The sequence below is a fragment of the Astatotilapia calliptera genome, chromosome 4 (genome assembly GCF_964374335.1).
Source record: "Astatotilapia calliptera chromosome 4, fAstCal68.1, whole genome shotgun sequence".
NCBI classification, from domain to species: Eukaryota; Metazoa; Chordata; class Actinopteri; order Cichliformes; family Cichlidae; genus Astatotilapia; species Astatotilapia calliptera.
In genome coordinates, this window is record NC_137425.1 from 34,252,806 (window position 1) to 34,323,712 (window position 70,907).

Here is a 70,907-nt window from a genome sequence, read left to right on the forward strand (position 1 = left end):
GGATAGTGTAGCCAGGTCGGCTGGAAAGTGTATCCAGGTCGGCTGGAAAGTGTAGCCAGGTCGGCTGAAAAATGTAGCCAGGTCGGCTGGCAAATGTAGCCAGGTCGGCTGGAAAGTGTATCCAGGTCGGCTGGAAAGTGTAGCCAGGTCGGCTGGCAAATGTAGCCAGGTCGGCTGGCAAATGTAGCCAGGTCGGCTGGAAAGTGGATCCAGGTCGGCTAGATAGTGTAGCCAGGTCGGCTGAAAAATGTAGCCAGGTCGGCTGGAAAATGTAGCCAGGTCGGCTGGCAAGTGTAGCCAGGTCGGCTGGAAAATGTAGCCAGTTTGGCTGGATAGTGTAGCCAGGTCGGCCGGAAAATGTAGCCAGGTCGGCTGGATAGTGTAGCCAGGTCGGCTCTCAAATGTAGCCAGGTCGGCTGGATAGTGTAGCCAGGTTGGCTGGCAAATGTAGCCAGGTCGGCCGGATAGTGTAGCCAGGTCGGTTGGAAAATGTAGCCAGGTCGGCCGGAAAGTGTAGCCAGGTCGGCTGAAAAATGTAGCCAGGTCGGCTGGATAGTGTAGCCAGGTCGGCTGGAAAGTGTATCCAGGTCGGCTGGAAAGTGTAGCCAGGTCGGCTGAAAAATGTAGCCAGGTCGGCTGGCAAATGTAGCCAGGTCGGCTGGCAAATGTAGCCAGGTCGGCTGGAAAGTGGATCCAGGTCGGCTGGATAGTGTAGCCAGGTCGGCTGAAAAATGTAGCCAGGTCGGCTGGCAAATGTAGCCAGGTCGGCTGGCAAGTGTAGCCAGGTCGGCTGGAAAATGTAGCCAGTTTGGCTGGATAGTGTAGCCAGGTCGGCCGGAAAATGTAGCCAGGTAGGCTGGATAGTGTAGCCAGGTCGGCTCTCAAATGTAGCCAGGTCGGCTGGATAGTGTAGCCAGGTCGGCTGGCAAATGTAGCCAGGTCGGCCGGATAGTGTAGCCAGGTCGGTTGGAAAATGTAGCCAGGTCGGCCGGAAAGTGTAGCCAGGTCGGCTGAAAAATGTAGCCAGGTCGGCTGGCAAGTGTTGCCAGGTCGGCTGAAAAGTGTAGCCAGGTCGGCTAGCCAGTGTAGCCAGGTCGGCTGGAAAGTGTAGCCAGGTCGGCTGGCAAGTGTAGCCAGGTCGGCTGGATAGTGTAGCCAGGTCGGCTGGAAAGTGTAGCCAGGTCGGCCGGAAAATGTAGCCAGGTCGGCTGGATAGTGTAGCCAGTTTGGCTGGATAGTGTAGCCAGGTCGGCCGGAAAATGTAGCCAGGTCGGCTGGATAGTGTAGCCAGGTCGGCTCTCAAATGTAGCCAGGTCGGCTGGATAGTGTAGCCAGGTCGGCTGGCAAATGTAGCCAGGTCGGCCGGATAGTGTAGCCAGGTCGGTTGGAAAATGTAGCCAGGTCGGCCGGAAAGTGTAGCCAGGTCGGCTGAAAAATGTAGCCAGGTCGGCTGGCAAGTGTTGCCAGGTCGGCTGAAAAGTGTAGCCAGGTCGGCTAGCCAGTGTAGCCAGGTCGGCTGGAAAGTGTAGCCAGGTCGGCTGGCAAGTGTAGCCAGGTTGGCTGGATAGTGTAGCCAGGTCGGCTGGAAAGTGTAGCCAGGTCGGCCGGATAGTGTAGCCAGGTCGGCTGGAAAATGTAGCCAGGTCGGCAGGATAGTGTAGCCAGGTCGGCTGGCAAATGTAGCCAGGTCGGCCGGATAGTGTAGCCAGGTCGGCCGGAAAATGTAGCCAGGTCGGCTGGATAGTGTAGCCAGGTCGGCTCTCAAATGTAGCCAGGTCGGCTGGCAAGTGTAGCCAGGTCGGCTGGAAAGTGTAGACAGGTCGGCTGGAAAGTGTAGCCAGGTCGGCTGGCAAATGTAGCCAGGTCGGCTGGATAGTGTAGCCAGGTCGGCTGAAAAATGAAGCCAGGTCGGCTGGCAAATGTAGCCAGGTCGGCTGGCAAGTGTAGCCAGGTCGGCTGGCAAATGTAGCCAGGTCGGCTGGATAGTGTAGCCAGGTCGGCTCTCAAATGTAGCCAGGTCGGCTGGATAGTGTAGCCAGGTCGGCTGGCAAATGTAGCCAGGTCGGCTGGCAAATGTAGCCAGGTCGGCTGGCAAGTGTAGCCAGGTCGGCTGGATAGTGTAGCCAGGTCGGCTCTCAAATGTAGCCAGGTCGGCTGGATAGTGTAGCCAGGTCGGCTGGCAAGTGTAGCCAGGTCGGCTGGAAAGTGTAGCCAGGTCGGCTGGAAAATGTAGCCAGGTCGGCTGGCAAATGTAGCCAGGTCGGCTGGATAGTGTAGCCAGGTCGGCTGAAAAATGAAGCCAGGTCGGCTGGCAAATGTAGCCAGGTCGGCTGGCAAGTGTAGCCAGGTCGGCTGGAAAGTGTAGCCAGGTCGGCTGAAAAATGTAGCCAGGTCGGCTGGCAAGTGTAGCCAGGTCGGCTAAAAAGTGTAGCCAGGTCGGCTGGAAAGTGTAGCCAGGTCGGCTGGATAGTGTAGCCAGGTCGGCTGGAAAATGTAGCCAGGTCGGCTGGATAGTGTAGCCAGGTCGGCTGGAAAGTGTAGCCAGGTCGGCTGGAAAGTGTAGCCAGGTCGGCTGGAAAGTGTATCCAGGTCGGCTGGAAAGTGTAGCCAGGTCGGCTGAAAAATGTAGCCAGGTCGGCCGGCAAATGTAGCCAGGTCGGCTAAAAAGTGTAGCCAGGTTGGCTGGAAAATGCAGCCAGGTCGGCTGTCAAATGTAGCCAGGTCGGCCGGATAGTGTAGCCAGGTCGGCTGGAAAGTGTAGCCAGGTCGTCCGGAAAGTGTAGCCAGGTCGGCTGGATAGTGTAGCCAGGTCGGCTGGAAAGTGTAGCCAGGTCGGCTGGATAGTGTAGCCAGGTCGGCTGGAAAATGTAACCAGGTCGGCTGGATGGTGTAGCCAGGTCGGCTGGATAGTGTAGCCAGGTCGGCTGGATAGTGTAGCCAGGTCGGCTGGAAAATGTAGCCAGGTCGGCTGGATAGTGTAGCCAGGTCGGCTGGAAAGTATATCCAGGTCGGCTGGAAAGTGTAGCCAGGTCGGCTGAAAAATGAAGCCAGGTCGGCTGGCAAATGTAGCCAGGTCGGCTGGCAAGTGTATCCAGGTCGGCTGGATAGTGTAGCCAGGTCGGCTGGAAAGTGTAGCCAGGTCGGCTGGAAAGTGTAGCCAGGTCGGCTGGAAAGTGTAGCCAGGTCGGCTGGCAAGTGTAGCCAGGTCGGCTGGCAAGTTTAGCCAGGTCGGCTGGATAGTGTAGCCAGGTCGGCTCTCAAATGTAGCCAGGTCGGCTGGCAAGTGTAGCCAGGTCGGCTGGAAAGTGTAGCCAGGTCGGCTGGAAAGTGTAGCCAGGTCGGCTGAAAAATGTAGCCAGGTCGGCTGGCAAATGTAGCAATGTCGGCTGGAAAGTGTATCCAGGTCGGCTGGAAAGTGTAGCCAGGTCGGCTGAAAAATGTAGCCAGGTCGGCTGGCAAATGTAGCCAGGTCGGCTGGCAAGTGTAGCCAGGTCGGCTGGATAGTGTAGCCAGGTCGGCTGGAAAGTGTATCCAGGTCGGCTGGAAAGTGTAGCCAGGTCGGCTGGATAGTGTAGCCAGGTCGGCTGGCAAGTGTAGCCAGGTCGGCTGGCAAGTGTAGCCAGGTCGGCTGGAAAGTGTATCCAGGTCGGCTGGAAAGTGTATCCAGGTCGGCTGGAAAGTGTAGCCAGGTCGGCTGAAAAATGTAGCCAGGTCGGCTGGATAGTGTAGCCAGGTCGGCTGGAAAGTGTATCCAGGTCGGCTGGAAAGTGTAGCCAGGTCGGCTGAAAAATGTAGCCAGGTCGGCTGGCAAATGTAGCCAGGTCGGCTGGAAAGTGTATCCAGGTCGGCTGGAAAGTGTAGCCAGGTCGGCTGGCAAATGTAGCCAGGTCGGCTGGCAAATGTAGCCAGGTCGGCTGGAAAGTGGATCCAGGTCGGCTGGAAAGTGTATCCAGGTCGGCTGGAAAGTGTAGCCAGGTCGGCTGAAAAATGTAGCCAGGTCGGCTGGCAAATGTAGCCAGGTCGGCTGGCAAGTGTAGCCAGGTCGGCTGGATAGTGTAGCCAGGTCGGCTGGAAAGTGTATCCAGGTCGGCTGGAAAGTGTAGCCAGGTTGGCTGGATAGTGTAGCCAGGTCGGCTGGCAAGTGTAGCCAGGTCGGCTGGAAAGTGTATTCAGGTCGGCTGGAAAGTGTATCCAGGTCGGCTGGAAAGTGTAGCCAGGTCGGCTGAAAAATGTAGCCAGGTCGGCTGGATAGTGTAGCCAGGTCGGCTGGAAAGTGTATCCAGGTCGGCTGGAAAGTGTAGCCAGGTCGGCTGAAAAATGTAGCCAGGTCGGCTGGCAAATGTAGCCAGGTCGGCTGGAAAGTGTATCCAGGTCGGCTGGAAAGTGTAGCCAGGTCGGCTGGCAAATGTAGCCAGGTCGGCTGGCAAATGTAGCCAGGTCGGCTGGAAAGTGTCGCCAGGTCGGCTGGATAGTGTAGCCAGGTCGGCTGAAAAATGTAGCCAGGTCGGCTGGCAAATGTAGCCAGGTCGGCTGGCAAGTGTAGCCAGGTCGGTTGGAAAATGTAGCCAGTTTGGCTGGATAGTGTAGCCAGGTCGGCCGGAAAATGTAGCCAGGTCGGCTGGATAGTGTAGCCAGGTCGGCTCTCAAATGTAGCCAGGTCGGCTGGATAGTGTAGCCAGGTCGGCTGGCAAATGTAGCCAGGTCGGCCGGATAGTGTAGCCAGGTCGGTTGGAAAATGTAGCCAGGTCGGCCGGAAAGTGTACCCAGGTCGGCTGAAAAATGTAGCCAGGTCGGCTGGCAAGTGTTGCCAGGTCGGCTGAAAAGTGTAGCCAGGTCGGCTAGCCAGTGTAGCCAGGTCGGCTGGAAAGTGTATCCAGGTCGGCTGGAAAGTGTAGCCAGGTCGGCTGGAAAGTGTAGCCAGGTCGGCTGAAAAATGTAGCCAGGTCGGCTGGCAAGTGTAGCCAGGTCGGCTAAAAAGTGTAGCCAGGTCGGCTGGAAAGTGTAGCCAGGTCGGCTGGATAGTGTAGCCAGGTCGGCTGGAAAATGTAGCCAGGTCGGCTGGATAGTGTAGCCAGGTCGGCTGGAAAGTGTAGCCAGGTCGTCTGGCAAGTGTAGCCAGGTCGGCTGGAAAGTGTATCCAGGTCGGCTGGAAAGTGAAGCCAGGTCGGCTGAAAAATGTAGCCAGGTCGGCCGGCAAATGTAGCCAGGTCGGCTGGAAAGTGTAGCCAGGTTGGCTGGAAAATGCAGCCAGGTCGGCTGTCAAATGTAGCCAGGTCGGCCGGATAGTGTAGCCAGGTCGGCTGGAAAGTGTAGCCAGGTCGTCCGGAAAGTGTAGCCAGGTCGGCTGGATAGTGTAGCCAGGTCGGCTGGAAAATGTAACCAGGTCGGCTGGATAGTGTAGCCAGGTCGGCTGGATAGTGTAGCCAGGTCGGCTGGATAGTGTAGCCAGGTCGGCTGGAAAATGTAGCCAGGTCGGCTGGATAGTGTAGCCAGGTCGGCTGGAAAGTATATCCAGGTCGGCTGGAAAGTGTAGCCAGGTCGGCTGAAAAATGAAGCCAGGTCGGCTGGCAAATGTAGCCAGGTCGGCTGGCAAGTGTATCCAGGTCGGCTGGATAGTGTAGCCAGGTCGGCTGGAAAGTGTAGCCAGGTCGGCTGGATAGTGTAGCCAGGTCGGCTGGAAAATGTAACCAGGTCGGCTGGATGGTGTAGCCAGGTCGGCTGGATAGTGTAGCCAGGTCGGCTGGATAGTGTAGCCAGGTCGGCTGGAAAATGTAGCCAGGTCGGCTGGATAGTGTAGCCAGGTCGGCTGGAAAGTATATCCAGGTCGGCTGGAAAGTGTAGCCAGGTCGGCTGAAAAATGAAGCCAGGTCGGCTGGCAAATGTAGCCAGGTCGGCTGGCAAGTGTATCCAGGTCGGCTGGATAGTGTAGCCAGGTCGGCTGGAAAGTGTAGCCAGGTCGGCTGGAAAGTGTAGCCAGGTCGGCTGGAAAGTGTAGCCAGGTCGGCTGGCAAGTGTAGCCAGGTCGGCTGGCAAGTGTAGCCAGGTCGGCTGGATAGTGTAGCCAGGTCGGCTCTCAAATGTAGCCAGGTCGGCTGGCAAGTGTAGCCAGGTCGGCTGGAAAGTGTAGCCAGGTCGGCTGGAAAGTGTAGCCAGGTCGGCTGAAAAATGTAGCCAGGTCGGCTGGCAAATGTAGCAATGTCGGCTGGAAAGTGTATCCAGGTCGGCTGGAAAGTGTAGCCAGGTCGGCTGAAAAATGTAGCCAGGTCGGCTGGCAAATGTAGCCAGGTCGGCTGGCAAGTGTAGCCAGGTCGGCTGGATAGTGTAGCCAGGTCGGCTGGAAAGTGTATCCAGGTCGGCTGGAAAGTGTAGCCAGGTCGGCTGGATAGTGTAGCCAGGTCGGCTGGCAAGTGTAGCCAGGTCGGCTGGCAAGTGTAGCCAGGTCGGCTGGAAAGTGTATCCAGGTCGGCTGGAAAGTGTATCCAGGTCGGCTGGAAAGTGTAGCCAGGTCGGCTGAAAAATGTAGCCAGGTCGGCTGGCAAGTGTAGCCAGGTCGGCTGGCAAGTGTAGCCAGGTCGGCTGGATAGTGTAGCCAGGTCGGCTGGCAAATGTAGCCAGGTCGGCTGGCAAATGTAGCCAGGTCGGCTGGCAAGTGTAGCCAGGTCGGCTGGATAGTGTAGCCAGGTCGGCTCTCAAATGTAGCCAGGTCGGCTGGATAGTGTAGCCAGGTCGGCTGGCAAGTGTAGCCAGGTCGGCTGGAAAGTGTAGCCAGGTCGGCTGGAAAATGTAGCCAGGTCGGCTGGCAACTGTAGCCAGGTCGGCTGGATAGTGTAGCCAGGTCGGCTGAAAAATGAAGCCAGGTCGGCTGGCAAATGTAGCCAGGTCGGCTGGCAAGTGTAGCCAGGTCGGCTGGAAAGTGTAGCCAGGTCGGCTGAAAAATGTAGCCAGGTCGGCTGGCAAGTGTAGCCAGGTCGGCTAAAAAGTGTAGCCAGGTCGGCTGGAAAGTGTAGCCAGGTCGGCTGGATAGTGTAGCCAGGTCGGCTGGAAAATGTAGCCAGGTCGGCTGGATAGTGTAGCCAGGTCGGCTGGAAAGTGTAGCCAGGTCGTCTGGCAAGTGTAGCCAGGTCGGCTGGAAAGTGTATCCAGGTCGGCTGGAAAGTGAAGCCAGGTCGGCTGAAAAATGTAGCCAGGTCGGCCGGCAAATGTAGCCAGGTCGGCTGGAAAGTGTAGCCAGGTTGGCTGGAAAATGCAGCCAGGTCGGCTGTCAAATGTAGCCAGGTCGGCCGGATAGTGTAGCCAGGTCGGCTGGAAAGTGTAGCCAGGTCGTCCGGAAAGTGTAGCCAGGTCGGCTGGATAGTGTAGCCAGGTCGGCTGGAAAATGTAACCAGGTCGGCTGGATAGTGTAGCCAGGTCGGCTGGATAGTGTAGCCAGGTCGGCTGGATAGTGTAGCCAGGTCGGCTGGAAAATGTAGCCAGGTCGGCTGGATAGTGTAGCCAGGTCGGCTGGAAAGTATATCCAGGTCGGCTGGAAAGTGTAGCCAGGTCGGCTGAAAAATGAAGCCAGGTCGGCTGGCAAATGTAGCCAGGTCGGCTGGCAAGTGTATCCAGGTCGGCTGGATAGTGTAGCCAGGTCGGCTGGAAAGTGTAGCCAGGTCGGCTGGATAGTGTAGCCAGGTCGGCTGGAAAATGTAACCAGGTCGGCTGGATGGTGTAGCCAGGTCGGCTGGATAGTGTAGCCAGGTCGGCTGGATAGTGTAGCCAGGTCGGCTGGAAAATGTAGCCAGGTCGGCTGGATAGTGTAGCCAGGTCGGCTGGAAAGTATATCCAGGTCGGCTGGAAAGTGTAGCCAGGTCGGCTGAAAAATGAAGCCAGGTCGGCTGGCAAATGTAGCCAGGTCGGCTGGCAAGTGTATCCAGGTCGGCTGGATAGTGTAGCCAGGTCGGCTGGAAAGTGTAGCCAGGTCGGCTGGAAAGTGTAGCCAGGTCGGCTGGAAAGTGTAGCCAGGTCGGCTGGCAAGTGTAGCCAGGTCGGCTGGCAAGTTTAGCCAGGTCGGCTGGATAGTGTAGCCAGGTCGGCTCTCAAATGTAGCCAGGTCGGCTGGCAAGTGTAGCCAGGTCGGCTGGAAAGTGTAGCCAGGTCGGCTGGAAAGTGTAGCCAGGTCGGCTGAAAAATGTAGCCAGGTCGGCTGGCAAATGTAGCAATGTCGGCTGGAAAGTGTATCCAGGTCGGCTGGAAAGTGTAGCCAGGTCGGCTGAAAAATGTAGCCAGGTCGGCTGGCAAATGTAGCCAGGTCGGCTGGCAAGTGTAGCCAGGTCGGCTGGATAGTGTAGCCAGGTCGGCTGGAAAGTGTATCCAGGTCGGCTGGAAAGTGTAGCCAGGTCGGCTGGATAGTGTAGCCAGGTCGGCTGGCAAGTGTAGCCAGGTCGGCTGGCAAGTGTAGCCAGGTCGGCTGGAAAGTGTATCCAGGTCGGCTGGAAAGTGTATCCAGGTCGGCTGGAAAGTGTAGCCAGGTCGGCTGAAAAATGTAGCCAGGTCGGCTGGATAGTGTAGCCAGGTCGGCTGGAAAGTGTATCCACGTCGGCTGGAAAGTGTAGCCAGGTCGGCTGAAAAATGTAGCCAGGTCGGCTGGCAAATGTAGCCAGGTCGGCTGGAAAGTGTATCCAGGTCGGCTGGAAAGTGTAGCCAGGTCGGCTGGCAAATGTAGCCAGGTCGGCTGGCAAATGTAGCCAGGTCGGCTGGAAAGTGTATCCAGGTCGGCTGGATAGTGTAGCCAGGTCGGCTGAAAAATGTAGCCAGGTCGGCTGGCAAATGTAGCCAGGTCGGCTGGCAAGTGTAGCCAGGTCGGCTGGAAAATGTAGCCAGTTTGGCTGGATAGTGTAGCCAGGTCGGCCGGAAAATGTAGCCAGGTCGGCTGGATAGTGTAGCCAGGTCGGCTCTCAAATGTAGCCAGGTCGGCTGGATAGTGTAGCCAGGTCGGCTGGCAAATGTAGCCAGGTCGGCCGGATAGTGTAGCCAGGTCGGTTGGAAAATGTAGCCAGGTCGGCCGGAAAGTGTAGCCAGGTCGGCTGAAAAATGTAGCCAGGTCGGCTGGCAAGTGTTGCCAGGTCGGCTGAAAAGTGTAGCCAGGTCGGCTAGCCAGTGTAGCCAGGTCGGCTGGAAAGTGTAGCCAGGTCGCCTGGCAAGTGTAGCCAGGTCAGCTGGATAGTGTAGCCAGGTCGGCTGGAAAGTGTAGCCAGGTCGGCCGGATAGTGTAGCCAGGTCGGCTGGAAAATGTAGCCAGGTCGGCAGGATAGTGTAGCCAGTTCGGCTGGCAAATGTAGCCAGGTCGGCCGGATAGTGTAGCCAGGTCGGCCGGAAAATGTAGCCAGGTCGGCTGGATAGTGTAGCCAGGTCGGCTCTCAAATGTAGCCAGGTCGGCTGGCAAGTGTAGCCAGGTCGGCTGGAAAGTGTAGACAGGTCGGCTGGAAAGTGTAGCCAGGTCGGCTGGCAAATGTAGCCAGGTCGGCTGGATAGTGTAGCCAGGTCGGCTGAAAAATGAAGCCAGGTCGGCTGGCAAATGTAGCCAGGTCGGCTGGCAAGTGTAGCCAGGTCGGCTGGCAAATGTAGCCAGGTCGGCTGGATAGTGTAGCCAGGTCGGCTGGCAAATGTAGCCAGGTCGGCTGGCAAATGTAGCCAGGTCGGCTGGCAATTGTAGCCAGGTCGGCTGGATAGTGTAGCCAGGTCGGCTCTCAAATGTAGCCAGGTCGGCTGGATAGTGTAGCCAGGTCGGCTGGCAAGTGTAGCCAGGTCGGCTGGAAAGTGTAGCCAGGTCGGCTGGAAAATGTAGCCAGGTCGGCTGGCAAATGTAGCCAGGTCGGCTGGATAGTGTAGCCAGGTCGGCTGAAAAATGTAGCCAGGTCGGCTGGCAAATGTAGCCAGGTCGGCTGGCAAGTGTAGCCAGGTCGGTTGGAAAATGTAGCCAGTTTGGCTGGATAGTGTAGCCAGGTCGGCCGGAAAATGTAGCCAGGTCGGCTGGATAGTGTAGCCAGGTCGGCTCTCAAATGTAGCCAGGTCGGCTGGATAGTGTAGCCAGGTCGGCTGGCAAATGTAGCCAGGTCGGCCGGATAGTGTAGCCAGGTCGGTTGGAAAATGTAGCCAGGTCGGCCGGAAAGTGTACCCAGGTCGGCTGAAAAATGTAGCCAGGTCGGCTGGCAAGTGTTGCCAGGTCGGCTGAAAAGTGTAGCCAGGTCGGCTAGCCAGTGTAGCCAGGTCGGCTGGAAAGTGTATCCAGGTCGGCTGGAAAGTGTAGCCAGGTCGGCTGGAAAGTGTAGCCAGGTCGGCTGAAAAATGTAGCCAGGTCGGCTGGCAAGTGTAGCCAGGTCGGCTAAAAAGTGTAGCCAGGTCGGCTGGAAAGTGTAGCCAGGTCGGCTGGATAGTGTAGCCAGGTCGGCTGGAAAATGTAGCCAGGTCGGCTGGATAGTGTAGCCAGGTCGGCTGGAAAGTGTAGCCAGGTCGTCTGGCAAGTGTAGCCAGGTCGGCTGGAAAGTGTATCCAGGTCGGCTGGAAAGTGAAGCCAGGTCGGCTGAAAAATGTAGCCAGGTCGGCCGGCAAATGTAGCCAGGTCGGCTGGAAAGTGTAGCCAGGTTGGCTGGAAAATGCAGCCAGGTCGGCTGTCAAATGTAGCCAGGTCGGCCGGATAGTGTAGCCAGGTCGGCTGGAAAGTGTAGCCAGGTCGTCCGGAAAGTGTAGCCAGGTCGGCTGGATAGTGTAGCCAGGTCGGCTGGAAAATGTAACCAGGTCGGCTGGATAGTGTAGCCAGGTCGGCTGGATAGTGTAGCCAGGTCGGCTGGAAAATGTAGCCAGGTCGGCTGGATAGTGTAGCCAGGTCGGCTGGAAAGTATATCCAGGTCGGCTGGAAAGTGTAGCCAGGTCGGCTGAAAAATGAAGCCAGGTCGGCTGGCAAATGTAGCCAGGTCGGCTGGCAAGTGTATCCAGGTCGGCTGGATAGTGTAGCCAGGTCGGCTGGAAAGTGTAGCCAGGTCGGCTGGATAGTGTAGCCAGGTCGGCTGGAAAATGTAACCAGGTCGGCTGGATGGTGTAGCCAGGTCGGCTGGATAGTGTAGCCAGGTCGGCTGGATAGTGTAGCCAGGTCGGCTGGAAAATGTAGCCAGGTCGGCTGGATAGTGTAGCCAGGTCGGCTGGAAAGTATATCCAGGTCGGCTGGAAAGTGTAGCCAGGTCGGCTGAAAAATGAAGCCAGGTCGGCTGGCAAATGTAGCCAGGTCGGCTGGCAAGTGTATCCAGGTCGGCTGGATAGTGTAGCCAGGTCGGCTGGAAAGTGTAGCCAGGTCGGCTGGAAAGTGTAGCCAGGTCGGCTGGCAAGTGTAGCCAGGTCGGCTGGCAAGTTTAGCCAGGTCGGCTGGATAGTGTAGCCAGGTCGGCTCTCAAATGTAGCCAGGTCGGCTGGCAAGTGTAGCCAGGTCGGCTGGAAAGTGTAGCCAGGTCGGCTGGAAAGTGTAGCCAGGTCGGCTGAAAAATGTAGCCAGGTCGGCTGGCAAATGTAGCAATGTCGGCTGGAAAGTGTATCCAGGTCGGCTGGAAAGTGTAGCCAGGTCGGCTGAAAAATGTAGCCAGGTCGGCTGGCAAATGTAGCCAGGTCGGCTGGCAAGTGTAGCCAGGTCGGCTGGATAGTGTAGCCAGGTCGGCTGGAAAGTGTATCCAGGTCGGCTGGAAAGTGTAGCCAGGTCGGCTGGATAGTGTAGCCAGGTCGGCTGGCAAGTGTAGCCAGGTCGACTGGCAAGTGTAGCCAGGTCGGCTGGAAAGTGTATCCAGGTCGGCTGGAAAGTGTATCCAGGTCGGCTGGAAAGTGTATCCAGGTCGGCTGGAAAGTGTAGCCAGGTCGGCTGAAAAATGTAGCCAGGTCGGCTGGCAAGTGTAGCCAGGTCGGCTGGCAAGTGTAGCCAGGTCGGCTGGCAAGTGTAGCCAGGTCGGCTGGATAGTGTAGCCAGGTCGGCTGGCAAATGTAGCCAGGTCGGCTGGCAAATGTAGCCAGGTCGGCTGGCAAGTGTAGCCAGGTCGGCTGGATAGTGTAGCCAGGTCGGCTCTCAAATGTAGCCAGGTCGGCTGGATAGTGTAGCCAGGTCGGCTGGCAAGTGTAGCCAGGTCGGCTGGAAAGTGTAGCCAGGTCGGCTGGAAAATGTAGCCAGGTCGGCTGGCAACTGTAGCCAGGTCGGCTGGATAGTGTAGCCAGGTCGGCTGAAAAATGAAGCCAGGTCGGCTGGCAAATGTAGCCAGGTCGGCTGGCAAGTGTAGCCAGGTCGGCTGGAAAGTGTAGCCAGGTCGGCTGAAAAATGTAGCCAGGTCGGCTGGCAAGTGTAGCCAGGTCGGCTAAAAAGTGTAGCCAGGTCGGCTGGAAAGTGTAGCCAGGTCGGCTGGATAGTGTAGCCAGGTCGGCTGAAAAATGAAGCCAGGTCGGCTGGCAAATGTAGCCAGGTCGGCTGGCAAGTGTAGCCAGGTCGGCTGGAAAGTGTAGCCAGGTCGGCTGAAAAATGTAGCCAGGTCGGCTGGCAAGTGTAGCCAGGTCGGCTAAAAAGTGTAGCCAGGTCGGCTGGAAAGTGTAGCCAGGTCGGCTGGATAGTGTAGCCAGGTCGGCTGGAAAATGTAGCCAGGTCGGCTGGATAGTGTAGCCAGGTCGGCTGGAAAGTGTAGCCAGGTCGTCTGGCAAGTGTAGCCAGGTCGGCTGGAAAGTGTATCCAGGTCGGCTGGAAAGTGAAGCCAGGTCGGCTGAAAAATGTAGCCAGGTCGGCCGGCAAATGTAGCCAGGTCGGCTGGAAAGTGTAGCCAGGTTGGCTGGAAAATGCAGCCAGGTCGGCTGTCAAATGTAGCCAGGTCGGCCGGATAGTGTAGCCAGGTCGGCTGGAAAGTGTAGCCAGGTCGTCCGGAAAGTGTAGCCAGGTCGGCTGGATAGTGTAGCCAGGTCGGCTGGAAAATGTAACCAGGTTGGCTGGATAGTGTAGCCAGGTCGGCTGGATAGTGTAGCCAGGTCGGCTGGAAAATGTAGCCAGGTCGGCTGGATAGTGTAGCCAGGTCGGCTGGAAAGTATATCCAGGTCGGCTGGAAAGTGTAGCCAGGTCGGCTGAAAAATGAAGCCAGGTCGGCTGGCAAATGTAGCCAGGTCGGCTGGCAAGTGTATCCAGGTCGGCTGGATAGTGTAGCCAGGTCGGCTGGAAAGTGTAGCCAGGTCGGCTGGATAGTGTAGCCAGGTCGGCTGGAAAATGTAACCAGGTCGGCTGGATGGTGTAGCCAGGTCGGCTGGATAGTGTAGCCAGGTCGGCTGGATAGTGTAGCCAGGTCGGCTGGAAAATGTAGCCAGGTCGGCTGGATAGTGTAGCCAGGTCGGCTGGAAAGTATATCCAGGTCGGCTGGAAAGTGTAGCCAGGTCGGCTGAAAAATGAAGCCAGGTCGGCTGGCAAATGTAGCCAGGTCGGCTGGCAAGTGTATCCAGGTCGGCTGGATAGTGTAGCCAGGTCGGCTGGAAAGTGTAGCCAGGTCGGCTGGAAAGTGTAGCCAGGTCGGCTGGAAAGTGTAGCCAGGTCGGCTGGCAAGTGTAGCCAGGTCGGCTGGCAAGTTTAGCCAGGTCGGCTGGATAGTGTAGCCAGGTCGGCTCTCAAATGTAGCCAGGTCGGCTGGCAAGTGTAGCCAGGTCGGCTGGAAAGTGTAGCCAGGTCGGCTGGAAAGTGTAGCCAGGTCGGCTGAAAAATGTAGCCAGGTCGGCTGGCAAATGTAGCAATGTCGGCTGGAAAGTGTATCCAGGTCGGCTGGAAAGTGTAGCCAGGTCGGCTGAAAAATGTAGCCAGGTCGGCTGGCAAATGTAGCCAGGTCGGCTGGCAAGTGTAGCCAGGTCGGCTGGATAGTGTAGCCAGGTCGGCTGGAAAGTGTATCCAGGTCGGCTGGAAAGTGTAGCCAGGTCGGCTGGATAGTGTAGCCAGGTCGGCTGGCAAGTGTAGCCAGGTCGGCTGGCAAGTGTAGCCAGGTCGGCTGGAAAGTGTATCCAGGTCGGCTGGAAAGTGTATCCAGGTCGGCTGGAAAGTGTAGCCAGGTCGGCTGAAAAATGTAGCCAGGTCGGCTGGATAGTGTAGCCAGGTCGGCTGGAAAGTGTATCCAGGTCGGCTGGAAAGTGTAGCCAGGTCGGCTGAAAAATGTAGCCAGGTCGGCTGGCAAATGTAGCCAGGTCGGCTGGAAAGTGTATCCAGGTCGGCTGGAAAGTGTAGCCAGGTCGGCTGGCAAATGTAGCCAGGTCGGCTGGCAAATGTAGCCAGGTCGGCTGGAAAGTGGATCCAGGTCGGCTGGATAGTGTAGCCAGGTCGGCTGAAAAATGTAGCCAGGTCGGCTGGCAAATGTAGCCAGGTCGGCTGGCAAGTGTAGCCAGGTCGGCTGGAAAATGTAGCCAGTTTGGCTGGATAGTGCAGCCAGGTCGGCCGGAAAATGTAGCCAGGTCGGCTGGATAGTGTAGCCAGGTCGGCTCTCAAATGTAGCCAGGTCGGCTGGATAGTGTAGCCAGGTCGGCTGGCAAATGTAGCCAGGTCGGCCGGATAGTGTAGCCAGGTCGGTTGGAAAATGTAGCCAGGTCGGCCGGAAAGTGTAGCCAGGTCGGCTGAAAAATGTAGCCAGGTCGGCTGGCAAGTGTTGCCAGGTCGGCTGAAAAGTGTAGCCAGGTCGGCTAGCCAGTGTAGCCAGGTCGGCTGGAAAGTGTAGCCAGGTCGGCTGGCAAGTGTAGCCAGGTCGGCTGGATAGTGTAGCCAGGTCGGCTGGAAAGTGTAGCCAGGTCGGCCGGATAGTGTAGCCAGGTCGGCTGGAAAATGTAGCCAGGTCGGCAGGATAGTGTAGCCAGTTCGGCTGGCAAATGTAGCCAGGTCGGCCGGATAGTGTAGCCAGGTCGGCCGGAAAATGTAGCCAGGTCGGCTGGAAAGTGTAGCCAGGTCGGCTCTCAAATGTAGCCAGGTCGGCTGGCAAGTGTAGCCAGGTCGGCTGGAAAGTGTAGACAGGTCGGCTGGAAAGTGTAGCCAGGTCGGCTGGCAAATGTAGCCAGGTCGGCTGGATAGTGTAGCCAGGTCGGCTGAAAAATGAAGCCAGGTCGGCTGGCAAATGTAGCCAGGTCGGCTGGCAAGTGTAGCCAGGTCGGCTGGCAAATGTAGTCAGGTCGGCTGGATAGTGTAGCCAGGTCGGCTGGCAAATTTAGCCAGGTCGGCTGGCAAATGTAGCCAGGTCGGCTGGCAATTGTAGCCAGGTCGGCTGGATAGTGTAGCCAGGTCGGCTCTCAAATGTAGCCAGGTCGGCTGGATAGTGTAGCCAGGTCGGCTGGCAAGTGTAGCCAGGTCGGCTGGAAAGTGTAGCCAGGTCGGCTGGAAAATGTAGCCAGGTCGGCTGGCAAATGTAGCCAGGTCGGCTGGATAGTGTAGCCAGGTCGGCTGAAAAATGAAGCCAGGTCGGCTGGCAAATGTAGCCAGGTCGGCTGGCAAGTGTAGCCAGGTCGGCTGGAAAGTGTAGCCAGGTCGGCTGAAAAATGTAGCCAGGTCGGCTGGCAAGTGTAGCCAGGTCGGCTGAAAAATGTAGCCAGGTCGGCTGGCAAATGTAGCCAGGTCGGCTGGAAAGTGTATCCAGGTCGGCTGGAAAGTGTAGCCAGGTCGGCTGGCAAATGTAGCCAGGTCGGCTGGAAAGTGGATCCAGGTCGGCTGGATAGTGTAGCCAGGTCGGCTGAAAAATGTAGCCAGGTCGGCTGGCAAATGTAGCCAGGTCGGCTGGATAGTGTAGCCAGGTCGGCTGGAAAATGTAGCCAGTTCGGCTTGATAGTGTAGCCAGGTCGGCCGGAAAATGTAGCCAGGTCGGCTGGCAAATGTAGCCAGGTCGGCTGGAAAGTGTATCCAGGTCGGCTGGAAAGTGTAGCCAGGTCGGCTGGAAAGTGTATCCAGGTCGGCTGGAAAGTGTAGCCAGGTCGGCTGGCAAATGTAGCCAGGTCGGCTGGAAAGTGGATCCAGGTCGGCTGGATAGTGTAGCCAGGTCGGCTGGAAAATGTAGCCAGTTAGGCTTGATAGTGTAGCCAGGTCGGCTGGATAGTGTAGCCAGGTCGGCTCTCAAATGTAGCCAGGTCGGCTGGATAGTATAGCCAGGTCGGCTGGCAAATGTAGCCAGGTCGGCCGGAAAGTGTAGCCAGGTCGGCTGAAAAATGTAGCCAGGTCGGCTGGCAAGTGTTGCCAGGTCGGCTGAAAAGTGTAGCAAGGTCTGCTCTCAAATGTAGCCAGGTCGGCTGGATAGTGTAGCCAGGTCGGCCGGAAAGTGTAGCCAGGTCGGCTGAAAAATGTAGCCAGGTCGGCTGGCAAGTGTTGCCAGGTCGGCTGAAAAGTGTAGCCAGGTCGGCTAGCCAGTGTAGCCAGGTCGGCTGGCAAATGTAGCCAGGTCGGCTGGAAAGTGTAGCCAGGTCGGCTGGAAAGTGTAGCCAGGTCGGCTGGCAAGTGTAGCCAGGTCGGCTGGATAGTGTAGCCAGGTCGGCTGGAAAGTGTAGCCAGGTCGGCTGGCAAGTGTAGCCAGGTCGGCTGGCAAATGTAACCAGGTCGGCTGGATGGTGTAGCCAGGTCGGCTGGATAGTGTAGCCAGGTCGGCTGGATAGTGTAGCCAGGTCGGCTGGAAAATGTAGCCAGGTCGGCTGGATAGTGTAGCCAGGTCGGCTGGAAAGTATATCCAGGTCGGCTGGAAAGTGTAGCCAGGTCGGCTGAAAAATGAAGCCAGGTCGGCTGGCAAATGTAGCCAGGTCGGCTGGCAAGTGTATCCAGGTCGGCTGGATAGTGTAGCCAGGTCGGCTGGAAAGTGTAGCCAGGTCGGCTGGAAAGTGTAGCCAGGTCGGCTGGAAAGTGTAGCCAGGTCGGCTGGCAAGTGTAGCCAGGTCGGCTGGCAAGTTTAGCCAGGTCGGCTGGATAGTGTAGCCAGGTCGGCTCTCAAATGTAGCCAGGTCGGCTGGCAAGTGTAGCCAGGTCGGCTGGAAAGTGTAGCCAGGTCGGCTGGAAAGTGTAGCCAGGTCGGCTGAAAAATGTAGCCAGGTCGGCTGGCAAATGTAGCAATGTCGGCTGGAAAGTGTATCCAGGTCGGCTGGAAAGTGTAGCCAGGTCGGCTGAAAAATGTAGCCAGGTCGGCTGGCAAATGTAGCCAGGTCGGCTGGCAAGTGTAGCCAGGTCGGCTGGATAGTGTAGCCAGGTCGGCTGGAAAGTGTATCCAGGTCGGCTGGAAAGTGTAGCCAGGTCGGCTGGATAGTGTAGCCAGGTCGGCTGGCAAGTGTAGCCAGGTCGGCTGGCAAGTGTAGCCAGGTCGGCTGGAAAGTGTATCCAGGTCGGCTGGAAAGTGTAGCCAGGTCGGCTGAAAAATGTAGCCAGGTCGGCTGGATAGTGTAGCCAGGTCGGCTGGAAAGTGTATCCAGGTCGGCTGGAAAGTGTAGCCAGGTCGGCTGAAAAATGTAGCCAGGTCGGCTGGCAAATGTAGCCAGGTCGGCTGGAAAGTGTATCCAGGTCGGCTGGAAAGTGTAGCCAGGTCGGCTGGCAAATGTAGCCAGGTCGGCTGGCAAATGTAGCCAGGTCGGCTGGAAAGTGGATCCAGGTCGGCTGGCAAGTGTAGCCAGGTCGGCTGGAAAATGTAGCCAGTTTGGCTTGATAGTGTAGCCAGGTCGGCCGGAAAATGTAGCCAGGTCGGCTGGATAGTGTAGCCAGGTCGGCTCTCAAATGTAGCCAGGTCGGCTGGATAGTGTAGCCAGGTCGGCTGGCAAATGTAGCCAGGTCGGCCGGATAGTGTAGCCAGGTCGGTTGAAAATGTAGCCAGGTCGGCCGGAAAGTGTAGCCAGGTCGGCTGAAAAATGTAGCCAGGTCGGCTGGCAAGTGTTGCCAGGTCGGCTGAAAAGTGTAGCCAGGTCGGCTAGCCAGTGTAGCCAGGTCGGCTGGAAAGTGTAGCCAGGTCGGCTGGCAAGTGTAGCCAGGTCGGCTGGATAGTGTAGCCAGGTCGGCTGGAAAGTGTAGCCAGGTCGGCCGGATAGTGTAGCCAGGTCGGCTGGAAAATGTAGCCAGGTCGGCAGGATAGTGTAGCCAGTTCGGCTGGCAAATGTAGCCAGGTCGGCCGGATAGTGTAGCCAGGTCGGCCGGAAAATGTAGCCAGGTCGGCTGGATAGTGTAGCCAGGTCGGCTCTCAAATGTAGCCAGGTCGGCTGGCAAGTGTAGCCAGGTCGGCTGGAAAGTGTAGACAGGTCGGCTGGAAAGTGTAGCCAGGTCGGCTGGCAAATGTAGCCAGGTCGGCTGGATAGTGTAGCCAGGTCGGCTGAAAAATGAAGCCAGGTCGGCTGGCAAATGTAGCCAGGTCGGCTGGCAAGTGTAGCCAGGTCGGCTGGCAAATGTAGCCAGGTCGGCTGGATAGTGTAGCCAGGTCGGCTCTCAAATGTAGCCAGGTCGGCTGGATAGTGTAGCCAGGTCGGCTGGCAAATGTAGCCAGGTCGGCTGGCAAATGTAGCCAGGTCGGCTGGCAATTGTAGCCAGGTCGGCTGGATAGTGTAGCCAGGTCGGCTCTCAAATGTAGCCAGGTCGGCTGGATAGTGTAGCCAGGTCGGCTGGCAAGTGTAGCCAGGTCGGCTGGAAAGTGTAGCCAGGTCGGCTGGAAAATGTAGCCAGGTCGGCTGGCAAATGTAGCCAGGTCGGCTGGATAGTGTAGCCAGGTCGGCTGAAAAATGAAGCCAGGTCGGCTGGCAAATGTAGCCAGGTCGGCTGGCAAGTGTAGCCAGGTCGGCTGGAAAGTGTAGCCAGGTCGGCTGAAAAATGTAGCCAGGTCGGCTGGCAAGTGTAGCCAGGTCGGCTAAAAAGTGTAGCCAGGTCGGCTGGAAAGTGTAGCCAGGTCGGCTGGATAGTGTAGCCAGGTCGGCTGGAAAATGTAGCCAGGTCGGCTGGATAGTGTAGCCAGGTCGGCTGGAAAGTGTAGCCAGGTCGGCTGGAAAGTGTAGCCAGGTCGGCTGGAAAGTGTATCCAGGTCGGCTGGAAAGTGTAGCCAGGTCGGCTGAAAAATGTAGCCAGGTCGGCTGGCAAATGTAGCCAGGTCGGCTGGAAAGTGTATCCAGGTCGGCTGGAAAGTGTAGCCAGGTCGGCTGGCAAATGTAGCCAGGTCGGCTGGAAAGTGGATCCAGGTCGGCTGGATAGTGTAGCCAGGTCGGCTGAAAAATGTAGCCAGGTCGGCTGGCAAATGTAGCCAGGTCGGCTGGATAGTGTAGCCAGGTCGGCTGGAAAATGTAGCCAGTTCGGCTTGATAGTGTAGCCAGGTCGGCCGGAAAATGTAGCCAGGTCGGCTGGCAAATGTAGCCAGGTCGGCTGGAAAGTGTATCCAGGTCGGCTGGAAAGTGTAGCCAGGTCGGCTGGAAAGTGTATCCAGGTCGGCTGGAAAGTGTAGCCAGGTCGGCTGGCAAATGTAGCCAGGTCGGCTGGAAAGTGGATCCAGGTCGGCTGGATAGTGTAGCCAGGTCGGCTGGAAAATGTAGCCAGTTAGGCTTGATAGTGTAGCCAGGTCGGCTGGATAGTGTAGCCAGGTCGGCTCTCAAATGTAGCCAGGTCGGCTCGATAGTATAGCCAGGTCGGCTGGCAAATGTAGCCAGGTCGGCCGGAAAGTGTAGCCAGGTCGGCTGAAAAATGTAGCCAGGTCGGCTGGCAAGTGTTGCCAGGTCGGCTGAAAAGTGTAGCAAGGTCTGCTCTCAAATGTAGCCAGGTCGGCTGGATAGTGTAGCCAGGTCGGCCGGAAAGTGTAGCCAGGTCGGCTGAAAAATGTAGCCAGGTCGGCTGGCAAGTGTTGCCAGGTCGGCTGAAAAGTGTAGCCAGGTCGGCTAGCCAGTGTAGCCAGGTCGGCTGGCAAATGTAGCCAGGTCGGCTGGAAAGTGTAGCCAGGTCGGCTGGAAAGTGTAGCCAGGTCGGCTGGCAAGTGTAGCCAGGTCGGCTGGATAGTGTAGCCAGGTCGGCTGGAAAGTGTAGCCAGGTCGGCTGGCAAGTGTAGCCAGGTCGGCTGGCAAATGTAACCAGGTCGGCTGGAAAGTGTAGCCAGGTCGGCTGGAAAGTGTAGCCAGGTCGGCTGGCAAATGTAGCCAGGTCGGCTGGCAAATGTAGCCAGGTCGGCTGGAAAGTGGATCCAGGTCGGCTGGATAGTGTAGCCAGGTCGGCTGAAAAATGTAGCCAGGTCGGCTGGCAAATGTAGCCAGGTCGGCTGGCAAGTGTAGCCAGGTCGGTTGGAAAATGTAGCCAGTTTGGCTGGATAGTGTAGCCAGGTCGGCTGGAAAATGTAGCCAGGTCGGCTGGATAGTGTAGCCAGGTCGGCTCTCAAATGTAGCCAGGTCGGCTGGATAGTGTAGCCAGGTCGGCTGGCAAATGTAGCCAGGTCGGCCGGATAGTGTAGCCAGGTCGGTTGGAAAATGTAGCCAGGTCGGCTGGAAAGTGTACCCAGGTCGGCTGAAAAATGTAGCCAGGTCGGCTGGCAAGTGTTGCCAGGTCGGCTGAAAAGTGTAGCCAGGTCGGCTAGCCAGTGTAGCCAGGTCGGCTGGAAAGTGTATCCAGGTCGGCTGGAAAGTGTAGCCAGGTCGGCTGGAAAGTGTAGCCAGGTCGGCTGGCAAGTGTAGCCAGGTCGGCTGGATATTGTAGCCAGGTCGGCTGGAAAGTGTATCCAGGTCGGCTGGAAAGTGTAGCCAGGTCGGCTCTCAAATGTAGCCAGGTCGGCTGGCAAATGTAGCCAGGTCGGCTGGCAAGTGTAGCCAGGTCGGCTGGATAGTGTAGCCAGGTCGGCTGGAAAGTGTAGCCAGGTCGGCCGGAAAGTGTAGCCAGGTCGGCCGGATAGTGTAGCCAGGTCGGCTGGAAAATGTAGCCAGGTCGGCCGGATAGTGTAGCCAGGTCGGCTGGATAGTGTAGCCAGGTCGGCTGAAAAATGTAGCCAGGTCGGCCGGATAGTGTAGCCAGGTCGGATGGCAAATGTAGCCAGGTCGGCCGGATAGTGTAGCCAGGTCGGCCGGAAAATGTAGCCAGGTCGTCCGGAAAGTGTAGCCAGGTCGGCTGGATAGTGTAGCCAGGTCGGCTCTCAAATGTAGCCAGGTCGGCTGGATAGTGTAGCCAGGTCGGCCGGAAAGTGTATCCAGGTCGGCTGTAAAGTGTAGCCAGGTCGGCTGAAAAATGTAGCCAGGTCGGCCGGCAAATGTAGCCAGGTCGGCTGGAAAGTGTAGCCAGGTTGGCTGGAAAATGCAGCCAGGTCGGCTGTCAAATGTAGCCAGGTCGGCCGGATAGTGTAGCCAGGTCGGCTGGAAAGTGTAGCCAGGTCGTCCGGAAAGTGTAGCCAGGTCGGCTGGATAGTGTAGCCAGGTCGGCTGGAAAATGTAACCAGGTCGGCTGGATAGTGTAGCCAGGTCGGCTGGATAGTGTAGCCAGGTCGGCTGGATAGTGTAGCCAGGTCGGCTGGAAAATGTAGCCAGGTCGGCTGGATAGTGTAGCCAGGTCGGCTGGAAAGTATATCCAGGTCGGCTGGAAAGTGTAGCCAGGTCGGCTGAAAAATGAAGCCAGGTCGGCTGGCAAATGTAGCCAGGTCGGCTGGCAAGTGTATCCAGGTCGGCTGGATAGTGTAGCCAGGTCGGCTGGAAAGTGTAGCCAGGTCGGCTGGATAGTGTAGCCAGGTCGGCTGGAAAATGTAGCCAGGTCGGCTGGATAGTGTAGCCAGGTCGGCTGGAAAGTATATCCAGGTCGGCTGGAAAGTGTAGCCAGGTCGGCTGAAAAATGAAGCCAGGTCGGCTGGCAAATGTAGCCAGGTCGGCTGGCAAGTGTATCCAGGTCGGCTGGATAGTGTAGCCAGGTCGGCTGGATAGTGTAGCCAGGTCGGCTGGATAGTGTAGCCAGGTCGGCTGGAAAATGTAGCCAGGTCGGCTGGATAGTGTAGCCAGGTCGGCTGGAAAGTATATCCAGGTCGGATGGAAAGTGTAGCCAGGTCGGCTGAAAAATGAAGCCAGGTCGGCTGGCAAATGTAGCCAGGTCGGCTGGCAAGTGTATCCAGGTCGGCTGGATAGTGTAGCCAGGTCGGCTGGAAAGTGTAGCCAGGTCGGCTGGATAGTGTAGCCAGGTCGGCTGGAAAATGTAACCAGGTCGGCTGGATAGTGTAGCCAGGTCGGCTGGATAGTGTAGCCAGGTCGGCTGGATAGTGTAGCCAGGTCGGCTGGAAAATGTAGCCAGGTCGGCTGGATAGTGTAGCCAGGTCGGCTGGAAAGTATATCCAGGTCGGCTGGAAAGTGTAGCCAGGTCGGCTGAAAAATGAAGCCAGGTCGGCTGGCAAATGTAGCCAGGTCGGCTGGCAAGTGTATACAGGTCGGCTGGATAGTGTAGCCAGGTCGGCTGGAAAGTGTAGCCAGGTCGGCTGGAAAGTGTAGCCAGGTCGGCTGGAAAGTGTAGCCAGGTCGGCTGGCAAGTGTAGCCAGGTCGGCTGGCAAGTTTAGCCAGGTCGGCTGGATAGTGTAGCCAGGTCGGCTCTCAAATGTAGCCAGGTCGGCTGGCAAGTGTAGCCAGGTCGGCTGGAAAGTGTAGCCAGGTCGGCTGGAAAGTGTAGCCAGGTCGGCTGAAAAATGTAGCCAGGTCGGCTGGCAAATGTAGCAATGTCGGCTGGAAAGTGTATCCAGGTCGGCTGGAAAGTGTAGCCAGGTCGGCTGAAAAATGTAGCCAGGTCGGCTGGCAAATGTAGCCAGGTCGGCTGGCAAGTGTAGCCAGGTCGGCTGGATAGTGTAGCCAGGTCGGCTGGAAAGTGTATCCAGGTCGGCTGGAAAGTGTAGCCAGGTCGGCTGGATAGTGTAGCCAGGTCGGCTGGCAAGTGTAGCCAGGTCGGCTGGCAAGTGTAGCCAGGTCGGCTGGAAAGTGTATCCAGGTCGGCTGGAAAGTGTATCCAGGTCGGCTGGAAAGTGTAGCCAGGTCGGCTGAAAAATGTAGCCAGGTCGGCTGGATAGTGTAGCCAGGTCGGCTGGAAAGTGTATCCAGGTCGGCTGGAAAGTGTAGCCAGGTCGGCTGAAAAATGTAGCCAGGTCGGCTGGCAAATGTAGCCAGGTCGGCTGGAAAGTGTATCCAGGTCGGCTGGAAAGTGTAGCCAGGTCGGCTGGCAAATGTAGCCAGGTCGGCTGGCAAATGTAGCCAGGTCGGCTGGAAAGTGGATCCAGGTCGGCTGGATAGTGTAGCCAGGTCGGCTGAAAAATGTAGCCAGGTCGGCTGGAAAATGTAGCCAGGTCGGCTGGCAAGTGTAGCCAGGTCGGCTGGAAAATGTAGCCAGTTTGGCTGGATAGTGTAGCCAGGTCGGCCGGAAAATGTAGCCAGGTCGGCTGGATAGTGTAGCCAGGTCGGCTCTCAAATGTAGCCAGGTCGGCTGGATAGTGTAGCCAGGTTGGCTGGCAAATGTAGCCAGGTCGGCCGGATAGTGTAGCCAGGTCGGTTGGAAAATGTAGCCAGGTCGGCCGGAAAGTGTAGCCAGGTCGGCTGAAAAATGTAGCCAGGTCGGCTGGATAGTGTAGCCAGGTCGGCTGGAAAGTGTATCCAGGTCGGCTGGAAAGTGTAGCCAGGTCGGCTGAAAAATGTAGCCAGGTCGGCTGGCAAATGTAGCCAGGTCGGCTGGCAAATGTAGCCAGGTCGGCTGGAAAGTGGATCCAGGTCGGCTGGATAGTGTAGCCAGGTCGGCTGAAAAATGTAGCCAGGTCGGCTGGCAAATGTAGCCAGGTCGGCTGGCAAGTGTAGCCAGGTCGGCTGGAAAATGTAGCCAGTTTGGCTGGATAGTGTAGCCAGGTCGGCCGGAAAATGTAGCCAGGTAGGCTGGATAGTGTAGCCAGGTCGGCTCTCAAATGTAGCCAGGTCGGCTGGATAGTGTAGCCAGGTCGGCTGGCAAATGTAGCCAGGTCGGCCGGATAGTGTAGCCAGGTCGGTTGGAAAATGTAGCCAGGTCGGCCGGAAAGTGTAGCCAGGTCGGCTGAAAAATGTAGCCAGGTCGGCTGGCAAGTGTTGCCAGGTCGGCTGAAAAGTGTAGCCAGGTCGGCTAGCCAGTGTAGCCAGGTCGGCTGGAAAGTGTAGCCAGGTCGGCTGGCAAGTGTAGCCAGGTCGGCTGGATAGTGTAGCCAGGTCGGCTGGAAAGTGTAGCCAGGTCGGCCGGAAAATGTAGCCAGGTCGGCTGGATAGTGTAGCCAGTTTGGCTGGATAGTTTAGCCAGGTCGGCTGGAAAATGTAGCCAGGTCGGCTGGATAGTGTAGCCAGGTCGGCTCTCAAATGTAGCCAGGTCGGCTGGATAGTGTAGCCAGGTCGGCTGGCAAATGTAGCCAGGTCGGCCGGATAGTGTAGCCAGGTCGGTTGGAAAATGTAGCCAGGTCGGCCGGAAAGTGTAGCCAGGTCGGCTGAAAAATGTAGCCAGGTCGGCTGGCAAGTGTTGCCAGGTCGGCTGAAAAGTGTAGCCAGGTCGGCTAGCCAGTGTAGCCAGGTCGGCTGGAAAGTGTAGCCAGGTCGGCTGGCAAGTGTAGCCAGGTCGGCTGGATAGTGTAGCCAGGTCGGCTGGAAAGTGTAGCCAGGTCGGCCGGATAGTGTAGCCAGGTCGGCTGGAAAATGTAGCCAGGTCGGCAGGATAGTGTAGCCAGGTCGGCTGGCAAATGTAGCCAGGTCGGCCGGATAGTGTAGCCAGGTCGGCCGGAAAATGTAGCCAGGTCGGCTGGATAGTGTAGCCAGGTCGGCTCTCAAATGTAGCCAGGTCGGCTGGCAAGTGTAGCCAGGTCGGCTGGAAAGTGTAGACAGGTCGGCTGGAAAGTGTAGCCAGGTCGGCTGGCAAATGTAGCCAGGTCGGCTGGATAGTGTAGCCAGGTCGGCTGAAAAATGAAGCCAGGTCGGCTGGCAAATGTAGCCAGGTCGGCTGGCAAGTGTAGCCAGGTCGGCTGGCAAATGTAGCCAGGTCGGCTGGATAGTGTAGCCAGGTCGGCTCTCAAATGTAGCCAGGTCGGCTGGATAGTGTAGCCAGGTCGGCTGGCAAATGTAGCCAGGTCGGCTGGCAAATGTAGCCAGGTCGGCTGGCAAGTGTAGCCAGGTCGGCTGGATAGTGTAGCCAGGTCGGCTCTCAAATGAAGCCAGGTCGGCTGGATAGTGTAGCCAGGTCGGCTGGCAAGTGTAGCCAGGTCGGCTGGAAAGTGTAGCCAGGTCGGCTGGAAAATGTAGCCAGGTCGGCTGGCAAATGTAGCCAGGTCGGCTGGATAGTGTAGCCAGGTCGGCTGAAAAATGAAGCCAGGTCGGCTGGCAAATGTAGCCAGGTCGGCTGGCAAGTGTAGCCAGGTCGGCTGGAAAGTGTAGCCAGGTCGGCTGAAAAATGTAGCCAGGTCGGCTGGCAAGTGTAGCCAGGTCGGCTAAAAAGTGTAGCCAGGTCGGCTGGAAAGTGTAGCCAGGTCGGCTGGATAGTGTAGCCAGGTCGGCTGGAAAATGTAGCCAGGTCGGCTGGATAGTGTAGCCAGGTCGGCTGGAAAGTGTAGCCAGGTCGGCTGGAAAGTGTAGCCAGGTCGGCTGGAAAGTGTATCCAGGTCGGCTGGAAAGTGTAGCCAGGTCGGCTGAAAAATGTAGCCAGGTCGGCCGGCAAATGTAGCCAGGTCGGCTGGAAAGTGTAGCCAGGTTGGCTGGAAAATGCAGCCAGGTCGGCTGTCAAATGTAGCCAGGTCGGCCGGATAGTGTAGCCAGGTCGGCTGGAAAGTGTAGCCAGGTCGTCCGGAAAGTGTAGCCAGGTCGGGTGGATAGTGTAGCCAGGTCGGCTGGAAAGTGTAGCCAGGTCGGCTGGATAGTGTAGCCAGGTCGGCTGGAAAATGTAACCAGGTCGGCTGGATGGTGTAGCCAGGTCGGCTGGATAGTGTAGCCAGGTCGGCTGGATAGTGTAGCCAGGTCGGCTGGAAAATGTAGCCAGGTCGGCTGGATAGTGTAGCCAGGTCGGCTGGAAAGTATATCCAGGTCGGCTGGAAAGTGTAGCCAGGTCGGCTGAAAAATGAAGCCAGGTCGGCTGGCAAATGTAGCCAGGTCGGCTGGCAAGTGTATCCAGGTCGGCTGGATAGTGTAGCCAGGTCGGCTGGAAAGTGTAGCCAGGTCGGCTGGAAAGTGTAGCCAGGTCGGCTGGAAAGTGTAGCCAGGTCGGCTGGCAAGTGTAGCCAGGTCGGCTGGCAAGTTTAGCCAGGTCGGCTGGATAGTGTAGCCAGGTCGGCTCTCAAATGTAGCCAGGTCGGCTGGCAAGTGTAGCCAGGTCGGCTGGAAAGTGTAGCCAGGTCGGCTGGAAAGTGTAGCCAGGTCGGCTGAAAAATGTAGCCAGGTCGGCTGGCAAATGTAGCAATGTCGGCTGGAAAGTGTATCCAGGTCGGCTGGAAAGTGTAGCCAGGTCGGCTGAAAAATGTAGCCAGGTCGGCTGGCAAATGTAGCCAGGTCGGCTGGCAAGTGTAGCCAGGTCGGCTGGATAGTGTAGCCAGGTCGGCTGGAAAGTGTATCCAGGTCGGCTGGAAAGTGTAGCCAGGTCGGCTGGATAGTGTAGCCAGGTCGGCTGGCAAGTGTAGCCAGGTCGGCTGGCAAGTGTAGCCAGGTCGGCTGGAAAGTGTATCCAGGTCGGCTGGAAAGTGTATCCAGGTCGGCTGGAAAGTGTAGCCAGGTCGGCTGGAAAGTGTATCCAGGTCGGCTGGAAAGTGTATCCAGGTCGGCTGGAAAGTGTATCCAGGTCGGCTGGAAAGTGTAGCCAGGTCGGCTGAAAAATGTAGCCAGGTCGGCTGGCAAATGTAGCCAGGTCGGCTGGAAAGTGTATCCAGGTCGGCTGGAAAGTGTAGCCAGGTCGGCTGGCAAATGTAGCCAGGTCGGCTGGCAAATGTAGCCAGGTCGGCTGGAAAGTGGATCCAGGTCGGCTGGAAAGTGTATCCAGGTCGGCTGGAAAGTGTAGCCAGGTCGGCTGAAAAATGTAGCCAGGTCGGCTGGCAAATGTAGCCAGGTCGGCTGGCAAGTGTAGCCAGGTCGGCTGGATAGTGTAGCCAGGTCGGCTGGAAAGTGTATCCAGGTCGGCTGGAAAGTGTAGCCAGGTCGGCTGGATAGTGTAGCCAGGTCGGCTGGCAAGTGTAGCCAGGTCGGCTGGCAAGTGTAGCCAGGTCGGCTGGAAAGTGTATTCAGGTCGGCTGGAAAGTGTATCCAGGTCGGCTGGAAAGTGTAGCCAGGTCGGCTGAAAAATGTAGCCAGGTCGGCTGGATAGTGTAGCCAGGTCGGCTGGAAAGTGTATCCAGGTCGGCTGGAAAGTGTAGCCAGGTCGGCTGAAAAATGTAGCCAGGTCGGCTGGCAAATGTAGCCAGGTCGGCTGGAAAGTGTATCCAGGTCGGCTGGAAAGTGTAGCCAGGTCGGCTGGCAAATGTAGCCAGGTCGGCTGGCAAATGTAGCCAGGTCGGCTGGAAAGTGGATCCAGGTCGGCTGGATAGTGTAGCCAGGTCGGCTGAAAAATGTAGCCAGGTCGGCTGGCAAATGTAGCCAGGTCGGCTGGCAAGTGTAGCCAGGTCGGTTGGAAAATGTAGCCAGTTTGGCTGGATAGTGTAGCCAGGTCGGCCGGAAAATGTAGCCAGGTCGGCTGGATAGTGTAGCCAGGTCGGCTCTCAAATGTAGCCAGGTCGGCTGGATAGTGTAGCCAGGTCGGCTGGCAAATGTAGCCAGGTCGGCCGGATAGTGTAGCCAGGTCGGTTGGAAAATGTAGCCAGGTCGGCCGGAAAGTGTACCCAGGTCGGCTGAAAAATGTAGCCAGGTCGGCTGGCAAGTGTTGCCAGGTCGGCTGAAAAGTGTAGCCAGGTCGGCTAGCCAGTGTAGCCAGGTCGGCTGGAAAGTGTATCCAGGTCGGCTGGAAAGTGTAGCCAGGTCGGCTGGAAAGTGTAGCCAGGTCGGCTGAAAAATGTAGCCAGGTCGGCTGGCAAGTGTAGCCAGGTCGGCTAAAAAGTGTAGCCAGGTCGGCTGGAAAGTGTAGCCAGGTCGGCTGGATAGTGTAGCCAGGTCGGCTGGAAAATGTAGCCAGGTCGGCTGGATAGTGTAGCCAGGTCGGCTGGAAAGTGTAGCCAGGTCGTCTGGCAAGTGTAGCCAGGTCGGCTGGAAAGTGTATCCAGGTCGGCTGGAAAGTGAAGCCAGGTCGGCTGAAAAATGTAGCCAGGTCGGCCGGCAAATGTAGCCAGGTCGGCTGGAAAGTGTAGCCAGGTTGGCTGGAAAATGCAGCCAGGTCGGCTGTCAAATGTAGCCAGGTCGGCCGGATAGTGTAGCCAGGTCGGCTGGAAAGTGTAGCCAGGTCGTCCGGAAAGTGTAGCCAGGTCGGCTGGATAGTGTAGCCAGGTCGGCTGGAAAATGTAACCAGGTCGGCTGGATAGTGTAGCCAGGTCGGCTGGATAGTGTAGCCAGGTCTGCTGGATAGTGTAGCCAGGTCGGCTGGAAAATGTAGCCAGGTCGGCTGGATAGTGTAGCCAGGTCGGCTGGAAAGTATATCCAGGTCGGCTGGAAAGTGTAGCCAGGTCGGCTGAAAAATGAAGCCAGGTCGGCTGGCAAATGTAGCCAGGTCGGCTGGCAAGTGTATCCAGGTCGGCTGGATAGTGTAGCCAGGTCGGCTGGAAAGTGTAGCCAGGTCGGCTGGATAGTGTAGCCAGGTCGGCTGGAAAATGTAACCAGGTCGGCTGGATGGTGTAGCCAGGTCGGCTGGATAGTGTAGCCAGGTCGGCTGGATAGTGTAGCCAGGTCGGCTGGAAAATGTAGCCAGGTCGGCTGGATAGTGTAGCCAGGTCGGCTGGAAAGTATATCCAGGTCGGCTGGAAAGTGTAGCCAGGTCGGCTGAAAAATGAAGCCAGGTCGGCTGGCAAATGTAGCCAGGTCGGCTGGCAAGTGTATCCAGGTCGGCTGGATAGTGTAGCCAGGTCGGCTGGAAAGTGTAGCCAGGTCGGCTGGAAAGTGTAGCCAGGTCGGCTGGAAAGTGTAGCCAGGTCGGCTGGCAAGTGTAGCCAGGTCGGCTGGCAAGTTTAGCCAGGTCGGCTGGATAGTGTAGCCAGGTCGGCTCTCAAATGTAGCCAGGTCGGCTGGCAAGTGTAGCCAGGTCGGCTGGAAAGTGTAGCCAGGTCGGCTGGAAAGTGTAGCCAGGTCGGCTGAAAAATGTAGCCAGGTCGGCTGGCAAATGTAGCAATGTCGGCTGGAAAGTGTATCCAGGTCGGCTGGAAAGTGTAGCCAGGTCGGCTGAAAAATGTAGCCAGGTCGGCTGGCAAATGTAGCCAGGTCGGCTGGCAAGTGTAGCCAGGTCGGCTGGATAGTGTAGCCAGGTCAGCTGGAAAGTGTATCCAGGTCGGCTGGAAAGTGTAGCCAGGTCGGCTGGATAGTGTAGCCAGGTCGGCTGGCAAGTGTAGCCAGGTCGGCTGGCAAGTGTAGCCAGGTCGGCTGGAAAGTGTATCCAGGTCGGCTGGAAAGTGTATCCAGGTCGGCTGGAAAGTGTAGCCAGGTCGGCTGAAAAATGTAGCCAGGTCGGCTGGCAAGTGTAGCCAGGTCGGCTGGCAAGTGTAGCCAGGTCGGCTGGATAGTGTAGCCAGGTCGGCTGGCAAATGTAGCCAGGTCGGCTGGCAAATGTAGCCAGGTCGGCTGGCAAGTGTAGCCAGGTCGGCTGGATAGTGTAGCCAGGTCGGCTCTCAAATGTAGCCAGGTCGGCTGGATAGTGTAGCCAGGTCGGCTGGCAAGTGTAGCCAGGTCGGCTGGAAAGTGTAGCCAGGTCGGCTGGAAAATGTAGCCAGGTCGGCTGGCAACTGTAGCCAGGTCGGCTGGATAGTGTAGCCAGGTCGGCTGAAAAATGAAGCCAGGTCGGCTGGCAAATGTAGCCAGGTCGGCTGGCAAGTGTAGCCAGGTCGGCTGGAAAGTGTAGCCAGGTCGGCTGAAAAATGTAGCCAGGTCGGCTGGCAAGTGTAGCCAGGTCGGCTAAAAAGTGTAGCAAGGTCGGCTGGAAAGTGTAGCCAGGTCGGCTGGATAGTGTAGCCAGGTCGGCTGGAAAATGTAGCCAGGTCGGCTGGATAGTGTAGCCAGGTCGGCTGGAAAGTGTAGCCAGGTCGTCTGGCAAGTGTAGCCAGGTCGGCTGGAAAGTGTATCCAGGTCGGCTGGAAAGTGAAGCCAGGTCGGCTGAAAAATGTAGCCAGGTCGGCCGGCAAATGTAGCCAGGTCGGCTGGAAAGTGTAGCCAGGTTGGCTGGAAAATGCAGCCAGGTCGGCTGTCAAATGTAGCCAGGTCGGCCGGATAGTGTAGCCAGGTCGGCTGGAAAGTGAAGCCAGGTCGTCCGGAAAGTGTAGCCAGGTCGGCTGGATAGTGTAGCCAGGTCGGCTGGAAAATGTAACCAGGTCGGCTGGATAGTGTAGCCAGGTCGGCTGGATAGTGTAGCCAGGTCGGCTGGATAGTGTAGCCAGGTCGGCTGGAAAATGTAGCCAGGTCGGCTGGATAGTGTAGCCAGGTCGGCTGGAAAGTATATCCAGGTCGGCTGGAAAGTGTAGCCAGGTCGGCTGAAAAATGAAGCCAGGTCGGCTGGCAAATGTAGCCAGGTCGGCTGGCAAGTGTATCCAGGTCGGCTGGATAGTGTAGCCAGGTCGGCTGGAAAGTGTAGCCAGGTCGGCTGGATAGTGTAGCCAGGTCGGCTGGAAAATGTAACCAGGTCGGCTGGATGGTGTAGCCAGGTCGGCTGGATAGTGTAGCCAGGTCGGCTGGATAGTGTAGCCAGGTCGGCTGGAAAATGTAGCCAGGTCGGCTGGATAGTGTAGCCAGGTCGGCTGGAAAGTATATCCAGGTCGGCTGGAAAGTGTAGCCAGGTCGGCTGAAAAGTGAAGCCAGGTCGGCTGGCAAATGTAGCCAGGTCGGCTGGCAAGTGTATCCAGGTCGGCTGGATAGTGTAGCCAGGTCGGCTGGAAAGTGTAGCCAGGTCGGCTGGAAAGTGTAGCCAGGTCGGCTGGAAAGTGTAGCCAGGTCGGCTGGCAAGTGTAGCCAGGTCGGCTGGCAAGTTTAGCCAGGTCGGCTGGATAGTGTAGCCAGGTCGGCTCTCAAATGTAGCCAGGTCGGCTGGCAAGTGTAGCCAGGTCGGCTGGAAAGTGTAGCCAGGTCGGCTGGAAAGTGTAGCCAGGTCGGCTGAAAAATGTAGCCAGGTCGGCTGGCAAATGTAGCAATGTCGGCTGGAAAGTGTATCCAGGTCGGCTGGAAAGTGTAGCCAGGTCGGCTGAAAAATGTAGCCAGGTCGGCTGGCAAATGTAGCCAGGTCGGCTGGCAAGTGTAGCCAGGTCGGCTGGATAGTGTAGCCAGGTCGGCTGGAAAGTGTATCCAGGTCGGCTGGAAAGTGTAGCCAGGTCGGCTGGATAGTGTAGCCAGGTCGGCTGGCAAGTGTAGCCAGGTCAGCTGGCAAGTGTAGCCAGGTCGGCTGGAAAGTGTATCCAGGTCGGCTGGAAAGTGTATCCAGGTCGGCTGGAAAGTGTAGCCAGGTCGGCTGAAAAATGTAGCCAGGTCGGCTGGATAGTGTAGCCAGGTCGGCTGGAAAGTGTATCCAGGTCGGCTGGAAAGTGTAGCCAGGTCGGCTGAAAAATGTAGCCAGGTCGGCTGGCAAATGTAGCCAGGTCGGCTGGAAAGTGTATCCAGGTCGGCTGGAAAGTGTAGCCAGGTCGGCTGGCAAATGTAGCCAGGTCGGCTGGCAAATGTAGCCAGGTCGGCTGGAAAGTGGATCCAGGTCGGCTGGATAGTGTAGCCAGGTCGGCTGAAAAATGTAGCCAGGTCGGCTGGCAAATGTAGCCAGGTCGGCTGGAAAGTGTATTCAGGTCGGCTGGAAAGTGTATCCAGGTCGGCTGGAAAGTGTAGCCAGGTCGGCTGAAAAATGTAGCCAGGTCGGCTGGATAGTGTAGCCAGGTCGGCTGGAAAGTGTATCCAGGTCGGCTGGAAAGTGTAGCCAGGTCGGCTGAAAAATGTAGCCAGGTCGGCTGGCAAATGTAGCCAGGTCGGCTGGAAAGTGTATCCAGGTCGGCTGGAAAGTGTAGCCAGGTCGGCTGGCAAATGTAGCCAGGTCGGCTGGCAAATGTAGCCAGGTCGGCTGGAAAGTGGATCCAGGTCGGCTGGATAGTGTAGCCAGGTCGGCTGAAAAATGTAGCCAGGTCGGCTGGCAAATGTAGCCAGGTCGGCTGGCAAGTGTAGCCAGGTCGGTTGGAAAATGTAGCCAGTTTGGCTGGATAGTGTAGCCAGGTCGGCCGGAAAATGTAGCCAGGTCGGCTGGATAGTGTAGCCAGCTCGGCTCTCAAATGTAGCCAGGTCGGCTGGATAGTGTAGCCAGGTCGGCTGGCAAATGTAGCCAGGTCGGCCGGATAGTGTAGCCAGGTCGGTTGGAAAATGTAGTCAGGTCGGCTGGCAAATGTAGCCAGGTCGGCTGGCAAGTGTAGCCAGGTCGGCTGGATAGTTTAGCCAGGTCGGCTCTCAAATGTAGCCAGGTCGGCTGGATAGTGTAGCCAGGTCGGCTGGCAAGTGTAGCCAGGTCGGCTGGAAAGTGTAGCCAGGTCGGCTGGAAAATGTAGCCAGGTCGGCTGGCAACTGTAGCCAGGTCGGCTGGATAGTGTAGCCAGGTCGGCTGAAAAATGAAGCCAGGTCGGCTGGCAAATGTAGCCAGGTCGGCTGGCAAGTGTAGCCAGGTCGGCTGGAAAGTGTAGCCAGGTCGGCTGAAAAATGTAGCCAGGTCGGCTGGCAAGTGTAGCCAGGTCGGCTAAAAAGTGTAGCCAGGTCGGCTGGAAAGTGTAGCCAGGTCGGCTGGATAGTGTAGCCAGGTCGGCTGGAAAATGTAGCCAGGTCGGCTGGATAGTGTAGCCAGGTCGGCTGGAAAGTGTAGCCAGGTCGTCTGGCAAGTGTAGCCAGGTCGGCTGGAAAGTGTATCCAGGTCGGCTGGAAAGTGAAGCCAGGTCGGCTGAAAAATGTAGCCAGGTCGGCCGGCAAATGTAGCCAGGTCGGCTGGAAAGTGTAGCCAGGTTGGCTGGAAAATGCAGCCAGGTCGGCTGTCAAATGTAGCCAGGTCGGCCGGATAGTGTAGCCAGGTCGGCTGGAAAGTGAAGCCAGGTCGTCCGGAAAGTGTAGCCAGGTCGGCTGGATAGTGTAGCCAGGTCGGCTGGAAAGTGTAGCCAGGTCGGCCGGATAGTGTAGCCAGGTCGGCTGGAAAATGTAGCCAGGTCGGCAGGATAGTGTAGCCAGTTCGGCTGGCAAATGTAGCCAGGTCGGCCGGATAGTGTAGCCAGGTCGGCCGGAAAATGTAGCCAGGTCGGCTGGATAGTGTAGCCAGGTCGGCTCTCAAATGTAGCCAGGTCGGCTGGCAAGTGTAGCCAGGTCGGCTGGAAAGTGTAGACAGGTCGGCTGGAAAGTGTAGCCAGGTCGGCTGGCAAATGTAGCCAGGTCGGCTGGATAGTGTAGCCAGGTCGGCTGAAAAATGAAGCCAGGTCGGCTGGCAAATGTAGCCAGGTCGGCTGGCAAGTGTAGCCAGGTCGGCTGGCAAATGTAGCCAGGTCGGCTGGATAGTGTAGCCAGGTCGGCTCTCAAATGTAGCCAGGTCGGCTGGATAGTGTAGCCAGGTCGGCTGGCAAATGTAGCCAGGTCGGCTGGCAAATGTAGCCAGGTCGGCTGGCAAGTGTAGCCAGGTCGGCTGGATAGTGTAGCCAGGTCGGCTCTCAAATGTAGCCAGGTCGGCTGGATAGTGTAGCCAGGTCGGCTGGCAAGTGTAGCCAGGTCGGCTGGAAAGTGTAGCCAGGTCGGCTGGAAAATGTAGCCAGGTCGGCTGGCAAATGTAGCCAGATCGGCTGGATAGTGTAGCCAGGTCGGCTGAAAAATGAAGCCAGGTCGGCTGGCAAATGTAGCCAGGTCGGCTGGCAAGTGTAGCCAGGTTGGCTGGAAAGTGTAGCCAGGTCGGCTGAAAAATGTAGCCAGGTCGGCTGGCAAGTGTAGCCAGGTCGGCTAAAAAGTGTAGCCAGGTCGGCTGGAAAGTGTAGCCAGGTCGGCTGGATAGTGTAGCCAGGTCGGCTGGAAAATGTAGCCAGGTCGGCTGGATAGTGTAGCCAGGTCGGCTGGAAAGTGTAGCCAGGTCGGCTGGAAAGTGTAGCCAGGTCGGCTGGAAAGTGTATCCAGGTCGGCTGGAAAGTGTAGCCAGGTCGGCTGAAAAATGTAGCCAGGTCGGCTGGCAAATGTAGCCAGGTCGGCTGGAAAGTGTATCCAGGTCGGCTGGAAAGTGTAGCCAGGTCGGCTGGCAAATGTAGCCAGGTCGGCTGGAAAGTGGATCCAGGTCGGCTGGATAGTGTAGCCAGGTCGGCTGAAAAATGTAGCCAGGTCGGCTGGCAAATGTAGCCAGGTCGGCTGGATAGTGTAGCCAGGTCGGCTGGAAAATGTAGCCAGTTCGGCTTGATAGTGTAGCCAGGTCGGCCGGAAAATGTAGCCAGGTCGGCTGGCAAATGTAGCCAGGTCGGCTGGAAAGTGTATCCAGGTCGGCTGGAAAGTGTAGCCAGGTCGGCTGGAAAGTGTATCCAGGTCGGCTGGAAAGTGTAGCCAGGTCGGCTGGCAAATGTAGCCAGGTCGGCTGGAAAGTGGATCCAGGTCGGCTGGATAGTGTAGCCAGGTCGGCTGGAAAATGTAGCCAGTTAGGCTTGATAGTGTAGCCAGGTCGGCTGGATAGTGTAGCCAGGTCGGCTCTCAAATGTAGCCAGGTCGGCTGGATAGTATAGCCAGGTCGGCTGGCAAATGTAGCCAGGTCGGCCGGAAAGTGTAGCCAGGTCGGCTGAAAAATGTAGCCAGGTCGGCTGGCAAGTGTTGCCAGGTCGGCTGAAAAGTGTAGCAAGGTCTGCTCTCAAATGTAGCCAGGTCGGCTGGATAGTGTAGCCAGGTCGGCCGGAAAGTGTAGCCAGGTCGGCTGAAAAATGTAGCCAGGTCGGCTGGCAAGTGTTGCCAGGTCGGCTGAAAAGTGTAGCCAGGTCGGCTAGCCAGTGTAGCCAGGTCGGCTGGCAAATGTAGCCAGGTCGGCTGGAAAGTGTAGCCAGGTCGGCTGGAAAGTGTAGCCAGGTCGGCTGGCAAGTGTAGCCAGGTCCGCTGGATAGTGTAGCCAGGTCGGCTGGAAAGTGTAGCCAGGTCGGCTGGCAAGTGTAGCCAGGTCGGCTGGCAAATGTAACCAGGTCGGCTGGAAAGTGTAGCCAGGTCGGCTGGAAAGTGTAGCCAGGTCGGCTGGCAAGTGTAGCCAGGTCGGCTGGATAGTGTAGCCAGGTCGGCTGGCAAGTGTAGCCAGGTCGGCTGGATAGTGTAGCCAGGTCGGCTGGATAGTGTAGCCAGGTCGGCTGGATAGTGTAGCCAGGTCGGCTCTCAAATGTAGCCAGTTTGGCTGGATAGTGTAGCCAGGTCGGCCGGAAAATGTAGCCAGGTCGGCTGGATAGTGTAGCCAGGTCGGCTCTCAAATGTAGCCAGGTCGGCTGGATAGTGTAGCCAGGTCGGCTGGCAAATGTAGCCAGGTCGGCCGGATAGTGTAGCCAGGTCGGTTGGAAAATGTAGCCAGGTCGGCCGGAAAGTGTAGCCAGGTCGGCTGAAAAATGTAGCCAGGTCGGCTGGCAAGTGTTGCCAGGTCGGCTGAAAAGTGTAGCCAGGTCGGCTAGCCAGTGTAGCCAGGTCGGCTGGAAAGTGTATCCAGCTCGGCTGGAAAGTGTAGCCAGGTCGGCTGGAAAGTGTAGCCAGGTCGGCTGGCAAGTGTAGCCAGGTCGGCTGGATAGTGTAGCCAGGTCGGCTGGAAAGTGTATCCAGGTCGGCTGGAAAGTGTAGCCAGGTCGGCTGAAAAATGTAGCCAGGTCAGCTGGCAAATGTAGCCAGGTCGGCTGGCAAGTGTAGCCAGGTCGGCTGGATAGTGTAGCCAGGTCGGCTGGAAAGTGTAGCCAGGTCGGCTGGAAAGTGGATCCAGGTCGGCTGGATAGTGTAGCCACGTCAGCTGGAAAATGTAACCAGGTCAGCTGGAAAATGTAACCAGGTCGGCTGGAAAGTGTAGCCAGGTCGGCTGGATAGTGTAGCCAGGTCGGCTGGCAAGTGTAGCCAGGTCGGCTGGATAGTGTAGCCAGGTCGGCTGGAAAGTGTAGCCAGGTCGGCTGAAAAATGTAGCCAGGTCGGCTGGCAAGTGTAGCCAGGTCGGCTGAAAAGTATAGCCAGGTCGGCTGGAAAGTGTAGCCAGGTCGGCTGGATAGTGTAGCCAGGTCGGCTGGAAAGTGTAGCCAGGTCGGCTGGATAGTGTAGCCAGGTCGGCTGGAAAATGTAACCAGGTCGGCTGGATAGTGTAGCCAGGTCGGCTGGATAGTGTAGCCAGGTCGGCTGGATAGTGTAGCCAGGTCGGCTGGAAAATGTAGCCAGGTCGGCTGGATAGTGTAGCCAGGTCGGCTGGAAAGTATATCCAGGTCGGCTGGAAAGTGTAGCCAGGTCGGCTGAAAAATGAAGCCAGGTCGGCTGGCAAATGTAGCCAGGTCGGCTGGCAAGTGTATCCAGGTCGGCTGGATAGTGTAGCCAGGTCGGCTGGAAAGTGTAGCCAGGTCGGCTGGAAAGTGTAGCCAGGTCGGCTGGAAAGTGTAGCCAGGTCGGCTGGCAAGTTTAGCCAGGTCGGCTGGATAGTGTAGCCAGGTCGGCTCTCAAATGTAGCCAGGTCGGCTGGCAAGTGTAGCCAGGTCGGCTGGAAAGTGTAGCCAGGTCGGCTGGAAAGTGTAGCCAGGTCGGCTGAAAAATGTAGCCAGGTCGGCTGGCAAATGTAGCAATGTCGGCTGGAAAGTGTATCCAGGTCGGCTGGAAAGTGTAGCCAGGTCGGCTGAAAAATGTAGCCAGGTCGGCTGGCAAATGTAGCCAGGTCGGCTGGCAAGTGTAGCCAGGTCGGCTGGATAGTGTAGCCAGGTCGGCTGGAAAGTGTATCCAGGTCGGCTGGAAAGTGTAGCCAGGTCGGCTGGATAGTGTAGCCAGGTCGGCTGGAAAATGTAACCAGGTCGGCTGGATGGTGTAGCCAGGTCGGCTGGATAGTGTAGCCAGGTCGGCTGGATAGTGTAGCCAGGTCGGCTGGAAAATGTAGCCAGGTCGGCTGGATAGTGTAGCCAGGTCGGCTGGAAAGTATATCCAGGTCGGCTGGAAAGTGTAGCCAGGTCGGCTGAAAAATGAAGCCAGGTCGGCTGGCAAATGTAGCCAGGTCGGCTGGCAAGTGTATCCAGGTCGGCTGGATAGTGTAGCCAGGTCGGCTGGAAAGTGTAGCCAGGTCGGCTGGAAAGTGTAGCCAGGTCGGCTGGCAAGTGTAGCCAGGTCGGCTGGCAAGTTTAGCCAGGTCGGCTGGATAGTGTAGCCAGGTCGGCTCTCAAATGTAGCCAGGTCGGCTGGCAAGTGTAGCCAGGTCGGCCGGAAAATGTAGCCAGGTCGGCTGGCAAATGTAGCCAGGTCGGCTGGAAAGTGTATCCAGGTCGGCTGGAAAGTGTAGCCAGGTCGGCTGAAAAATGTAGCCAGGTCGGCTGGATAGTGTAGCCAGGTCGGCTGGAAAGTGTATCCAGGTCGGCTGGAAAGTGTAGCCAGGTCGGCTGAAAAATGTAGCCAGGTCGGCTGGCAAATGTAGCCAGGTCGGCTGGAAAGTGTATCCAGGTCGGCTGGAAAGTGTAGCCAGGTCGGCTGGCAAATGTAGCCAGGTCGGCTGGATAGTGTAGCCAGGTCGGCTGAAAAATGTAGCCAGGCCGACCTCCCTACACTATCCAGCCATACTGGCTACATTTTCCAGCCGACCTGGCTACACTTGCCAGCCGACCTGGCTACATTTGCCAGCCGACCTGGCTACATTTTTCAGCCGACCTGGCTACACTATCCACCCGACCTGGATCCACTTTCCAGCCGACCTGGATACACTTTCCAGCCGACCTGGATACACTTTCCAGCCGACCTGGCTACACTATCCAGCCGACCTGGCTACATTTGCCAGCCGACCTGGCTACATTTTTCAGCCGACCTGGATACACTTTCCAGCCGACCTGGATACACTTTCCAGCCGACATTGCTACATTTGCCAGCCGACCTGGCTACATTTTTCAGCCGACCTGGCTACACTTTCCAGCCGACCTGGATACACTTGCCAGCCGACCTGGCTACATTTGCCAGCCGACCTGGCTTCATTTTTCAGCCGACCTGGCTACACTATCCAGCCGACCTGGCTACATTTGCCAGCCGACCTGGCTACATTTTCCAGCCGACCTGGCTACACTTTCCAGCCGACCTGGCTACACTTGCCAGCCGACCTGGCTACACTATCCAGCCGACCTGGCTACACTTTCCAGCCGACCTGGCTACACTATCCAGCCGACCTGGCTAAACTTGCCAGCCGACCTGGCTGCACTTGCCAGCCGACCTGGCTACACTTTCCAGCCGACCTGGCTACACTTTCCAGCCGACCTGGCTACACTATCCAGCCGACCTGGATACACTTTCCAGCCGACATTGCTACATTTGCCAGCCGACCTGGCTACATTTTTCAGCCGACATTGCTACATTTGCCAGCCGACCTGGCTAAACTTGCCAGCCGACCTGGCTGCACTTGCCAGCCGACCTGGCTACACTTTCCAGCCGACCTGGCTACACTTTCCAGCCGACCTGGCTACACTTTCCAGCCGACCTGGCTACACTATCCAGCCGACCTGGATACACTTTCCAGCCGACCTGGATACACTTTCCAGCCGACATTGCTACACTATCCAGCCGACCTGGCTACACTTGCCAGCCGACCTGGCTACATTTGCCAGCCGACCTGGCTACATTTTTCAGCCGACCTGGCTACACTTTCCAGCCGACCTGGATACACTTTCCAGCCGACCTGGCTACACTATCCAGCCGACCTGGCTACACTTGCCAGCCGACCTGGCTACACTTTCCAGCCGACCTGGCTACACTTTCCAGCCGACCTGGATACACTTTCCAGCCGACCTGGCTACACTGGCTAGCCGACCTGGCTACACTTTTCAGCCGACCTGGCAACACTTGCCAGCCGACCTGGCTACATTTTTCAGCCGACCTGGCTACACTTGCCAGCCGACCTGGCTACACTATCCAGCCGACCTGGCTACATTTGAGAGCCGACCTGGCTACACTATCCAGCCGACCTGGCTACACTTTCCAGCCGACCTGGCTACACTTTCCAGCCGACCTGGCTACACTATCCAGCCGACCTGGATACACTTGCCAGCCGACCTGGCTACATTTGCCAGCCGACCTGGCTTCATTTTTCAGCCGACCTGGCTACACTTTCCAGCCGACCTGGCAACACTATCCAGCCGACCTGGCTACACTATCCAGCCGACCTGGCTACACTATCCAGCCGACCTGGCTACACTATCCAGCCGACCTGGCTACATTTGAGAGCCGACCTGGCTACACTATCCAGCCGACCTTGCTACACTATCCAGCCGACCTGGCTACATTTTCCAGCCGACCTGGCTACAGTTTCCAGCCGACCTGGTTACATTTTCCAGCTGACCTGGCTACACTATCCAGCCGACCTGGCTACACTTGTCAGCCGACCTGGCTACACTTACCAGCCGACCTGGCTACACTTGTCAGCCGACCTGGCTACACTATCCAGCCGACCTGGCTACACTTGCCAGCCGACCTGGCTACACTTTCCAGCCGACCTGGCTACACTATCCAGCCGACCTGGCTACACTTGCCAGCCGACCTGGCTACACTATCCAGCCGACATGGCTACACTTTCCAGCCGACCTGGCTACACTTTCCAGCCGACCTGGTTACATTTTCCAGCTGACCTGGCTACACTATCCAGCCGACCTGGCTACACTTGTCAGCCGACCTGGCTACACTTGCCAGCCGACCTGGCTACATTTGCCAGCCGACCTGGCTACATTTTTCAGCCGACCTGGCTACATTATCCAGCCGACCTGGCTACACTTGCCAGCCGACCTTGCTACACTATCCAGCCGACCTGGCTACATTTGAGAGCCGACCTGGCTACACTATCCAGCCGACCTGGCTACATTTTACAGCCGACCTGGCTACACTATCCAGCCAAACTGGCTACACTTGCCAGCCGACCTGGCTACATTTTCCGGCCGACCTGGCTACACTATCCAGCCAAACTGGCTACATTTTCCAGCCGACCTGGCTACACTTGCCGGCCGACCTGGCTACATTTGCCAGCTGACCTGGCTACATTTTTCAGCCGACCTGGCTACACTTTACAGCCGACCTGGATACACTTTCCAGCCGACCTGGCTACACTATCCAGCCGACCTGGCTACATTTTCCAGCCGACCTGGCTACAGTTTCCAGCCGACCTGGTTACATTTTCCAGCTGACCTGGCTACACTATCCAGCCGACCTGGCTACACTTGTCAGCCGACCTGGCTACACTTACCAGCCGACCTGGCTACACTTGTCAGCCGACCTGGCTACACTATCCAGCCGACCTGGCTACACTTGCCAGCCGACCTGGCTACACTTTCCAGCCGACCTGGCTACACTATCCAGCCGACCTGGCTACACTTGCCAGCCGACCTGGCTACACTATCCAGCCGACATGGCTACACTTTCCAGCCGACCTGGCTACACTTTCCAGCCGACCTGGTTACATTTTCCAGCTGACCTGGCTACACTATCCAGCCGACCTGGCTACACTTGTCAGCCGACCTGGCTACACTTGCCAGCCGACCTGGCTACATTTGCCAGCCGACCTGGCTACATTTTTCAGCCGACCTGGCTACATTATCCAGCCGACCTGGCTACACTTGCCAGCCGACCTTGCTACACTATCCAGCCGACCTGGCTACATTTGAGAGCCGACCTGGCTACACTATCCAGCCGACCTGGCTACATTTTACAGCCGACCTGGCTACACTATCCAGCCAAACTGGCTACACTTGCCAGCCGACCTGGCTACATTTTCCGGCCGACCTGGCTACACTATCCAGCCAAACTGGCTACATTTTCCAGCCGACCTGGCTACACTTGCCGGCCGACCTGGCTACATTTGCCAGCTGACCTGGCTACATTTTTCAGCCGACCTGGCTACACTTTACAGCCGACCTGGATACACTTTCCAGCCGACCTGGCTACACTATCCAGCCGACCTGGCTACACTTGCCAGCCGACCTGGCTACATTTTCCAGCCGACCTGGCTACACTTTCCAGCCGACCTGGCTACATTTTCCAGCCGACCTGGCTACACTATCCAGCCGACCTGGCTACACTTTCCAGCCGACCTGGCTACACTTGCCAGCCGACCTGGCTACATTTGCCAGCCGACCTGGCTTCATTTTTCAGCCGACCTGGCTACACTTTCCAGCCGACCTGGATACACTTTCCAGCCGACCTGGCTACACTATCCAGCCGACCTCGCTACATTTGCCAGCCGACCTGGCTACACTATCCGGCCGACCTGGCTACACTTGCCAGCCGACCTGGCTACATTTGCCAGCCGACCTGGTTACATTTTCCAGCCGACCTGGCTACATTTTCCAGCCGACCTGGCTACATTTGCCAGCCGACCTGGCTACACTTTCCGGCCGACCTGGCTACATTTGCCAGCCGACCTGGCTACACTATCCGGCCGACCTGGCTACACTATCCGGCCGACCTGGCTACATTTTCCAGCCGACCTGGCTACACTATCCAGCCGACCTGGCTACACTTTCCGGCCGACCTGGCTACATTTGCCGGCCGACCTGGCTACACTATCCGGCCGACCTGGCTACACTATCCGGCCGACCTGGCTACATTTTCCAGCCGACCTGGCTACACTATCCGGCCGACCTGGCTACACTTTCCGGCCGACCTGGCTACACTTTCCAGCCGACCTGGCTACACTATCCAGCCGACCTGGCTACACTTGCCAGCCGACCTGGCTACATTTGCCAGCCGACCTGGCTACATTTTTCAGCCGACCTGGATACACTTTCCAGCCGACCTGGATACACTTTCCAGCCGACCTGGCTACACTATCCAGCCGACCTGGCTACACTTGCCAGCCGACCTGGCTACACTTTCCAGCCGACCTGGCTACACTTTCCAGCCGACCTGGATACACTTTCCAGCCGACCTGGCTACACTGGCTAGCCGACCTGGCTACACTTTTCAGCCGACCTGGCAACACTTGCCAGCCGACCTGGCTACATTTTTCAGCCGACCTGGCTACACTTTCCGGCCGTCCTGGCTACATTTTCCAACCGACCTGGCTACACTATCCGGCCGACCTGGCTACATTTGCCAGCCGACCTGGCTACACTATCCAGCCGACCTGGCTACATTTGAGAGCCGACCTGGCTACACTATCCAGCCGACCTGGCTACATTTTCCGGCCGACCTGGCTACACTATCCAGCCAAACTGGCTACATTTTCCAGCCGACCTGGCTACACTTGCCAGCCGACCTGGCTACATTTGCCAGCCGACCTGGATACACTTTCCAGCCAACCTGGCTACATTTGCCAGCCGACCTGGCTACACTTGCCAGCCGACCTGGCTACACTATCCAGCCGACCTGGCTACATTTTCCAGCCGACCTGGCTACACTATCCAGCCAAACTGGCTACACTTGCCAGCCGACCTGGCTACATTTTCCGGCCGACCTGGCTACACTATTTAGCAGACCTGGCTACACTTGCCAGCCGACCTGGCTACACTATCCAGCCGACCTGGCTACACTATCCAGCCGACCTGGTTACATTTTCCAGCCGACCTGGCTACACTATCCAGCCGACCTGGTTACATTTTCCAGCCGACCTGGCTACACTATCCAGCCGACCTGGTTACATTTTCCAGGCGACCTGGCTACACTTTCCAGCAGACCTGGCTACACTTGCCAGCCGACCTGGCTACACTATCCAGCCGACCTGGCTACACTATCCAGCCGACCTGGCTACACTTGCCAGCCGACCTGGCTACATTTGAGAGCCGACCTGGCTACATTTTCCAGCCGACCTGGATACACTTTCCAGCCGACCTGGCTACACTATCCAGCCGACCTGGCTACATTTTTCAGCCGACCTGGCTACACTATCCAGCCGACCTGGCTACATTTGAGAGCCGACCTGGCTACACTATCCAGCCGACCTGGCTACATTTTCCAGCCGACCTGGCTACACTATCCAGCCATACTGGCTACATTTGCCAGCCGACCTGGCTACACTTGCCAGCCGACCTGGCTACACTATCCAGCCGACCTGGCTACATTTTCCAGCCGACCTGGCTACACTATCCAGCCAACCTGGCCACATTTGCCAGCCGACCTGGCTACACTTTTCAGCCGACCTGGCTACATTTTCCAGCCGACCTGGCTACACTTTCCAGCCGACCTGGCTACACTTTCCAGCCGACCTGGCTACATTATCCAGCCGACCTGGCTACACTTGCCAGCCGACCTGGCTACACTATCCAGCCGACCTGGCTACATTTGAGAGCCGACCTGGCTACACTATCCAGCCGACCTGGCTACATTTTCCAGCCGACCTGGCTACACTATCCAGCCATACTGGCTACATTTTCAGGCCGACCTGGCTACACTTGCCAGCCGACCTGGCTACATTTGCCAGCCGACCTGGCTACATTTTTCAGCCGACCTGGCTACACTATCCAGCCGACCTGGATCCACTTTCCAGCCGACCTGGCTACACTTTCCAGCCGACCTGGATACACTTTCCAGCCGACCTGGCTACACTATCCAGCCGACCTGGCTACACTTGCCAGCCGACCTGGCTACATTTGCCAGCCGACCTGGCTACATTTTTCAGCCGACCTGGATACACTTTCCAGCCGACCTGGATACACTTTCCAGCCGACATTGCTACATTTGCCAGCCGACCTGGCTACATTTTTCGGCCGACCTGGCTACACTATCCGGCCGACCTGGCTACATTTTCCAGCCGACCTGGCTACACTATCCGGCCGACCTGGCTACACTTTCCAGCCGACCTGGCTACACTTTCCAGCCGACCTGGCTACACTATCCAGCCGACCTGGCTACACTTGCCAGCCGACCTGGCTACATTTGCCAGCCGACCTGGCTACATTTTTCAGCCGACCTGGCTACACTTTCCAGCCGACCTGGATACACTTTCCAGCCGACCTGGCTACACTATCCAGCCGACCTGGCTACACTTGCCAGCCGACCTGGCTACACTTTCCAGCCGACCTGGCTACACTTTCCAGCCGACCTGGATACACTTTCCAGCCGACCTGGCTACACTGGCTAGCCGACCTGGCTACACTTTTCAGCCGACCTGGCAACACTTGCCAGCCGACCTGGCTACACTATCCAGCCGACCTGGCTACACTTGCCAGCCGACCTGGCTACATTTGCCAGCCGACCTGGCTACATTTTTCAGCCGACCTGGCTACACTTTCCAGCCGACCTGGATACACTTTCCAGCCGACCTGGCTACACTATCCAGCCGACCTGGCTACACTTGCCAGCCGACCTGGCTACACTTTCCAGCCGACCTGGCTACACTTTCCAGCCGACCTGGATACATTTGCCAGCTGACCTGGCTACACTTGCCAGCCGACCTGGCTACACTTGCCAGCCGACCTGGCTACACTTTCCAGCCGACCTGGCAACACTTGCCAGCCGACCTGGCTACACTATCCAGCCGACCTGGCTACACTTGCCAGCCGACCTGGCTACATTTTCCAGCCGACCTGGCAACACTTGCCAGCCGACCTGGCTACATTTTTCAGCCGACCTGGCTACACTTTCCGGCCGACCTGGCTACATTTTCCAACCGACCTGGCTACACTATCCGGCCGACCTGGCTACATTTGCCAGCCGACCTGGCTACACTATCCAGCCGACCTGGCTACATTTGAGAGCCGACCTGGCTACACTATCCAGCCGACCTGGCTACATTTTCCGGCCGACCTGGCTACACTATCCAGCCAAACTGGCTACATTTGAGAGCCGACCTGGCTACACTATCCAGCCGACCAGGCTACACTATCCAGCCGACCTGGCTACACTATCCAGCCGACCTGGCTACACTTGCCAGCCGACCTGGCTACACTATCCAGCCGACCTGGCTACACTTGCCAGCCGACCTGGCTACACTTTCCAGCCGACCTGGCTACACTTTCCAGCCGACCTGGCTACATTTGCCAGCCGACCTGGCTACACTGGCTAGCCGACCTGGCTACACTTTTCAGCCGACCTGGCAACACTTGCCAGCCGACCTGGCTACATTTTTCAGCCGACCTGGCTACACTTTCCGGCCGACCTGGCTACACTATCCAGCCGACCTGGCTACATTTGAGAGCCGACCTGGATACACTTTCCAGCCGACCTGGCTACACTGGCTAGCCGACCTTGCTACACTTTTCAGCCGACCTGGCAACACTTGCCATCCGACCTGGCTACATTTTTCAGCCGACCTGGCTACACTTTCCGGCCGACCTGGCTACATTTTCCAACCGACCTGGCTACACTATCCGGCCGACCTGGCTACATTTGAGAGCCGACCTGGCTACACTATCCAGCCGACCTGGCTACATTTCAGAGCCGACCTGGCTACACTATCCAGCCGACCTGGCTACATTTTCCGGCCGACCTGGCTACACTATCCAGCCAAACTGGCTACATTTTCCAGCCGACCTGGCTACACTATCCAGCCGACCTGGCTACACTATCCAGCCGACCTGGCTACATTTTTCAGCCGACCTGGCTACACTATCCAGCCGACCTGGATCCACTTTCCAGCCGACCTGGCTACACTATCCAGCCGACCTGGCTACATTTGAGAGCCGACCTGGCTACACTATCCAGCCGACCTGGCTACACTTTCCAGCCGACCTGGCTACACTTTCCAGCCGACCTGGCTACACTATCCAGCCGACCTGGATACACTTGCCAGCCGACCTGGCTACATTTGCCAGCCGACCTGGCTTCATTTTTCAGCCGCCCTGGCTACACTTTCCAGCCGACCTGGCTACACTATCCAGCCGACCTGGCTACACTTGCCAGCCGACCTGGCTACACTATCCAGCCGACATGGCTACACTTTCCAGCCGACCTGGCTACACTTTCCAGCCGACCTGGTTACATTTTCCAGCTGACCTGGCTACACTATCCAGCCGACCTGGCTACACTTGTCAGCCGACCTGGCTACACTTGCCAGCCGACCTGGCTACATTTGCCAGCCGACCTGGCTACATTTTTCAGCCGACCTGGCTACATTATCCAGCCGACCTGGCTACACTTGCCGGCCGACCTTGCTACACTATCCAGCCGACCTGGCTACATTTGAGAGCCGACCTGGCTACACTATCCAGCCGACCTGGCTACATTTTCCAGCCGACCTGGCTACACTATCCAGCCAAACTGGCTACACTTGCCAGCCGACCTGGCTACATTTTCCGGCCGACCTGGCTACACTATCCAGCCAAACTGGCTACATTTTCCAGCCGACCTGGCTACACTTGCCAGCCGACCTGGCTACATTTGCCAGCTGACCTGGCTACATTTTTCAGCCGACCTGGCTACACTTTACAGCCGACCTGGATACACTTTCCAGCCGACCTGGCTACACTATCCAGCCGACCTGGCTACACTTGCCAGCCGACCTGGCTACATTTTCCAGCCGACCTGGCTACACTTTCCAGCCGACCTGGCTACATTTTCGAGCCGACCTGGCTACACTATCCAGCCGACCTGGCTACACTTTCCAGCCGACCTGGCTACACTTGCCAGCCGACCTGGCTACATTTGCCAGCCGACCTGGCTTCATTTTTCAGCCGACCTGGCTACACTTTCCAGCCGACCTGGATACACTTTCCAGCCGACCTGGCTACACTATCCAGCCGACCTGGCTACATTTGCCAGCCGACCTGGCTACACTATCCGGCCGACCTGGCTACACTTGCCAGCCGACCTGGCTACATTTGCCAGCCGACCTGGCTACACTATCCAGCCGACCTGGTTACATTTTCCAGCCGACCTGGCTACATTTTCCAGCCGACCTGGCTACACTATCCAGCCGACCTGGCTACATTTGCCAGCCGACCTGGCTACACTATCCAGCCGACCTGGCTACATTTTCCAGCCGACCTGGCTACACTATCCAGCCGACCTGGTTACATTTTCCAGCCGACCTGGCTACACTATTTAGCAGACCTGGCTACACTTGCCAGCCGACCTGGCTACACTATCCAGCCGACCTGGCTACACTATCCAGCCGACCTGGTTACATTTTCCAGCCGACCTGGCTACACTATCCAGCCGACCTGGTTACATTTTCCAGCCGACCTGGCTACACTATCCAGCCGACCTGGTTACATTTTCCAGGCGACCTGGCTACACTTTCCAGCAGACCTGGCTACACTTGCCAGCCGACCTGGCTACACTATCCAGCCGACCTGGCTACACTATCCAGCCGACCTGGCTACACTTGCCAGCCGACCTGGCTACATTTGAGAGCCGACCTGGCTACATTTTCCAGCCGACCTGGATACACTTTCCAGCCGACCTGGCTACACTATCCAGCCGACCTGGCTACATTTTTCAGCCGACCTGGCTACACTTTCCAGCCGACCTGGATACACTTTCCAGCCGACCTGGCTACACTATCCAGCCGACCTGGCTACATTTGCCAGCCGACCTGGCTACATTTTTCAGCCGACCTGGCTACACTTTCCAGCCGACCTGGATACACTTTCCAGCCGACCTGGTTACACTATCCAGCCGACCTGGCTACATTTGAGAGCCGACCTGGCTACACTATCCAGCCGACCTGGCAACACTATCCAGCCGACCTGGCTACATTTTCCAGCCGACCTGGCTACACTATCCAGCCGACCTGGCTACACTTTCCAGCCGACCTGGCTACACTATCCAGCCGACCTGGCTACACTTTCCAGCCGACCTGGCTACACTTTTCAGCCGACCTGGCTACACTTGCCAGCCGACCTGGCTACATTTTTCAGCCGACCTGGCTACACTTTCCAGCCGACCTGGCTACACTATCCAGCCGACCTGGCTACACTTTCCAGCCGACCTGGCTACACTATCCAGCCGACCTGGCTACACTATCCAGCCGACCTGGCTACACTTTCCAGCCGACCTGGTTACATTTTCCAGCTGACCTGGTTACATTTTCCAGCTGACGTGGCTACACTATCCAGCCGACCTGGATCCACTTTCCAGCCGACCTGGCTACACTTTCCAGCCGACCTGGCTACACTATCCAGCCGACCTGGCTACACTTGCCAGCCGACCTGGCTACATTTGCCAGCCGACCTGGCTACATTTTTCAGCCGACCTGGCTACACTTTCCAGCCGACCTGGATACACTTTCCAGCCGACCTGGCTACACTATCCAGCCGACCTGACTACACTTGCCAGCCGACCTGGCTACACTTTCCAGCCGACCTGGCTACACTTTCCAGCCGAGCTAGATACACTTTCCAGCCGACCTGGCTACACTGGCTAGCCGACCTGGCTACACTTTTCAGCCGACCTGGCAACACTTGCCAGCCGACCTGGCTACATTTTTCAGCCGACCTGGCTACACTTTCCGGCCGACCTGGCTACATTTTCCAACCGACCTGGCTACACTATCCGGCCGACCTGGCTACATTTACCAGCCGACCTGGCTACACTATCCAGCCGACCTGGCTACATTTGAGAGCCGACCTGGCTACACTATCCAGCCGACCTGGCTACATTTTCCGGCCGACCTGGCTACACTATCCAGCCAAACTGGCTACACTTGCCAGCCGACCTGGCTACACTATCCAGCCGACCTGGCTACACTTGCCAGCCGTCCTGGCTACACTTTCCAGCCGACCTGGCTACACTTTCCAGCCGACCTGGTTACATTTGCCAGCCGACCTGGCTACACTTGCCAGCCGACCTGGCTACACTTTCCAGCCGACCTGGCTACACTATCCAGCCGACCTGGCTACACTTTCCAGCCGACCTGGCTACACTTTTCAGCCGACCTGGCTACACTTGCCAGCCGACCTGGCTACACTTTCCAGCCGACCTGGCTACACTATCCAGCCGACCTGGCTACACTTGCCAGCCGACCTGGCTACACTATCCAGCCGACCTGGCTACACTTTCCAGCTGACCTGGTTACATTTTCCAGCTGACGTGGCTACACTATCCAGCCGACCTGGATCCACTTTCCAGCCGACATGGCTACACTTTCCAGCCGACCTGGCTACACTATCCAGCCGACCTGGCTACACTTGCCAGCCGACCTGGCTACATTTGCCAGCCGACCTGGCTACATTTTTCAGCCGACCTGGCTACACTTTCCAGCCGACCTGGATACACTTTCCAGCCGACCTGGCTACACTATCCAGCCGACCTGGCTACACTTGCCAGCCGACCTGGCTACACTTTCCAGCCGACCTGGCTACACTTTCCAGCCGAGCTGGATACACTTTCCAGCCGACCTGGCTACACTGGCTAGCCCACCTGGCTACACTTTTCAGCCGACCTGGCAACACTTGCCAGCCGACCTGGCTACATTTTTCAGCCGACCTGGCTACACTTTCCGGCCGACCTTGGCTACATTTTCCAACCGACCTGGCTACACTATCCGGCCGACCTGGCTACATTTGCCAGCCGACCTGGCTACACTATCCAGCCGACCTGGCTACATTTGAGAGCCGACCTGGCTACACTATCCAGCCGACCTGGCTACATTTTCCGGCCGACCTGGCTACACTATCCAGCCAAACTGGATACATTTGAGAGCCGACCTGGCTACACTATCCAGCCGACCTGGCTACACTATCCAGCCGACCTGGCTACACTTGCCAGCCGACCTGGCTACACTATCCAGCCGACCTGGCTACACTTGCCAGCCGACCTGGCTACACTTTCCAGCCGACCTGGCTACACTTTCCAGCCGACCTGGCTACACTTTCCAGCCGACCTGGTTACATTTGCCAGCCGACCTGGCTACACTTGCCAGCCGACCTGGCTACACTTTCCAGCCGACCTGGCTACACTATCCAGCCGACCTGGCTACACTTGCCAGCCGACCTGGCTACACTTTCCAGCCGACCTGGCTACACTTTCCAGCCGACCTGGCTACATTTGCCAGCCGACCTGGCTACACTGGCTAGCCGACCTGGCTACACTTTTCAGCCGACCTGGCAACACTTGCCAGCCGACCTGGCTACATTTTTCAGCCGACCTGGCTACACTTTCCGGCCGACCTGGCTACACTATCCAGCCGACCTGGCTACATTTGAGAGCCGACCTGGATACACTTTCCAGCCGACCTGGCTACACTGGCTAGCCGACCTTGCTACACTTTTCAGCCGACCTGGCAACACTTGCCAGCCGACCTGGCTACATTTTTCAGCCGACCTGGCTACACTTTCCGGCCGACCTGGCTACATTTGCCAGCCGACCTGGCTACACTATCCAGCCGACCTGGCTACATTTGAGAGCCGACCTGGCTACACTATCCAGCCGACCTGGCTACATTTTCCGGCCGACCTGGCTACACTATCAAGCCAAACTGGCTACATTTTCCAGCCGACCTGGCTACACTATCCAGCCGACCTGGCTACATTTGCCAGCCGACCTGGCTACATTTTTCAGCCGACCTGGCTACACTATCCAGCCGACCTGGATCCACTTTCCAGCCGACCTGGCTACATTTGCCAGCCGACCTGGCTACACTTTCCAGCCGACCTGGTTACACTTTCCAGCCGACCTGGCTACATTTGCCAGCCGACCTGGCTACATTTTTCAGCCGACCTGGCTACACTATCCAGCCGACCTGGTTACATTTTCCAGCCGACCTGGCTACACTATTTAGCAGACCTGGCTACACTTGCCAGCCGACCTGGCTACACTATCCAGCCGACCTGGCTACACTATCCAGCCGACCTGGCTACACTATCCAGTCGACCTGGCTACACTATCCAGCCGACCTGGTTACATTTTCCAGCCGACCTGGCTACACTATCCAGCCGACCTGGTTACATTTTCCAGCCGACCTGGCTACACTATCCAGCCGACCTGGTTACATTTTCCAGGCGACCTGGCTACACTTTCCAGCAGACCTGGCTACACTTGCCAGCCGACCTGGCTACACTATCCAGCCGACCTGGCTACACTATCCAGCCGACCTGGCTACACTTGCCAGCCGACCTGGCTACATTTGAGAGCCGACCTGGCTACATTTTCCAGCCGACCTGGATACACTTTCCAGCCGACCTGGCTACACTATCCAGCCGACCTGGCTACATTTTTCAGCCGACCTGGCTACACTTTCCAGCCGACCTGGATACACTTTCCAGCCGACCTGGCTACACTATCCAGCCGACCTGGCTACATTTGCCAGCCGACCTGGCTACATTTTTCAGCCGACCTGGCTACACTTTCCAGCCGACCTGGATACACTTTCCAGCCGACCTGGTTACACTATCCAGCCGACCTGGCTACATTTGAGAGCCGACCTGGCTACACTATCCAGCCGACCTGGCTACACTATCCAGCCGACCTGGCTACATTTTCCAGCCGACCTGGCTACACTATCCAGCCGACCTGGCTACACTTTCCAGCCGACCTGGCTACACTATCCAGCCGACCTGGCTACACTTTCCAGCCGACCTGGCTATACTTTTCAGCCGACCTGGCTACACTTGCCAGCCGACCTGGCTACATTTTTCAGCCGACCTGGCTACACTTTCCAGCCGACCTGGCTACACTATCCAGCCGACCTGGCTACACTTGCCAGCCGACCTGGCTACACTATCCAGCCGACCTGGCTACACTTTCCAGCCGACCTGGTTACATTTTCCAGCTGACCTGGTTACATTTTCCAGCTGACGTGGCTACACTATCCAGCCGACCTGGATCCACTTTCCAGCCGACCTGGCTACACTTTCCAGCCGACCTGGCTACACTATCCAGCCGACCTGGCTACATTTGAGAGCCGACCTGGATACACTTTCCAGCCGACCTGGCTACACTGGCTAGCCGACCTTGCTACACTTTTCAGCCGACCTGGCAACACTTGCCAGCCGACCTGGCTACATTTTTCAGCCGACCTGGCTACACTTTCCGGCCGACCTGGCTACATTTGCCAGCCGACCTGGCTACACTATCCAGCCGACCTGGCTACATTTGAGAGCCGACCTGGCTACACTATCCAGCCGACCTGGCTACATTTTCCGGCCGACCTGGCTACACTATCAAGCCAAACTGGCTACATTTTCCAGCCGACCTGGCTACACTATCCAGCCGACCTGGCTACATTTGCCAGCCGACCTGGCTACATTTGAGAGCCGACCTGGCTACACTTTCCAGCCGACCTGGTTACACTTTCCAGCCGACCTGGCTACATTTGCCAGCCGACCTGGCTACATTTTTCAGCCGACCTGGCTACACTATCCAGCCGACCTGGTTACATTTTCCAGCCGACCTGGCTACACTATTTAGCAGACCTGGCTACACTTGCCAGCCGACCTGGCTACACTATCCAGCCGACCTGGCTACATTTGCCAGCCGACCTGGCTACACTTTCCAGCCGACCTGGTTACACTATCCAGCCGACCTGTTTACATTTTCCAGCCGACCTGGCTACACTATCCAGCCGACCTGGTTACATTTTCCAGCCGACCTGGCTACACTATCCAGCCGACCTGGTTACATTTTCCAGGCGACCTGGCTACACTTTCCAGCAGACCTGGCTACACTTGCCAGCCGACCTGGCTACACTATCCAGCCGACCTGGCTACACTATCCAGCCGACCTGGCTACACTTGCCAGCCGACCTGGCTACATTTGAGAGCCGACCTGGCTACATTTTCCAGCCGACCTGGATACACTTTCCAGCCGACCTGGCTACACTATCCAGCCGACCTGGCTACATTTTTCAGCCGACCTGGCTACACTTTCCAGCCGACCTGGATACACTTTCCAGCCGACCTGGCTACACTATCCAGCCGACCTGGCTACATTTGCCAGCCGACCTGGCTACATTTTTCAGCCGACCTGGCTACACTTTCCAGCCGACCTGGATACACTTTCCAGCCGACCTGGTTACACTATCCAGCCGACCTGGCTACATTTGAGAGCCGACCTGGCTACACTATCCAGCCGACCTGGCTACACTATCCAGCCGACCTGGCTACATTTTCCAGCCGACCTGGCTACACTATCCAGCCGACCTGGCTACACTTTCCAGCCGACCTGGCTACACTATCCAGCCGACCTGGCTACACTTTCCAGCCGACCTGGCTATACTTTTCAGCCGACCTGGCTACACTTGCCAGCCGACCTGGCTACATTTTTCAGCCGACCTGGCTACACTTTCCAGCCGACCTGGCTACACTATCCAGCCGACCTGGCTACACTTGCCAGCCGACCTGGCTACACTATCCAGCCGACCTGGCTACACTTTCCAGCCGACCTGGTTACATTTTCCAGCTGACCTGGTTACATTTTCCAGCTGACGTGGCTACACTATCCAGCCGACCTGGATCCACTTTCCAGCCGACCTGGCTACACTTTCCAGCCGACCTGGCTACACTATCCAGCCGACCTGGCTACATTTGAGAGCCGACCTGGATACACTTTCCAGCCGACCTGGCTACACTGGCTAGCCGACCTTGCTACACTTTTCAGCCGACCTGGCAACACTTGCCAGCCGACCTGGCTACATTTTTCAGCCGACCTGGCTACACTTTCCGGCCGACCTGGCTACATTTGCCAGCCGACCTGGCTACACTATCCAGCCGACCTGGCTACATTTGAGAGCCGACCTGGCTACACTATCCAGCCGACCTGGCTACACTTTCCGGCCGACCTGGCTACATTTTCCAACCGACCTGGCTACACTATCCGGCCGACCTGGCTACATTTGCCAGCCGACCTGGCTACACTATCCAGCCGACCTGGCTACATTTGAGAGCCGACCTGGCTACACTATCCAGCCGACCTGGCTACATTTTCCGGCCGACCTGGCTACACTATCCAGCCAAACTGGCTACATTTGAGAGCCGACCTGGCTACACTATCCAGCCGACCAGGCTACACTATCCAGCCGACCTGGCTACACTATCCAGCCGACCTGGCTACACTTGCCAGCCGACCTGGCTACACTATCCAGCCGACCTGGCTACACTTGCCAGCCGACCTGGCTACACTTTCCAGCCGACCTGGCTACACTTTCCAGCCGACCTGGCTACATTTGCCAGCCGACCTGGCTACACTGGCTAGCCGACCTGGCTACACTTTTCAGCCGACCTGGCAACACTTGCCAGCCGACCTGGCTACATTTTTCAGCCGACCTGGCTACACTTTCCGGCCGACCTGGCTACACTATCCAGCCGACCTGGCTACATTTGAGAGCCGACCTGGATACACTTTCCAGCCGACCTGGCTACACTGGCTAGCCGACCTTGCTACACTTTTCAGCCGACCTGGCAACACTTGCCATCCGACCTGGCTACATTTTTCAGCCGACCTGGCTACACTTTCCGGCCGACCTGGCTACATTTTCCAACCGACCTGGCTACACTATCCGGCCGACCTGGCTACATTTGCCAGCCGACCTGGCTACACTATCCAGCCGACCTGGCTACATTTCAGAGCCGACCTGGCTACACTATCCAGCCGACCTGGCTACATTTTCCGGCCGACCTGGCTACACTATCCAGCCAAACTGGCTACATTTTCCAGCCGACCTGGCTACACTATCCAGCCGACCTGGCTACATTTGCCAGCCGACCTGGCTACATTTTTCAGCCGACCTGGCTACACTATCCAGCCGACCTGGATCCACTTTCCAGCCGACCTGGCTACACTATCCAGCCGACCTGGCTACATTTGAGAGCCGACCTGGCTACACTATCCAGCCGACCTGGCTACACTTTCCAGCCGACCTGGCTACACTTTCCAGCCGACCTGGCTACACTATCCAGCCGACCTGGATACACTTGCCAGCCGACCTGGCTACATTTGCCAGCCGACCTGGCTTCATTTTTCAGCCGCCCTGGCTACACTTTCCAGCCGACCTGGCAACACTATCCAGCCGACCTGGCTACACTATCCAGCCGACCTGGCTACACTATCCAGCCGACCTGGCTACACTATCCAGCCGACCTGGCTACATTTGAGAGCCGACCTGGCTACACTATCCAGCCGACCTGGCTACACTATCCAGCCGACCTGGCTACATTTTCCAGCCGACCTGGCTACACTTTCCAGCCGACCTGGTTACATTTTCCAGCTGACCTGGCTACACTATCCAGCCGACCTGGCTACACTTGTCAGCCGACCTGGCTACACTTGCCAGCCGACCTGGCTACACTTGTCAGCCGACCTGGCTACACTATCCAGCCGACCTGGCTACACTTGCCAGCCGACCTGGCTACACTTTCCAGCCGACCTGGCTACACTATCCAGCCGACCTGGCTACACTTGCCAGCCGACCTGGCTACATTTGCCAGCCGACCTGGCTACATTTTTCAGCCGACCTGGCTACATTATCCAGCCGACCTGGCTACACTTGCCAGCCGACCTTGCTACACTATCCAGCCGACCTGGCTACATTTGAGAGCCGACCTGGCTACACTATCCAGCCGACCTGGCTACATTTTCCAGCCGACCTGGCTACACTATCCAGCCAAACTGGCTACACTTGCCAGCCGACCTGGCTACATTTTCCGGCCGACCTGGCTACACTATCCAGCCAAACTGGCTACATTTTCCAGCCGACCTGGCTACACTTGCCAGCCGACCTGGCTACATTTGCCAGCTGACCTGGCTACATTTTTCAGCCGACCTGGCTACACTTTACAGCCGACCTGGATACACTTTCCAGCCGACCTGGCTACACTATCCAGCCGACCTGGCTACACTTGCCAGCCGACCTGGCTACATTTTCCAGCCGACCCGGCTACACTTTCCAGCCGACCTGGCTACATTTTCGAGCCGACCTGGCTACACTATCCAGCCGACCTGGCTACACTTTCCAGCCGACCTGGCTACACTTGCCAGCCGACCTGGCTACATTTGCCAGCCGACCTGGCTTCATTTTTCAGCCGACCTGGCTACACTTTCCAGCCGACCTGGATACACTTTCCAGCCGACCTGGCTACACTATCCAGCCGACCTGGCTACATTTGCCAGCCGACCTGGCTACACTATCCGGCCGACCTGGCTACACTTGCCAGCCGACCTGGCTACATTTGCCAGCCGACCTGGCTACACTATCCAGCCGACCTGGTTACATTTTCCAGCCGACCTGGCTACATTTTCCAGCCGACCTGGCTACACTATCCAGCCGACCTGGCTACATTTGCCAGCCGACCTGGCTACACTATCCAGCCGACCTGGCTACATTTTCCAGCCGACCTGGCTACACTATCCAGCCGACCTGGTTACATTTTCCAGCCGACCTGGCTACACTATTTAGCAGACCTGGCTACACTTGCCAGCCGACCTGGCTACACTATCCAGCCGACCTGGCTACACTATCCAGCCGACCTGGTTACATTTTCCAGCCGACCTGGCTACACTATCCAGCCGACCTGGTTACATTTTCCAGCCGACCTGGCTACACTATCCAGCCGACCTGGTTACATTTTCCAGGCGACCTGGCTACACTTTCCAGCAGACCTGGCTACACTTGCCAGCCGACCTGGCTACACTATCCAGCCGACCTGGCTACACTATCCAGCCGACCTGGCTACACTTGCCAGCCGACCTGGCTACATTTGAGAGCCGACCTGGCTACATTTTCCAGCCGACCTGGATACACTTTCCAGCCGACCTGGCTACACTATCCAGCCGACCTGGCTACATTTTTCAGCCGACCTGGCTACACTTTCCAGCCGACCTGGATACACTTTCCAGCCGACCTGGCTACACTATCCAGCCGACCTGGCTACATTTGCCAGCCGACCTGGCTACATTTTTCAGCCGACCTGGCTACACTTTCCAGCCGACCTGGATACACTTTCCAGCCGACCTGGTTACACTATCCAGCCGACCTGGCTACATTTGAGAGCCGACCTGGCTACACTATCCAGCCGACCTGGCTACACTATCCAGCCGACCTGGCTACATTTTCCAGCCGACCTGGCTACACTATCCAGCCGACCTGGCTACACTTTCCAGCCGACCTGGCTACACTATCCAGCCGACCTGGCTACACTTTCCAGCCGACCTGGCTACACTTTTCAGCCGACCTGGCTACACTTGCCAGCCGACCTGGCTACATTTTTCAGCCGACCTGGCTACACTTTCCAGCCGACCTGGCTACACTATCCAGCCGACCTGGCTACACTTTCCAGCCGACCTGGCTACACTATCCAGCCGACCTGGCTACACTATCCAGCCGACCTGGCTACACTTTCCAGCCGACCTGGTTACATTTTCCAGCTGACCTGGTTACATTTTCCAGCTGACGTGGCTACACTATCCAGCCGACCTGGATCCACTTTCCAGCCGACCTGGCTACACTTTCCAGCCGACCTGGCTACACTATCCAGCCGACCTGGCTACACTTGCCAGCCGACCTGGCTACATTTGCCAGCCGACCTGGCTACATTTTTCAGCCGACCTGGCTACACTTTCCAGCCGACCTGGATACACTTTCCAGCCGACCTGGCTACACTATCCAGCCGACCTGACTACACTTGCCAGCCGACCTGGCTACACTTTCCAGCCGACCTGGCTACACTTTCCAGCCGAGCTGGATACACTTTCCAGCCGACCTGGCTACACTGGCTAGCCGACCTGGCTACACTTTTCAGCCGACCTGGCAACACTTGCCAGCCGACCTGGCTACATTTTTCAGCCGACCTGGCTACACTTTCCGGCCGACCTGGCTACATTTTCCAACCGACCTGGCTACACTATCCGGCCGACCTGGCTACATTTACCAGCCGACCTGGCTACACTATCCAGCCGACCTGGCTACATTTGAGAGCCGACCTGGCTACACTATCCAGCCGACCTGGCTACATTTTCCGGCCGACCTGGCTACACTATCCAGCCGACCTGGCTACATTTGAGAGCCGACCTGGCTACACTTTCCAGCCGAGCTGGATACACTTTCCAGCCGACCTGGCTACACTGGCTAGCCCACCTGGCTACACTTTTCAGCCGACCTGGCAACACTTGCCAGCCGACCTGGCTACATTTTTCAGCCGACCTGGCTACACTTTCCGGCCGACCTTGGCTACATTTTCCAACCGACCTGGCTACACTATCCGGCCGACCTGGCTACATTTGCCAGCCGACCTGGCTACACTATCCAGCCGACCTGGCTACATTTGAGAGCCGACCTGGCTACACTATCCAGCCGACCTGGCTACATTTTCCGGCCGACCTGGCTACACTATCCAGCCAAACTGGATACATTTGAGAGCCGACCTGGCTACACTATCCAGCCGACCTGGCTACACTATCCAGCCGACCTGGCTACACTTGCCAGCCGACCTGGCTACACTATCCAGCCGACCTGGCTACACTTGCCAGCCGACCTGGCTACACTTTCCAGCCGACCTGGCTACACTTTCCAGCCGACCTGGCTACACTTTCCAGCCGACCTGGTTACATTTGCCAGCCGACCTGGCTACACTTGCCAGCCGACCTGGCTACACTTTCCAGCCGACCTGGCTACACTATCCAGCCGACCTGGCTACACTTGCCAGCCGACCTGGCTACACTTTCCAGCCGACCTGGCTACACTTTCCAGCCGACCTGGCTACATTTGCCAGCCGACCTGGCTACACTGGCTAGCCGACCTGGCTACACTTTTCAGCCGACCTGGCAACACTTGCCAGCCGACCTGGCTACATTTTTCAGCCGACCTGGCTACACTTTCCGGCCGACCTGGCTACACTATCCAGCCGACCTGGCTACATTTGAGAGCCGACCTGGATACACTTTCCAGCCGACCTGGCTACACTGGCTAGCCGACCTTGCTACACTTTTCAGCCGACCTGGCAACACTTGCCAGCCGACCTGGCTACATTTTTCAGCCGACCTGGCTACACTTTCCGGCCGACCTGGCTACATTTGCCAGCCGACCTGGCTACACTATCCAGCCGACCTGGCTACATTTGAGAGCCGACCTGGCTACACTATCCAGCCGACCTGGCTACATTTTCCGGCCGACCTGGCTACACTATCAAGCCAAACTGGCTACATTTTCCAGCCGACCTGGCTACACTATCCAGCCGACCTGGCTACATTTGCCAGCCGACCTGGCTACATTTTTCAGCCGACCTGGCTACACTATCCAGCCGACCTGGATCCACTTTCCAGCCGACCTGGCTACATTTGCCAGCCGACCTGGCTACACTTTCCAGCCGACCTGGTTACACTTTCCAGCCGACCTGGCTACATTTGCCAGCCGACCTGGCTACATTTTTCAGCCGACCTGGCTACACTATCCAGCCGACCTGGTTACATTTTCCAGCCGACCTGGCTACACTATTTAGCAGACCTGGCTACACTTGCCAGCCGACCTGGCTACACTATCCAGCCGACCTGGCTACACTATCCAGCCGACCTGGCTACACTATCCAGTCGACCTGGCTACACTATCCAGCCGACCTGGTTACATTTTCCAGCCGACCTGGCTACACTATCCAGCCGACCTGGTTACATTTTCCAGCCGACCTGGCTACACTATCCAGCCGACCTGGTTACATTTTCCAGGCGACCTGGCTACACTTTCCAGCAGACCTGGCTACACTTGCCAGCCGACCTGGCTACACTATCCAGCCGACCTGGCTACACTATCCAGCCGACCTGGCTACACTTGCCAGCCGACCTGGCTACATTTGAGAGCCGACCTGGCTACATTTTCCAGCCGACCTGGATACACTTTCCAGCCGACCTGGCTACACTATCCAGCCGACCTGGCTACATTTTTCAGCCGACCTGGCTACACTTTCCAGCCGACCTGGATACACTTTCCAGCCGACCTGGCTACACTATCCAGCCGACCTGGCTACATTTGCCAGCCGACCTGGCTACATTTTTCAGCCGACCTGGCTACACTTTCCAGCCGACCTGGATACACTTTCCAGCCGACCTGGTTACACTATCCAGCCGACCTGGCTACATTTGAGAGCCGACCTGGCTACACTATCCAGCCGACCTGGCTACACTATCCAGCCGACCTGGCTACATTTTCCAGCCGACCTGGCTACACTATCCAGCCGACCTGGCTACACTTTCCAGCCGACCTGGCTACACTATCCAGCCGACCTGGCTACACTTTCCAGCCGACCTGGCTATACTTTTCAGCCGACCTGGCTACACTTGCCAGCCGACCTGGCTACATTTTTCAGCCGACCTGGCTACACTTTCCAGCCGACCTGGCTACACTATCCAGCCGACCTGGCTACACTTGCCAGCCGACCTGGCTACACTATCCAGCCGACCTGGCTACACTTTCCAGCCGACCTGGTTACATTTTCCAGCTGACCTGGTTACATTTTCCAGCTGACGTGGCTACACTATCCAGCCGACCTGGATCCACTTTCCAGCCGACCTGGCTACACTTTCCAGCCGACCTGGCTACACTATCCAGCCGACCTGGCTACATTTGAGAGCCGACCTGGATACACTTTCCAGCCGACCTGGCTACACTGGCTAGCCGACCTTGCTACACTTTTCAGCCGACCTGGCAACACTTGCCAGCCGACCTGGCTACATTTTTCAGCCGACCTGGCTACACTTTCCGGCCGACCTGGCTACATTTGCCAGCCGACCTGGCTACACTATCCAGCCGACCTGGCTACATTTGAGAGCCGACCTGGCTACACTATCCAGCCGACCTGGCTACATTTTCCGGCCGACCTGGCTACACTATCAAGCCAAACTGGCTACATTTTCCAGCCGACCTGGCTACACTATCCAGCCGACCTGGCTACATTTGCCAGCCGACCTGGCTACATTTGAGAGCCGACCTGGCTACACTTTCCAGCCGACCTGGTTACACTTTCCAGCCGACCTGGCTACATTTGCCAGCCGACCTGGCTACATTTTTCAGCCGACCTGGCTACACTATCCAGCCGACCTGGTTACATTTTCCAGCCGACCTGGCTACACTATTTAGCAGACCTGGCTACACTTGCCAGCCGACCTGGCTACACTATCCAGCCGACCTGGCTACATTTGCCAGCCGACCTGGCTACACTTTCCAGCCGACCTGGTTACACTATCCAGCCGACCTGGTTACATTTTCCAGCCGACCTGGCTACACTATCCAGCCGACCTGGTTACATTTTCCAGCCGACCTGGCTACACTATCCAGCCGACCTGGTTACATTTTCCAGGCGACCTGGCTACACTTTCCAGCAGACCTGGCTACACTTGCCAGCCGACCTGGCTACACTATCCAGCCGACCTGGCTACACTATCCAGCCGACCTGGCTACACTTGCCAGCCGACCTGGCTACATTTGAGAGCCGACCTGGCTACATTTTCCAGCCGACCTGGATACACTTTCCAGCCGACCTGGCTACACTATCCAGCCGACCTGGCTACATTTTTCAGCCGACCTGGCTACACTTTCCAGCCGACCTGGATACACTTTCCAGCCGACCTGGCTACACTATCCAGCCGACCTGGCTACATTTGCCAGCCGACCTGGCTACATTTTTCAGCCGACCTGGCTACACTTTCCAGCCGACCTGGATACACTTTCCAGCCGACCTGGTTACACTATCCAGCCGACCTGGCTACATTTGAGAGCCGACCTGGCTACACTATCCAGCCGACCTGGCTACACTATCCAGCCGACCTGGCTACATTTTCCAGCCGACCTGGCTACACTATCCAGCCGACCTGGCTACACTTTCCAGCCGACCTGGCTACACTATCCAGCCGACCTGGCTACACTTTCCAGCCGACCTGGCTATACTTTTCAGCCGACCTGGCTACACTTGCCAGCCGACCTGGCTACATTTTTCAGCCGACCTGGCTACACTTTCCAGCCGACCTGGCTACACTATCCAGCCGACCTGGCTACACTTGCCAGCCGACCTGGCTACACTATCCAGCCGACCTGGCTACACTTTCCAGCCGACCTGGTTACATTTTCCAGCTGACCTGGTTACATTTTCCAGCTGACGTGGCTACACTATCCAGCCGACCTGGATCCACTTTCCAGCCGACCTGGCTACACTTTCCAGCCGACCTGGCTACACTATCCAGCCGACCTGGCTACATTTGAGAGCCGACCTGGATACACTTTCCAGCCGACCTGGCTACACTGGCTAGCCGACCTTGCTACACTTTTCAGCCGACCTGGCAACACTTGCCAGCCGACCTGGCTACATTTTTCAGCCGACCTGGCTACACTTTCCGGCCGACCTGGCTACATTTGCCAGCCGACCTGGCTACACTATCCAGCCGACCTGGCTACATTTGAGAGCCGACCTGGCTACACTATCCAGCCGACCTGGCTACATTTTCCGGCCGACCTGGCTACACTATCAAGCCAAACTGGCTACATTTTCCAGCCGACCTGGCTACACTATCCAGCCGACCTGGCTACATTTGCCAGCCGACCTGGCTACATTTGAGAGCCGACCTGGCTACACTTTCCAGCCGACCTGGTTACACTTTCCAGCCGACCTGGCTACATTTGCCAGCCGACCTGGCTACATTTTTCAGCCGACCTGGCTACACTATCCAGCCGACCTGGTTACATTTTCCAGCCGACCTGGCTACACTATTTAGCAGACCTGGCTACACTTGCCAGCCGACCTGGCTACACTATCCAGCCGACCTGGCTACATTTGCCAGCCGACCTGGCTACACTTTCCAGCCGACCTGGTTACACTATCCAGCCGACCTGGTTACATTTTCCAGCCGACCTGGCTACACTATCCAGCCGACCTGGTTACATTTTCCAGCCGACCTGGCTACACTATCCAGCCGACCTGGTTACATTTTCCAGGCGACCTGGCTACACTTTCCAGCAGACCTGGCTACACTTGCCAGCCGACCTGGCTACACTATCCAGCCGACCTGGCTACACTATCCAGCCGACCTGGCTACACTTGCCAGCCGACCTGGCTACATTTGAGAGCCGACCTGGCTACATTTTCCAGCCGACCTGGATACACTTTCCAGCCGACCTGGCTACACTATCCAGCCGACCTGGCTACATTTTTCAGCCGACCTGGCTACACTTTCCAGCCGACCTGGATACACTTTCCAGCCGACCTGGCTACACTATCCAGCCGACCTGGCTACATTTGCCAGCCGACCTGGCTACATTTTTCAGCCGACCTGGCTACACTTTCCAGCCGACCTGGATACACTTTCCAGCCGACCTGGTTACACTATCCAGCCGACCTGGCTACATTTGAGAGCCGACCTGGCTACACTATCCAGCCGACCTGGCTACACTATCCAGCCGACCTGGCTACATTTTCCAGCCGACCTGGCTACACTATCCAGCCGACCTGGCTACACTTTCCAGCCGACCTGGCTACACTATCCAGCCGACCTGGCTACACTTTCCAGCCGACCTGGCTATACTTTTCAGCCGACCTGGCTACACTTGCCAGCCGACCTGGCTACATTTTTCAGCCGACCTGGCTACACTTTCCAGCCGACCTGGCTACACTATCCAGCCGACCTGGCTACACTTGCCAGCCGACCTGGCTACACTATCCAGCCGACCTGGCTACACTTTCCAGCCGACCTGGTTACATTTTCCAGCTGACCTGGTTACATTTTCCAGCTGACGTGGCTACACTATCCAGCCGACCTGGATCCACTTTCCAGCCGACCTGGCTACACTTTCCAGCCGACCTGGCTACACTATCCAGCCGACCTGGCTACATTTGAGAGCCGACCTGGATACACTTTCCAGCCGACCTGGCTACACTGGCTAGCCGACCTTGCTACACTTTTCAGCCGACCTGGCAACACTTGCCAGCCGACCTGGCTACATTTTTCAGCCGACCTGGCTACACTTTCCGGCCGACCTGGCTACATTTGCCAGCCGACCTGGCTACACTATCCAGCCGACCTGGCTACATTTGAGAGCCGACCTGGCTACACTATCCAGCCGACCTGGCTACATTTTCCGGCCGACCTGGCTACACTATCAAGCCAAACTGGCTACATTTTCCAGCCGACCTGGCTACACTATCCAGCCGACCTGGCTACATTTGCCAGCCGACCTGGCTACATTTTTCAGCCGACCTGGCTACACTATCCAGCCGACCTGGATCCACTTTCCAGCCGACCTGGCTACATTTGCCAGCCGACCTGGCTACACTTTCCAGCCGACCTGGTTACACTTTCCAGCCGACCTGGCTACATTTGCCAGCCGACCTGGCTTCATTTTTCAGCCGACCTGGCTACACTATCCAGCCGACCTGGTTACATTTTCCAGCCGACCTGGCTACACTATTTAGCAGACCTGGCTACACTTGCCAGCCGACCTGGCTACACTATCCAGCCGACCTGGCTACACTATCCAGCCGACCTGGCTACACTATCCAGCCGACCTGGCTACACTATCCAGCCGACCTGGTTACATTTTCCAGCCGACCTGGCTACACTATCCAGCCGACCTGGTTACATTTTCCAGCCGACCTGGCTACACTATCCAGCCGACCTGGTTACATTTTCCAGGCGACCTGGCTACACTTTCCAGCAGACCTGGCTACACTTGCCAGCCGACCTGGCTACACTATCCAGCCGACCTGGCTACACTATCCAGCCGACCTGGCTACACTTGCCAGCCGACCTGGCTACATTTGAGAGCCGACCTGGCTACATTTTCCAGCCGACCTGGATACACTTTCCAGCCGACCTGGCTACACTATCCAGCCGACCTGGCTACATTTTTCAGCCGACCTGGCTACACTTTCCAGCCGACCTGGATACACTTTCCAGCCGACCTGGCTACACTATCCAGCCGACCTGGCTACATTTGAGAGCCGACCTGGCTACATTTTCCAGCCGACCTGGATACACTTTCCAGCCGACCTGGCTACACTATCCAGCCGACCTGGCTACATTTTTCAGCCGACCTGGCTACACTTTCCAGCCGACCTGGATACACTTTCCAGCCGACCTGGCTACACTATCCAGCCGACCTGGCTACATTTGCCAGCCGACCTGGCTACATTTTTCAGCCGACCTGGCTACACTTTCCAGCCGACCTGGATACACTTTCCAGCCGACCTGGTTACACTATCCAGCCGACCTGGCTACATTTGAGAGCCGACCTGGCTACACTATCCAGCCGACCTGGCTACACTATCCAGCCGACCTGGCTACATTTTCCAGCCGACCTGGCTACACTATCCAGCCGACCTGGCTACACTTTCCAGCCGACCTGGCTACACTATCCAGCCGACCTGGCTACACTTTCCAGCCGACCTGGCTATACTTTTCAGCCGACCTGGCTACACTTGCCAGCCGACCTGGCTACATTTTTCAGCCGACCTGGCTACACTTTCCAGCCGACCTGGCTACACTATCCAGCCGACCTGGCTACACTTGCCAGCCGACCTGGCTACACTATCCAGCCGACCTGGCTACACTTTCCAGCCGACCTGGTTACATTTTCCAGCTGACCTGGTTACATTTTCCAGCTGACGTGGCTACACTATCCAGCCGACCTGGATCCACTTTCCAGCCGACCTGGCTACACTTTCCAGCCGACCTGGCTACACTATCCAGCCGACCTGGCTACATTTGAGAGCCGACCTGGATACACTTTCCAGCCGACCTGGCTACACTGGCTAGCCGACCTTGCTACACTTTTCAGCCGACCTGGCAACACTTGCCAGCCGACCTGGCTACATTTTTCAGCCGACCTGGCTACACTTTCCGGCCGACCTGGCTACATTTGCCAGCCGACCTGGCTACACTATCCAGCCGACCTGGCTACATTTGAGAGCCGACCTGGCTACACTATCCAGCCGACCTGGCTACATTTTCCGGCCGACCTGGCTACACTATCTAGCCAAACTGGCTACATTTTCCAGCCGACCTGGCTACACTATCCAGCCGACCTGGCTACATTTGCCAGCCGACCTGGCTACATTTGAGAGCCGACCTGGCTACACTTTCCAGCCGACCTGGTTACACTTTCCAGCCGACCTGGCTACATTTGCCAGCCGACCTGGCTACATTTTTCAGCCGACCTGGCTACACTATCCAGCCGACCTGGTTACATTTTCCAGCCGACCTGGCTACACTATTTAGCAGACCTGGCTACACTTGCCAGCCGACCTGGCTACACTATCCAGCCGACCTGGCTACATTTGCCAGCCGACCTGGCTACACTTTCCAGCCGACCTGGTTACACTATCCAGCCGACCTGGTTACATTTTCCAGCCGACCTGGCTACACTATCCAGCCGACCTGGTTACATTTTCCAGCCGACCTGGCTACACTATCCAGCCGACCTGGTTACATTTTCCAGGCGACCTGGCTACACTTTCCAGCAGACCTGGCTACACTTGCCAGCCGACCTGGCTACACTATCCAGCCGACCTGGCTACACTATCCAGCCGACCTGGCTACACTTGCCAGCCGACCTGGCTACATTTGAGAGCCGACCTGGCTACATTTTCCAGCCGACCTGGATACACTTTCCAGCCGACCTGGCTACACTATCCAGCCGACCTGGCTACATTTTTCAGCCGACCTGGCTACACTTTCCAGCCGACCTGGATACACTTTCCAGCCGACCTGGCTACACTATCCAGCCGACCTGGCTACATTTGCCAGCCGACCTGGCTACATTTTTCAGCCGACCTGGCTACACTTTCCAGCCGACCTGGATACACTTTCCAGCCGACCTGGTTACACTATCCAGCCGACCTGGCTACATTTGAGAGCCGACCTGGCTACACTATCCAGCCGACCTGGCTACACTATCCAGCCGACCTGGCTACATTTTCCAGCCGACCTGGCTACACTATCCAGCCGACCTGGCTACACTTTCCAGCCGACCTGGCTACACTATCCAGCCGACCTGGCTACACTTTCCAGCCGACCTGGCTATACTTTTCAGCCGACCTGGCTACACTTGCCAGCCGACCTGGCTAAATTTTTCAGCCGACCTGGCTACACTTTCCAGCCGACCTGGCTACACTATCCAGCCGACCTGGCTACACTTGCCAGCCGACCTGGCTACACTATCCAGCCGACCTGGCTACACTTTCCAGCCGACCTGGTTACATTTTCCAGCTGACCTGGTTACATTTTCCAGCTGACGTGGCTACACTATCCAGCCGACCTGGATCCACTTTCCAGCCGACCTGGCTACACTTTCCAGCCGACCTGGCTACACTATCCAGCCGACCTGGCTACATTTGAGAGCCGACCTGGATACACTTTCCAGCCGACCTGGCTACACTGGCTAGCCGACCTTGCTACACTTTTCAGCCGACCTGGCAACACTTGCCAGCCGACCTGGCTACATTTTTCAGCCGACCTGGCTACACTTTCCGGCCGACCTGGCTACATTTGCCAGCCGACCTGGCTACACTATCCAGCCGACCTGGCTACATTTGAGAGCCGACCTGGCTACACTATCCAGCCGACCTGGCTACATTTTCCGGCCGACCTGGCTACACTATCAAGCCAAACTGGCTACATTTTCCAGCCGACCTGGCTACACTATCCAGCCGACCTGGCTACATTTGCCAGCCGACCTGGCTACATTTTTCAGCCGACCTGGCTACACTATCCAGCCGACCTGGATCCACTTTCCAGCCGACCTGGCTACATTTGCCAGCCGACCTGGCTACACTTTCCAGCCGACCTGGTTACACTTTCCAGCCGACCTGGCTACATTTGCCAGCCGACCTGGCTTCATTTTTCAGCCGACCTGGCTACACTATCCAGCCGACCTGGTTACATTTTCCAGCCGACCTGGCTACACTATTTAGCAGACCTGGCTACACTTGCCAGCCGACCTGGCTACACTATCCAGCCGACCTGGCTACACTATCCAGCCGACCTGGCTACACTATCCAGCCGACCTGGCTACACTATCCAGCCGACCTGGTTACATTTTCCAGCCGACCTGGCTACACTATCCAGCCGACCTGGTTACATTTTCCAGCCGACCTGGCTACACTATCCAGCCGACCTGGTTACATTTTCCAGGCGACCTGGCTACACTTTCCAGCAGACCTGGCAACACTTGCCAGCCGACCTGGCTACACTATCCAGCCGACCTGGCTACACTATCCAGCCGACCTGGCTACACTTGCCAGCCGACCTGGCTACATTTGAGAGCCGACCTGGCTACATTTTCCAGCCGACCTGGATACACTTTCCAGCCGACCTGGCTACACTATCCAGCCGACCTGGCTACATTTTTCAGCCGACCTGGCTACACTTTCCAGCCGACCTGGATACACTTTCCAGCCGACCTGGCTACACTATCCAGCCGACCTGGCTACATTTGCCAGCCGACCTGGCTACATTTTTCAGCCGACCTGGCTACACTTTCCAGCCGACCTGGATACACTTTCCAGCCGACCTGGTTACACTATCCAGCCGACCTGGCTACATTTGAGAGCCGACCTGGCTACACTATCCAGCCGACCTGGCTACACTATCCAGCCAACCTGGCTACATTTTCCAGCCGACCTGGCTACACTATCCAGCCGACCTGGCTACACTTTCCAGCCGACCTGGCTACACTATCCAGCCGACCTGGCTACACTTTCCAGCCGACCTGGCTATACTTTTCAGCCGACCTGGCTACACTTGCCAGCCGACCTGGCTACATTTTTCAGCCGACCTGGCTACACTTTCCAGCCGACCTGGCTACACTATCCAGCCGACCTGGCTACACTTGCCAGCCGACCTGGCTACACTATCCAGCCGACCTGGCTACACTTTCCAGCCGACCTGGTTACATTTTCCAGCTGACCTGGTTACATTTTCCAGCTGACGTGGCTACACTATCCAGCCGACCTGGATCCACTTTCCAGCCGACCTGGCTACACTTTCCAGCCGACCTGGCTACACTATCCAGCCGACCTGGCTACACTTGCCAGCCGACCTGGCTACATTTGCCAGCTGACCTGGCTACATTTTTCAGCCGACCTGGTTACACTTTCCAGCCGACCTGGATACACTTTCCAGCCGACCTGGCTACACTATCCAGCCGACCTGGCTACACTTGCCAGCCGACCTGGCTACACTTTCCAGCCGACCTGGCTACACTTTCCAGCCGAGCTGGATACACTTTCCAGCCGACCTGGCTACACTGGCTAGCCGACCTGGCTACACTTTTCAGCCGACCTGGCAACACTTGCCAGCCGACCTGGCTACATTTTTCAGCCGACCTGGCTACACTTTCCGGCCGACCTGGCTACATTTTCCAACCGACCTGGCTACACTATCCGGCCGACCTGGCTACATTTGCCAGCCGACCTGGCTACACTATCCAGCCGACCTGGCTACATTTGAGAGCCGACCTGGCTACACTATCCAGCCGACCTGGCTACATTTTCCGGCCGACCTGGCTACACTTTCCAGCCAAACTGGCTACATTTGAGAGCCGACCTGGCTACACTATCCAGCCGACCTGGCTACACTATCCAGCCGACCTGGCTACACTTGCCAGCCGACCTGGCTACACTATCCAGCCGACCTGGCTACACTTGCCAGCCGTCCTGGCTACACTTTCCAGCCGACCTGGCTACACTTTCCAGCCGACCTGGTTACATTTGCCAGCCGACCTGGCTACACTTGCCAGCCGACCTGGCTACACTTTCCAGCCGACCTGGCTACACTATCCAGCCGACCTGGCTACACTTGCCAGCCGACCTGGCTACACTTTCCAGCCGACCTGGCTACACTTTCCAGCCGACCTGGCTACATTTGCCAGCCGACCTGGCTACACTGGCTAGCCGACCTGGCTACACTTTTCAGCCGACCTGGCAACACTTGCCAGCCGACCTGGCTACATTTTTCAGCCGACCTGGCTACACTTTCCGGCCGACCTGGCTACACTATCCAGCCGACCTGGCTACATTTGAGAGCCGACCTGGATACACTGGCTAGCCGACCTGGCTACACTTTTCAGCCGACCTGGCTACACTGGCTAGCCGACCTGGCTACACTTTCCAGCCGACCTGGCTACACTTTCCAGCCGACCTGGCTACATTTGCCAGCCGACCTGGCTACACTGGCTAGCCGACCTGGCTACACTTTTCAGCCGACCTGGCAACACTTGCCAGCCGACCTGGCTACATTTTTCAGCCGACCTGGCTACACTTTCCGGCCGACCTGGCTACACTATCCAGCCGACCTGGCTACATTTGCCAGCCGACCTGGCTACATTTTTCATCCGACCTGGCTACACTATCCAGCCGACCTGGATCCACTTTCCAGCCGACCTGGCTACATTTGCCAGCCGACCTGGCTACACTTTCCAGCCGACCTGGATACACTTTCCAGCCGACCTGGCTACACTTTCCAGCCGACCTGGATACACTTTCCAGCCGACCTGGCTACATTTGCCAGCCGACCTGGCTACATTTTCCGGCCGACCTGGCTACACTATCAGGCCAAACTGGCTACATTTTCCAGCCGACCTGGCTACACTATCCAGCCGACCTGGCTACATTTGCCAGCCGACCTGGCTACATTTTTCAGCCGACCTGGCTACACTATCCAGCCGACCTGGATCCACTTTCCAGCCGACCTGGCTACATTTGCCAGCCGACCTGGCTACACTTTCCAGCCGACCTGGATACACTTTCCAGCAGACCTGGCTACATTTGCCAGCCGACCTGGCTACATTTTTCAGCCGACCTGGCTACACTTTCCAGCCGACCTGTATACACTTTCCAGCCGACCTGGCTACACTATCCAGCCGACC